This window comes from Tyto alba, unplaced genomic scaffold (genome assembly GCF_018691265.1).
Source record: "Tyto alba isolate M040663 unplaced genomic scaffold, T.alba_DEE_v4.0 Super-Scaffold_40, whole genome shotgun sequence".
Classification (NCBI taxonomy): domain Eukaryota; kingdom Metazoa; phylum Chordata; class Aves; order Strigiformes; family Tytonidae; genus Tyto; species Tyto alba.
The window spans coordinates 14,558,180-14,630,268 of NW_024881316.1; the positions used below are offsets into that span (position 1 = coordinate 14,558,180).

At 40.9% G+C, this 72,089-nt stretch overlaps 1 protein-coding gene across 1 annotated transcript; it reads left to right on the top strand.

Moving 5' to 3' along the window:
* The first annotated feature begins 5,570 nt into the window (after positions 1 to 5,570).
* On the top strand, positions 5,571 to 42,145 carry ELOVL4 (ELOVL fatty acid elongase 4). The gene is made up of 6 exons (XM_042803400.1): positions 5,571 to 6,027; positions 24,052 to 24,239; positions 27,563 to 27,643; positions 34,263 to 34,434; positions 36,687 to 36,814; positions 37,330 to 42,145. Exons 1-6 carry the CDS (start codon positions 5,928 to 5,930, stop codon positions 37,603 to 37,605), a joined length of 945 nt encoding a protein of 314 aa, XP_042659334.1. The 5' UTR covers positions 5,571 to 5,927; the 3' UTR covers positions 37,606 to 42,145.
* The last annotated feature ends 29,944 nt before the right edge of the window (positions 42,146 to 72,089 follow it).

Genomic DNA, 72,089 nt, shown 5'->3' on the forward strand with positions numbered 1-72,089 from the left:
ATAGAATGTATAACCCTGTGGCAAATACTTCCACATGACCTTCTGAGGATAGGACAACGCAAGCCTCTAATGAGGACTGGCGTTCAGGCTGTCCGTCAAGAGCGTGGAGATGTACAGAATATCCCCCTGGCAGAGTGAAACGCGGAGCATGTGCCAGGTCGCACCGGTTCAGAGGCCCAGAGGCTGACATAGCCTTTATGTAATTCCTTTACCACAGTTTTGTCCTCCACACATCACACAAATAAAGGGTATCCCCAGCACCATCGTTACCACCCATACAAGCACAGTTACAGCTGGAGACCGTGCAATAGCACACAGCTTGCATAATCAACACCCTTCCATCTAACTACACTGCTATAAGCGTCTTCTGCAGGGGACTATGCCCTACATTTCAGGCCATTACAGAAGCAAAGGTGCAAAATCATCCCTACAAACAGCTACACGCCTTCAGGAGGCTGACACACCCAGTGAAGTGGGTGCAGTAGCAGTGACACACACCTATGGAAAAGGCTGGATTTGGTAGTTAGCGACGTGCTGCAGATCTGACCATACATGTTGCTGTCGTTTCAACATAGTGCCCTCAAAACATCAGCTGATAGTTTGGCATAGCCCTTCTCCAGCATGTACACATATGAAGCCCTCATTGCAAAAGCGGGCTTGCCACACCTCACAAATGATAGATGCTGTGACAGATATCACTGCAGATAAAAATCTTAGCTGTGTAAAAGTATGAGAAACCATGTAAGGAGAGTATCAGTAAGGCAGAATGAGGTAGGATGCATACGTCCTTTTATCATCCGCAAAACACTCATTTTTAAAAGGAAGCTGAAACACAGGTAAAGCTATGAACATGTACCTGCTGGGTATACAACACATCTCATATACTGCACAGACACATTAGCTTCTTGGTTAGGGTGAAAACTCCCACAGAGGAATTAATTATAAATGAATCTCTCAGAATGGGGCTGGGAAGCACTAGATTAATGGGTCCTCTTCTAGACCAGTACAGAACAGCAGCAGTTTAAGTTGGATGCAGCCCAGCACTGCAGGCCAACACTTCCAGTCACTGTCCAGATTTGCAGTCAATGGGGTTAGTTCTACAGTTTAAAACCTGTAAACATAATGATCTGGAGTCAAACCATAGTTATATTTACTTGGGAATAAAACCTGATGTAGCTTGGGAGCAAACTGTCACCACTTCCCTGGTCTTCTTCTCGAGACCAAATTTTTGGGTAGAAATAAGGAGAAGAAATGTTAATATATATATAGAGTCCTGTGGGAGCAAAAGTTGTACTTACATCACTAAGAATTTGCCCCTGAGCACTTAAGCCAGGATACTAAACATATGTTAATTTTGATATTTCAGATAGGGCCACAGCAAAAATGTCTGATGTTCAAAACACGAAGTTGGTACAGACCAGAAATCAAATTCAGTGCTGGTGCTGGCGGATGCAAGTGGGTTGGAACCTACTAGGAACCTACACCTAAGGTAAGTTTTGGGCAAAGCCTGCACTGAGTATTAACATCTCTGGATACTTTCTGATCATTCCAATATATTTCGCTTGGAAAAAACCTGTTCTGATGCAGTTGAATATATGAAAGGACAGACTGCATCTAGCACACAGTTTAGAAGACAAAAGAGCTGGAGCTGTTTCAGATCCTACGGAAGACTCCCTGTGCAAAAGCTGTGTAATCCCTGTATGCCTGAGTTACCCAACCTCAAATTATGGAGTTAACAACGTGTTACGTAATAGACAAGAAAATTTAATTACTTCTGAAAGACACATGGTTGGGTTTAATGTTATTATTTTAAAAAAATTATGGTTGTTTGAAAACAGCTTCTTTTAAGCATGTGCAGTATAAAGCTGCCTTAAACCAGCCTCTGTATTGAAGCAGAGAGCAGTTGTACTATTGCATATGCATACACTTAAGCCTGTACTTGTTGATCCAAAGATCAGACAAGCTTTTCTGGCACACCTAGAAGTCTTTATAAGGCATATCAGCTAGAAAGCTTCCATGCAAGTAACAGAAATTTGACAGGCTGTGCAAGAAAATCCTATGCACTGCAAATTTCTGTGCTAATTTATTTAATTTTCCTTCTTAAAACATTGATGGAATCAAATGAAAAAATATGATAATTCAATAAAGTAATCAAAACACATCTCCAAAGTTAAGGTCTATTGAACAATTTAAATTTGGTCATGCTTAACACATATAATACTTTGTATGCCCTATTTACTGGTAAGTTAATAGGTTGCCCCTTACTGCATGGTGTAACATTTTGATTTTCTGTCAAATGCATTGATTCAAGCACTTTTATTGTTTCTCACCAGAAATGTTCCTAGTTGTGGTGACTCTCTTTGTAGCAAGGCAAAGTTCTTTTACCACTGCTTTTGTCTGTTGGTGATCTGCCTGGAGGGATTACTGGCAGCAACGTACAAAGCTCTGACTGCTTTCTTCCTAATACACTTCATAAATACTATCCAACATACTTGTATTTCGTTTTCCCCTTACAACAATCTCATTGCTAACCTGAAGCAAAACCTGAGCAGGAATACTTTCAGTAAGTGCAGAAGCATCTACTCATTCATCAAACATTAGAATATGCTTCACAAATCCATGAATAAATGCTTTTTAAAAACATGTTTTTTCACGTGCATTACTAAATGCACTGATCACCTGGACATCATAACATTTCTGTTGTTATTTATTTGTGTCATGAAGAAGCAGAAAATGGCTTGAAATAGTTCTGAGTTGAGATATCTCATTGGCTTTTTTACAAAAAGGTCTGGAAGGAATACGAACAGTTTTGTCTGTGGAATGGGAACTGGGAGGAGACCTTCCTTGCAGCAGGCTGTCCCACAACTTCCTGTTACCTTCTGCACCTTTCCTGAAGCACACAGACTTGCCTGCTGCTGGCACAAGTGCCCTGGAATGCTGGACAAATGACCAGAGTGCAGCTGGGAATTCATGTGTTCTTCTGGGGTCAGCTGCTGCAGGCCTGCCTTTTCTGAGCGGAAATTTGCCCATCTGAGATGTCCAGGTTTTAGGAACATGTACCAAGTACAAGATGACAACACTGACTAATTAATGATGTTAAAAAATCATCTTTTTCTGTCTATCATGCTGCAGATATCCTCAGGGGCTGCTTCAATGCTATGCCTTTGGATGTCTTCCTCCTTCTGCTCTCTTTAACTGGAAGACACAGGTCTCAGCTTTCTTAGAACCAGCACATCCTGTTGGGTGCACAAACAGAGGAAACTAGGTGGGATGTGTTTGGAAGCCCTCAGACACAGATCTAGTTTGAAAAGCATGTCCACATGCTTGCAGGCTAAAAGTTAAACTAGTGAGAATATTTTGTCATAAACTTCATCACATTTTTTAAAGCCAAAGTCAAAGCACAAAAGAAGTTACTCTGATTAGATTGTTCATCTTCTCCCTGTTCTCCAAGCTCTTCAGCTCTGTTGTGGCTCTTCTCAAGGCTTAATCGCTCTGTAAAATTATCTGCATACAATCATATTGCCAATATAAAGGAATTAATGGCAATCAAGAACAGTAATCTGAAATAGATAAAACAATAAACTGAATCCTATAAATATTTTATATACAATAATTATTGGTGTCAATTGTGCAAAAAATACTTCCATCGAATAAATAATAATTTTAATAAAGAAGTAATCATATCTAGGATATAATATAAATCATTACTATTATGAATAGGTATTAATATTTCTAATATATCTTGTTCCTTTTTGTTCATTGGTAGACTGTGGATCCTTACTGCTCGTTTTGGTGGCACTCCACTTATTCCACATCTTGCCTGACATCAGGGACAGCAGGGGAGTGCGATCCTTTGTCATGTTGATTCATTCAGTAGCCCATTCTATTTCAAACCTGTGGCCAAGGCAAATGGTAATATACCAGTCTGAGGATTATGACTCATTCCTCTGGTTTCCTTTTGATTTAAATGATAATGTTTAAAAAAGTTCTGAAGCTGTGCTTTAGACAATGCCAACCACACATCAAGTAAATGATAAGCCGCAGTGGTTTCACCTGAAGGAGGCACAGGAACCACAGCTAACACTGCGCTGTCTGCCTGCAAGTTGGGAAGCAGGTTGGTGTTCACCTTGCCCTACCCAGTGACAGATCCATCTGAGAGCTCTCACCAGACCTCCTGCCATGGCCAGCACCATCAAAATAAACTGTAATTCAAGTCAGTGCAATTCACGCAGTTTTGATTGTTTCTTCTCACGTGAGAGAAGTAGCAGCTGTCCATACATCGGCATGAGGTAACCTTGCTTTGGCTCCGACTTCCAGGCAGCACTGGGATAAGTTGGACTCCCCTGTCCATCCAGGCCTCCGGGGGCTGACATGGGTCCGCTTCCTTGCCCCGGTGATCCCTACTCCCAAACACCTGCTGGTTTCCAAGCTGCAGGTGCAGCAGCTCTGCTCGCCGTGGAGTAACTAGCGATGGCCGGGGCGCGTCTCCCGTCCATAGGTCTGGGATCGCAGAAGCCAGGGTGGTCCAGGAGCAGAGCCGAGGGTGGCTCACCCAGGAGGAGGAGTGCGAGCTGTGCTCACCGTGACCAAGTGACACAGCTGCTGGGGCACCAGGGGAGGGAGACGTAGATACCATCTGATCTGCTGTCTGCCAGGAGGAAAGCTCGCAACTCAGGTGGAGCAGCTCCCCTCCTACCCCTCAGCGGGGAAACCGATCCCAGGGGTGTCATGCAGCCATCCACACCGCAGGGACTGTGGGAGAGGGAGAGCGGGAGACAAGCCGGCACGCAGAGATACGCGGCAAAGGGTGTGAGGAGCAGCTGGAGCACCCACGCCGGGCAGAGGGTTTGTTGGGGTTGAAACGCAGGGTGCAGAATGAACTGGGACTGCCCCTACAGCCCGGCTGGCCTTTGCATGGAGGCTCCTCCTGCAGCCCCCAGCAATGGTCCCGCCAGGCGAACCTCTCTGTGCCATGAAGTGGCCGTAAAGGCTTTGGTCCAGGAGATGGAGGGGAAAGAGTGTAAAAGCCACCTTGATGGCACCTGGAGGAGGGCAGGCACGTCACTGGTCTGGGAAATGCCACCAGCCACCACCGGTGAGGCAGGGAGACGGTGAGATCCGGTGGCGATCGCTGGTGTTATCCATGCTGGGAGGGAAAGGGATTTTAGAGGAGGCTTCCCGGGGCAGCCAGAGGAAAAGCCGATGCCTCGGTACCACCAGCTTGAGGTAAAGCGAGCGCCACTCACATCGACACCTTGGCCTGTCCGTCAAAGGGGAGTGAGGGGGGAAGGAGAGAAGAAGGGAAGTCCAAACTGCTAAAAAGATAAAAAGAAGTAAGGAAATACAAGTTGACTGAAATATTTATTTCCCGTCCGGTAAAAGCAACACCTGTTTGAAAATAAAAGGCAAATGAAGATATTAAGCTCCTCTTTTCCACCTCGGACACCCACTGGTGGAGAAAGGTGTGTGTGGGGTTGTCTCCAACGGAGCCCCAGCGGCCGCTGAGATTCCCGCTCCCGCTCCGCCGCCCTCAGCCGGGAGGCGGTTGGGCGCCCGCACTGCGCCTGCGCGGCCGGGCCGGGCGGCCGCGCACCCCGCGGGCAGCGGCCGGCGGGCAGCCAGCCGCCGGTCACGTGACGGAACCGCACCGCACCGCACCGCTCCGCACGGTGCTGCGGAGCCGGGACCGCCGCTTCTCCCTCCCCCCGCGCCTCCGCCTCCCCGCCCTCCTCCCTGCCCGCGGGACACGGGAGCCGGTGACGGGAGCGAGGCGGAGTCTGGAGGGAAGATACCGAGAGATAGAGATTTAAATCACATCCCCGGCTGTAGAAGGGCAGCAGCAGCAGCAGCCCCGGCGCAGAGGCACGGACGCACGCGCCGAGACAGGTCTCCCGGCTCCGTCGCCGCCGCTGCTGCTGCTGCTCACCATGGGTGCCGCCGCCGCCGAGCCCCCCCGCGCCATGGGCCTGGTGTCCAGCGTGGTGAACGACACCCTCGAGTTCTACCGCTGGACCTGGAGCATCCGAGGTAATACCGGCAGCCCCGGACCCGCCATCGCCGTTCCTGGCGCCCACCCCCCCCCCCCCCCATCCCTCTGCTGTCACAGCGGTTCAAAATGGCTCCGTCTCCCGGGAGACGCGGCGCGCGCCCCGGGGGCTGAGGCGGCGGGCGGGCCCGGGGCTGGGTCCCGGGCCCGGGTCCCCCGGGCCTGGCACCGCGGCGGGGTGGCCATCCCCGCCGCGTCCCCTCCTCGTCCTTCCGGGTGTGCTTGCGTGCTTTGTTTGTTTATCTGCCTTAATCCCGGTGTAACGGCCCCGGGGCGCGCGGGGCATCTCTTGCCGGCAAGGTGAGGGCGTCCCCTGGGCGCCCGCGGGCTGGATGTGGCAAAATCTGCATCCCAGAGCCGTGGTTCCTCCGGGTGCCCCTCGCCTCGGGGTGCCTCGGGGTGCTCATACGGGAACCCGGTGCCGGGGGTAAGCGGGGCCCTCCGGTAATTCGGGCCGGAGCTCAGGTGGCCTCTGGCTTCTGCGGCAGGTGGGAGTCCTGTGACAGCATCGCTTGGAGTGTGGCAAACTAAATGAGGAGGTGATTGTTGCCATCAGTCCAGAAGCTTTTCATTTTATAATAAGGGCATTTGGGTCGGTTCTGCTGTTTTCCATTTTCAATCCGTTCCGTTTTTGTATTGGCTCCCCATGACTGCAATGTGGAAGATGCTGAAGGCAGAGAAAATGTCTTGGAGTATGGAGAAATGCAAAAAAGCAGCTTTCAGTGCTGGGACAGCAAATGAGATGGTAACTTGCTCCAATGATGGGGAGCTCTGGAAGTATTCGTCAGCGCGAATAGCTCGCTCTCATTAGTCAAATGAAATGAGTGGGGTAGAGTCGCAGCTTTCGTAGTTGGTATTGTGAGTAGCCTTGGGCAGTCGACAAGAATCCCTTTTCTTGATGTTTTCTTCATTTTGCAGTTGTCCATGAAGTGATAATGTCTAGGCTATTTGGATTTAAACCTAGAAATACATGGAGCAAAACTCTGGAGTGAACGCAACTATGGATGTGTTTTGTGGCACTACAATAAGTGAGAATGTGGGGCCTTCATTACAGGCAGGAAGCTCACTGCATCAGCAGTCTCTTCTTTTCCACCCCCTCCCTTCTGCCATCTGTCAGATAATAAATTAATCTTATGTTATAGATGGAAGGAGCTCACTCTTTTTCACAATTTGCCTTCCCAGCCTATCTTCTGGGGTTTGCCGTATTTTAAAAACTAAACCTGTGTACATATTTTTTTCTTTTGTATTTAAAACCTGCCAGAATATGAGATCAAACAAAATGCTTGCAGCAGCACTGACTGCATTGTAATCTACCAGTGTTTGCTCTCTTTCTATGCCTCTTGTAACATCCAATTGTTTGTAGACTGTCAGGTAATGCATGACATAGATGCTATCCTAGCCAATCAATAGCATTTTTAGATGGATGTAAAAACAGATGTGGGTACAAAGTTGAAATCCTTACAGATTACTTGATTTGTTTGAAAAAGAATTCAAGTTCTGATGCATTTCCTGGACTTCAAACATGTTATTTAAGTCTGTGTATAGACCATGTTTGTTGTAAGCCAAAATGATTGGAGAAAAAAGAGGGATGAAAAGGCAAGTCTATGTGAGGAATGTAAAGCTAAATAACTTAGATTAATACTACATATAGAGTAGGCTTTTATTTCTTCCTTTTGCTTCTTCAGAGAATGTTAAGCAGTAGTATGACGACATTGTTATGGCATCTAAAACGTGCTTGAGTCTTTTACTAATGTACTAATGCAAAATTTTAAATTACTGCTCCAAGTTCAGTAGTATTGCTGTTAACACAGGATTCCACTGTAATGAAGTAATTGGTTGCATTTTGTATAAGAGGTGGAGAGTTTCTTGTTCAGGTTCTGGATTTCAGTGGGTCCCTGCAAGGATAGTTTTGGATAGAGCCTAAATCACATCAAAAGTGTGTTACTGTTCTTGTTTGTACACAGTAGTACGTAAACCAAGGTCCTCCTGTAGTCTTTACAGTCAAGTATGGATGTAATATCACACAAAGCAGTGACAAGGTAGCTCTGGATAAGAAAGTGTCATTTGTGAGGCAATGCTGCATTGATATTTAATGAAATCATATCTTAGTGCCCTGAGTTCCACTTAAATACCTGCTTGGTTTGCTCCTTTTCTGCATGTGTCTTTGTTCAGAAAAAAATAATTGTCTCCATTTGCCATCTCTGAGTAAATATATGTTAAAATCACGAATTCAGCACTGATGTGTGAATTCATGCAATTCACCTTTGTCAAGAACTATGGCAATGATATTGCTCAACAGAAAACACAAATTATGGCATGCAAGACCATTGCTTAACATTCAATATAATTAAATAAAAAAACTATACCACGCAGCAAAGTTGCTCAAGAAATTATGCCATGCAATAGCATTACACAATAAATCATACTAAAACACTACCACACAGCAAAATTACACAATAAAATGTGAAGAAATTTTATTCCCACTACTACTCCTACACAAAAACTTCTCATTCATATAAAACCAAATTTACTTATTCTCTCCAGTTTTCACTTCCAGTTTGTATGGGACACTCAAGTCTGTCTTTAGCCCTATGCTCTGTATTCAGCAGGATTGTCCTGCCAGCAGGTGTTTTCTTATACTGCACCAGACTCCTGTGATGAGACTTGTGCAGATTTGTGCCAGAACAACCCGCTGAGTTGTGTGCCCCTTTATTTTTGTGCTGTAAAGATTTGGTCTTTTTTCTCCCGGGCTGTGTGCTATTTAAAAAGCAACTGACCTTTTCTGAGACCAAGAAGAACCCCAAAAGACCGAGTATATGATGACCATAACTGGAATTTTTTTAAATGATGTCACAATTTTTTTAGCATTAAGTATACTGTCTAAAGCTAGTTTGTTTGTGGTTTTGCTTTTTCAAATCTTGTATTTGGGAATAACAGTATTCTGTGACGTTTTTTTCCTTATATATATTATCAAATAGATTTTCAGCCTTAGCTTAATGCTTTTGCTTGTTAATTTGTTGAAAAACTGCTTTTTTTCTCTCCTTCCTTGATTAGCTATTTAGACCCCTTTCATGAAAGCCTAAAATCCATTGTAACCATATATTCACCTGAAACAGCTGAAGGAGATCATTTAGGAAGTTACAAACTTCAAGGAGAGATAGAAGGGACAAAAACATGCTCTTAGCGGTCATCAGGAGAAAAAAAAAAAAAGGTGGTTGGTGTAACAGTTACTATCAGGAAAGATGATCTAGGAATTCCATGCCATTCTTTCTGTAAAAAAGACTGGTTACATGTGATAGGTAGGGCAGGGCTTCCTTCTTTCTCTCGGCTTGGGTAGCTGGTTGGGGTTAGATCTGCCAGGAAGGATTAAGGGTATGATTAGATGACTGAGCAAGTGACTTAAAGGGAGGTTCCAGGCTGAGTCCAGGGGAGCTATTAAGATGAATAACTGAGGACACAATCCAGGAGAGAAGAATGTGGAAATCTGAAAACATGGATGAAGAGACCATTGACAGCAGTTGGAGAGGGGGAATAGGAGACTGTGGCTTGAAAAGGAGATTTGTGAAACCCTGTATCAAAAAGGTTTATTTTAGAAGAACTAGTTAATTTGAATCTACTGAGCTAAAGAGCAGTAAAGCTTTACTGACTTTGGGTGAGTGATTGTTCTTTGAGCTCAAAGTTAAAGGGAAGCAGGGCCATCCCATGTGGGACTGCTTTGGAACAGCAACTATTTACAGCTGTTGCAGTTAATAAGATTACAGACTTTTTCCATCAGGAGGAAAGGAGAGAAGAGAAAGATGCAAACTTTCACTTTAGTGGTAGGGATAGTTTTCTGAGTAGCATCTTATTCAGGAACAATATCAATCGTAGCTTTTATCAGTTGAATCTGACGTGTAAGGCAATGAGGAAACACAACTGCTTGCCTTAGAAATGAACCAGTGGAGTAGCTTCCATGGGAACTCAAATTGCCATAAACATTTTTGCCAAGAACATCTTGGGACTAAGTTAAAAATGCTCAAGAAGTTCAGGTTCCGTTTCTTTTTCAGTCCAGGGAACAGAACTGGAAGAAAATATGTTTCTACTTTTTCTTCTCCCTCATTCTTTTCCCCATGCAGAAACCAAGTGTGGCCAAAGGATCCTGAATGTTTATGCATGAGGGAAGTTCATTGGGGTGGTTAGCAGAACAGTCTGAGTGCAAGTAGTACCTTGTATATAAAGATTTGTGCCAAAGCTGGAGGCAAGTAGAATCCCGATAAAATTTCTTCAGAGAATGATGATGGGGAGAGAGAACAAAGGGCAAGATGAAGGTTCATGAAGCCTGTTTCACAGAAACAAAGCAGAACATCTTCCTAAGCCTTCAGAGGGCTGGCTGAGCATCAGACTTAGTGATTTGGCTTGATACTTGCCTTGCAGATAAAAATTTCTTCTCAAGGAAACTTTTTTTTGATCTGTGACCATGACTGGGTAAAACACAAGCATTAGAGAGGAAGAAACACACCAGGAACTCGAAGCTAGTGTGTTGGGGTTTGGCTGTCTTCTGGCAGAAACACAAAGAAAAATTTGTGGCAGAAACAACACTGAGAAATTGATCACAGAAGTAAAGAATGCTAAAGGCTAGATTGTGTGAATCTACTGACAACCAAATTCAGCAATAGGAGCATCCCAGTTTACTTGATTTGTTTCATTAAGCATCACATTTAACTGTCTGTCAGTGGAGGGAGGGACTTTATTAGTGAAGAAAAACAACTGTCGGTATTAAAGACAATGGGTGTTTGTGGGAAATTCCACCCAGGTTTCATCACCAGGAGATTTTATCAGATTTTGGAACTCAAAAGACAGATAATCAGAACAGATACCAACACCTTTGGAAATGGAAACGCCATTCAGAAAAGAACATTACCGAAATGGAAATGTCTGCTTAGAGATTTTGGATTGACAAGCTTCAAGAAGGCAAACCTGAGGGAGTAACCTGAAGCAAAGCTAACTCTATGAAGTTGTGAGTGGAAGACTTCCCTTTCCTAATGTGAAGGAAGAGGAGGAGTTGTAGGTGATCACCTGCAACTCTCAGCTTTAGCAAAGAGTTGAAATGGAAAAAAGCCTTTGAAGAGCACCAGCAAGAATGTGATATGAAGTTCTGTTTAAACACTCATCGACATATTCCAGAAGCAAAAGGAACTGTTTGGACAAAATGGCAAGAACGTAACTGAACTTCTGAAAATTCCTATTAAGGCTGTTTAGATAGAATGTCTTGAAATCTTCAGAGGAAATAAGATGTTATGAATACTCTTAAAGCAGATTCTATGGAAAAAGGTTGGGAAACTGCTTTATACAGAATTTAACCAAGCTGATTGCATGACCTTCGTACCTACTGCAGAAGGCCAAATGACTAGATGTTTAAAATTGCAGCACACTGTAAATGAATGTTGTGGAGTTCTCAGCAGATCATGTTTCTCAGCTAAGGCAGCATGCCATTAGTGAGGTGCAAATGGGCTTGTGGTCCTGGAGCCCCGTACTATGAGAGGTGAAGAACTCTTGAGCAGTTGAAATATCCATGGCATGTAGCAGATGCATTCATCCTGGGGACTGCACTGGTTACATAAATCGATTGAGCATAGTGGTTGAACTGTTGTTCATAGGTAGCTGTTCATAGTTGGAGAAACTTGACTAGAAGTTGATCATGGTATTTATTCTGTATTTATACTGTGCTTGGGGTGAAGAGGCATGTAACAGGGCTACGGTTAAACCTATGGAAGACCAGAAGAGATTGTATGGAAAGCAGCTATGCTGTATTATCCTGTGCAATTAGGAAAGGTTGTCAAAGGCTGCATAAGGACAATTAGTAGAAGAAGGTGTAGGAAACATAGGATGTAGTTCCTTTTAAGGTCTGGGAGATCAGGAGCTGTGAGGAGTGGGTGAGAAAGACTCCACTTTTTTCTCTGCCAGTCAGACAGGTTTTTGGAGTTACTCCTTTCACATGGAAAGGATTAAGGGAGCACTTAGATGACAGATGAATGAATGAAAAGGCTCTAAGCAAACACGGAGAGAACTTTTGGAGGAAGAATTTGCTAGGATGCAAGACTAGGGTGGAAAAGGCTGTGGTGTGTACAAGAGTTTTTTGAGGTAAGGCAAATGGAGCTAAACATAAGTGGCCTGGAAAACTGGAGCTAAATGAGAGTTTATTTAGCTAGAAAGAATTGGTCATAAAAAGAATAAGAGCTTTGGCTTTTAAAGAGTGTTGGTATGAGTGGAGTGTGCCTGGAGTACAGAAGTTGGAACTGTGATTTTAAGGGCAAATCTGATCCATGAGGTAGGACTTCTCTGACAAGTAAACTGTTACATGTTTTGCTTTGGGCTTTGCTTTCTCAGGCTGTATTTGAAAAGAAGGTTGAATCTGCCGTTGCATTTCATGAGGAACTCATGTGTGGGACTATCTGACTGACATCTCCTTTAGGAAGATGTAGATGTGGGATCCATAGTTTCTGGATGTTGTTTGGGTGGCAGGTGGGTACAACTATGTTCAATTTTGTCAAAATTCATGCGCTTCTGAGCACATGGACCTCAAGGCCTTGTGGCAATTTAAGGACATAAATGAAGGCAGCTCTGAAAGTCAGGCCTGCTGAGACTTAGGTGTCAGCTCTGTGGGGATTTCCAGGACTGAACCCTAGACTGTAGGTAAAGCAATAAGTAGCTTCAAGGCAAGCATAGAGGTGAATTGATTGCAACGTGTTTTGTATTATCTCCCATTGTGTGTGCTTGGATCTCAAGATAAACATAAGCTAGTTTACCTTTCTCTCATGGAGGGTGAGGGGGAATAGGCTACCTCAGTTTGGCTTGCATTTGATGCAAGATAATGGCATGTCTGTGGCCATAAACTGCTCTTGGTTGTGTCAGGTTAAGTCACTTATGTGCCTGCAGCTCAACTTCTTTCTTTATGTACTTGGATAATTTCAGTGGTTTGATCCTTAACTCCTTCCCTGGAGTGTTCTCTCAGTGGCATTGTATCTGCTTGTACCATGAGTTTCTGCCCTAGTTTCACTCCATCCATCCACCTCCCACGTACATGTTTCAGCATAATCACGGACACTTGACTATTTGGTTTGTTTCTATGACATTTTCCTATTCCTCTTATCTCTTTCTGCAGTATCTCAAAAGCACCTTCTTCCAGCTCCTGTATATGTTATATTTCAGTTTGCATGTTTGACCATGTTGGTTTTCTATTATTTTTTTTCTTTTTTATCTGCTTATAGGTATCATCTCCTTGTTTCCCTCTTCCAGTTATAGCAAATATGAGAGATTATTTTATTGCTTTCTAAATGCTCAGAGGATGTTGCTGGAAGAAGGGAATTTATAACCCATGTCTTTCACTTTCTCTGTTGAGCCAGTAAATCTCTCTAGACAAGATTCTATGTCCATCTCTTCCTAGAGCATCATTGTTACACCTTGTTTTTAAGTGGTTTAAGATACACTAAAGGGGGAAAAAAAAAAAAAAAAAAAGAAAGGAAATAGAGGTGCTAAACTGAATAGCTGCGCTATAAATAGCAGACTTCATAACCATATTTTCAGGGTTTGCATTTAATATTTAGTGGTTTACCAGGAACAGATGTGCCCAACAGAAATACTTACACATAGAATACCCCAAAATGCTTTCATATTTAGGTCAGATTTTCTTCTACTCTGTCTAATCTCAGTTTTAGTGATCTGTGATTTTTTTTTTTGATCAAGAGTGAGAAACTATTGCAGAAACCATTGGAGAAGCTTAAATTTGGGGGCACATGTTACTGTAAAAGGTAACACAACTGTAGAAGCGAAGTCTCTTAGTTGTATCAGTCATTTGGGTATGGCATTATGTAGCTGCCAAACTGATAATTTTTCTACTGTATACTTAATGAGTGAAAGATTCAGACACTGATCATTCTTCTGGTCATCTTTAGGTATAATAACACTTTCTCATTCAGTTCATGCTTTGAAAATGAACATTTAAAAATTAGTCTCTTTTTATGATGTTGGGTGATTTTTTTCCCCCCCTCAAAGATGTGTCTTTTTTGCTGATGTCAAAGACATGTTGAGGAAATAAGTTCTAAATGTTTTGCAGTGTTATTTTTCTTTGGAGGCTTTGACTGATGTACCTGTGTTAGGCTAACAGAAGACCTAATGTACCTCACAACTATAAATTTTATTCCTGCCCCTGAACTTTGAAGATAAGAGCTAACATCTTTCAGTAACTCCTTTTGTAGTTTTTACTCACAACATAATTCCCACCTTATTCATCCTTCTGTAAAATGAAATGATGAGCAGCATCCCTGTGCTGATGCAAACAGAAAAAAATGGGTAGTTTGTCAGAGAGATTTCTGTGCAGCTTCTAGCAAATGTTCTCCAGCAGCTTTCTGGTATTATTTTTAGGTATATTTTACTTGCCATTGCTGGTTTTCATACATGTTCAATCACTGAATCTAAGAGTCTCTAAATGTTCATCTGCAACCCCAAATCATTCTGTGTTACGAGAGCAGCAATGTAAGTTGTTTACATTTGCTGTGTAGTTAAGCATCAGTATCCTTCCGCTGTGTTAGCACATTGGCAAGACATACATCAGTGCTGAATTTACATACTCAGCATACACAGGACAGCAACACATGTCTCTCTTCAGTGGATAAGGCCTTGCAGAGTTGTTATTAAACTGTTATTAATAATCCTTTGCATTTTTCAAGGATGTTATCTTCTAACTGAGGGAATATAATAACAAAATCTGTTTATGAGGAAGATCTATTCTGTGATCATCCACTGAATCATACTAGATGGGCCAATAGTCTAATCTGTTATTGCAACATTGAATCCTGTGTTTGTGTTGCTGTTTATTGACACCCCTACAACTGTTTTCATAGCACCAAAACCCACCACTTTTGTGTGAAGTAATGACGTCTCCAGTCTGAGCTCTCTGAAGTAGTTTTGGCTAAGACCAGAGAAGTCTGAATACAAGTTTCAATAAAAAAAAAAAAAAAAAAAAAAAAAAGCACTGTAGAAGGAAAGCTTATTGAAGTGTGTTTTGTGCAGCACTTTGTATTTCTAAAGAAATAAGAGACATGGGCTGGTTCATAGAGTTCTGCAACTAGTTCATGAAATTGCATCCCTTGGGTTGGTTGGGGTTTTTTTTTCATCTGTTTTCTTCATCTGTTAACTCCATAATTGGTAACATTCAAGAAATGACATGCAGGTGTCACTGCACTGGGAATGCATCTTGCTTTTGTGATGTTTAGAGAAGTAAGGTCTGACAAACAGAAAAATGCTACGTGCCTCAAGGGCTTACTATCTTGCAAGTCTTGTGTAAGCTTCAATGAGGATTATATTTTTATTATTCCTTGAGGCAGAGCATTTGCACTGTCCTCACAAATAATCAGAATCAATGGAGGAGGTAAATAAAAGATAATTTGAACAAGGTAATCTCTTAGGCTTGAAAATCCTGAGACTTGATGGTGAATTGATATGCCTTATTATCCTTGTCTTGAAACAAGTGTATCCTGTTATTGCTGTGTACAGGCACAAAGTCAATATGGTGTTAGTGATTGAATGATGGGAGTCCCAAGAAGACTAGAATGCTAATTAGAATAACAGGAATACTAGTTAAAGTACATCTGACCTTTTAACAACAATTTGGGATTAGGCATTCCTGTTACTTTAATGGGAGTTTCATAAACACATGCATATTACACAGGTGTTCATTAGCTGCAGGAGATGTTCTTCTTAGCTCTGTGGTATTTTGATTTTATGTTGCTGCATATAGCTTTAAAAAAACCCCTAAACAGTCAATTACAAAGCCCTGAAATTTAAAACAAAGCCACAGCTAACTATAGGCAGTACCTGTTAGTCTTGTATGTAGTCCTTTTGGTTTTGGGGCAGGCACCTCTTATTTCTGAGTGCAGCAGGATTTATACAGCTTCATTTGCAAATTTATAAAATCTGTGGGTTTTTTCATTTTGTTTTTCAGAGTACATGCTTTAATTATTCATTGTGCTGGTGACTGAATATTTTTATTCTTGCATCTTAGTTTGTTTCATAGTTTGTTTAAACAGCAATGATTTGCCATAAAACGTTAATATCTAGTCTTCTCAGCCCAAACAAATTAGTTTGTTCTAGGCTAGTTAAAGCTTGAGGATAGACAAAATACTTAACTCGGATATTTCCATTCACTCTTGAAAACAAAAGCAAACATGTTTTTTTCTGTACTGTTCCATATTTTAAAAAATTATTTAAATCAGGCCACCTGTTGTGCTTTTTTTGTGCCAGGTTTTAGGAGCTTTTGCCCATATAGCATTGTGACCATGTCATCCTTAGCTTTAACAGTAACATACCTCTTTGTTTCCTTGCCAATCATAACCACCACTGATGCTATGATGTTATTGTGATAATGCAGAATTCTTCTGTAAGGGAAAGCGGCAGGGACTTGACCAGTGTAGTTAATTTTCCATGTCAAATACGTGCAAGGCTGATTTAAATGTTTATAGAGTATCCAGAGAAAAGCCATGAAAATTATTAAAAGATTGGAAAATATGCCTTTAGGTGAATTAAATAAGGTGTTTCTGTAAACAAAATAAAAAGAATTTTTAAAAAAGCAGCGAGTGACAGTATAGCTGCTTATAACTACCCAAATGAGGATGAAAAAAAAAATCATAAAATGTGGGTCTTCAGTCTAACAGAGAAAAGTATCACTAATTGGTTAAAATTTAATCCTAAATCCTTTGGATTTAGGGAGCAAATGTATGCAGCGTGTCTAGTTAACATTTTACAGCAAGCTGTTATACGTTCTGCTGGGTTCTCTGCCTCTGAAAAGATAGTAAAATGGGAAATTCTTCTAAGGATGATCTCTTAGCTAAGACATGCCTCGAGGGAAGTTTCATGGTGCTTGTTTTAGATTATACTAGATTGCACTGTTCCCGAGTTAGGTACAGGTATCTTTGACCCTGTCAGGCTCCTTGGAAATACCTATAGTGCCAGAAGTTTGCAGATATTAACAAGTATAAGTGAGATAAAGGTGAGAAAGGAACATAGAACTGGACATCCCTTCTGTCCCAACCTTCTGCTTTGCTGCAGCAATCTGTCTGCACAGTCCCTCCCAGGAGGACATAGACTTTTTTCTGATTGAAACAAGAATGAGGCTACAGGCAAGTGATTTTAGTTCGTGCAGTAGCTTCAATCCTCTATCCTAGGATTTCTTGTAAAGAAACTTGATAAACTGAGATAATTGAGATTTAGAATACAATATGTGCAGTGAATAATCAATACCAAAGCAGACAACTTAATTCAAGCACAGGACATCTTTAAAAGAATAACTAATTTTGGGCCACATAAACTGCTCATTAGAATTGTAATAAATAAGTGAATAGAAAATTTTAACTTCTGTAGGTATTCAATCAAAAGATATATGGCCTCTCAATTTTGATGCTGCAATGGTACTTTTCTAAATCTTCAGTCTCAAATTGTGCAGCCCATGTAGTTAGTAGTGTACTGCTTTAAAGGCTAAGTTTCTAGCTTCAGCTGTTGTTCCATTTGTACCTTCTGAGGTTTTAGTCAGACTGAGCTTTTTTCTTGGAATCTCTACAAACTGGTAACAGTAAATGTATTTTTAAGTGATTCTGATGCATTACTCCATTTAGTTTGAAAGCATAGGGTCTAATCGTGTAGATGCCTATTTGAGTTGACTTTCAGCTGAGCCACTCTGAGGTGGTTGTATAGCCACAGTGAACTTCATATTCACATGTAAGTATTGACAGGACTGAGCCACTATTTCCAATACAAATGCAGAAAGAGAAGTACGTTGTATAGAATATTAATCCGTAACCAGAAAGCAAAGGGGGACAGGTGTGCACTAAAATACTGTAAAAGAATTTAATTTAAAAGCTTTGTAAACATTTTAAGATGCGTGAAGTTACCTTTCTCACATTTTCTTATATGTTTCATGTTTTCATTTTGTAATATTCTTCAATTATAGTGCTAGTGGAGCTAACCAGATGTGTCAAATTCTTAGCTAATTAACACAGTGTAGTTCATAGAACAATACTCCAATTAGATAATACTGGTTTGCCTTCCTTATATTTTGGAATTAAAATTTCACTTGTTTAGTGATATCTTTCTTAAACTGGAGATTGGGCTGTGAGAGGGCTTCTTGTTCAAATAAACTGTGTGTTCTGCAGAGAGCTCACACTGTTAAGAACCACTTTTAAACAGTCACCATCATTTCTGCGGTGTCTTTAGAAATGTAATTGGACAGATGGATGTGCTGGATTGGCACTGTAAGTGTCTTTGCGCTGAGAATAGTATCAATAGCTATTAATAACTTTGAAAGGCTCTCCAGATAAATTAGTGAGTAATGACCTTATAGCTAAGGAATACATATGATGTTAAAGTAAAAATAAAGACTTACTAAGTATTGATTTTTGAATCTAATATGAATGCAGGGAATTTCAGAAGTAATATATTTTAGTTATGTAGTATTTTCTCTAAAACTAATATTAAAAGCAGAGATAGTCACCATTTGTAGGAGTGATTGTGCTATACATTTGTTTGCTTATTTTTGGAATTTGTACTTACTGATGAAAAAAAAAAATTGATCATAGGTTCAGTAATGTGCAGGAAATTTAACCATCTAAAATCTTCTTTGTGGGAAAGGAAATGCTGAACCACATTTAACAGAAGCATTTGTGTATTAAAACACTTAAGTGTTTCATAGGAGTTTCGCCATCGGTGCAGCCTTAATGAAATTTATTTACCTTCCATACTTAAATATAGGTTGATTATGTCCTCTTTGGACATTAGCAGGTAGGATATTCAGTCCTTTTCACTGGTCCTGCTCTTGTTCTTGCTTTGGAAGAAGAAATCAGAGGGGTTTATGTCTGTATTTCCTGTTAATTGCCCCATGTAAAGAGTTAAACCCTGCAAGAGTAGGTGCCCCAGGGCAATTTAAATTATTTATATATTTATAGATATAGATATATATGTTCTTCTATTTCTTGTTTTGTCTTTGTGATGTGAAACTTTAAAATGTATATACACAAAATGACAGGAAAATCTTGTGTTTATAAATATTTCCTATTCTTATATGTTAGCAGCTGCCTTATTCTATTCTAGATTCACCTTTATTATTGAGTTCAACTTTAAATGTTTGTTCTAAAACTTCTCCCACCTTACAGAAAAAGCACTGTACTACAGGCTGTGCCATAACAACAGACATTTTATTTGTGATCGAATTAGGATCCGGGTTTTAGGATTTGAAAGACAAACACATTAATCCCTTGAAAGATTCAGTCTCTGTCAATTCTAATCAGGTAAAGGCATTGGTCATTTTGTTTCAAAGCAGTTGGAGAGATTCTTTAATTCAGGGAGCTGGCCTTTTTATTTCAAGCTTATTTCATCTTTCGGGTAATAATGTACTTGTTGCATGTGAAGTACTGTAGAATTTAATACACCCGTATGTCCCCATAAGTTATCACAGTTGTCTGTAATTTGCAGAAATCGTTTGTGGTCATCAGCACCAGCTAGTAAGTAGGACACAAAATTATGCCATTTTTCCTAAAGTGGGATGGGGGGTGGGAAGGAGGAGGGTGTTGGAGTAGTTTGGGAGGCTTGTCACTTAAGCAGATGATGTAGAGAGTGAATTTATCTTGGTTTGAAAGAGAGCATCTGAAAAGAAGTTTGGAACAAGAGTCTGCATGTAGCTGCATTTTCTGTGTAGAAGAGGGACAAGCCGGCTTGCATGGTAAACTGAAATGAAATTGGTTTTGTAATACCTTCTGTGCAACAAGAATGGTGCATGGAGCTGATTTAAAACTGAACAAGTTACTTTGCATTATCAAGGTCAGATCTTGTAATGAACAAGTTTCTAAATCTATCAAATTCTGGGATGAATACTAGCATGTTTTCTGATGCCACAGTACGAGTAAAAAATAATCATATACAGAATCTCCTAAATGCCCTTAAAATAAATTCAAGTTGTTCTTATTTAGCATAGCAGTAATTAGGATAGACTTTTTGACTATTGATATGCTTCTGTTTTGGCCAGGATATAATTCAGAGCTGAATTGCTTACTGTATTCCCTCTTGTGATTTAGGCCCAGAGGGCAACTGAGCATCACCCAGCCATTCACTCACTCCTTCCCCCATCAGAGATGAGAAGGAGAATATGACCATTTAAGGACAGGGAGGAGTAGCCCACCCATCACAGGCAAAAGACAGACTGGTTAGGGGAAGAAAAGGAAAACATCACTTTAATTCAAACGCTAGCAAAGACAACACTTAATAGACAAGGTGGGACTGGGAGAAGCACCACCATATCCAAAACCATCTACCCCCACCCTTCCCTTCTCCCTGGGCTCAGCTCTGCTCCCCATCTCCCCACCTCCTCCCCCAGTGGCACAGGGGGCAGGGGATGGGGGTTACAGCCAGCTCGCTGCTCCTTCCTTCTCGGGAGGTGGGGGGAATGCTGCACATCCCTCCCCTGCTCCATGGGGCTCCCCTCTCACTGCAGACAGTCCTCCATGAACCTTTTCCACAGTGAGTCCACCCCACGGGATGCAGCCATTCCCACGCTGATCTGGCCAGGGTCACCCCTACGTGTTGCAGTCCTCCCGGTGCCGAACCACAGCAGCGGGGGCTGCCTCTCCCCTCAGAGTCCCGGCCTACTTTAAACTCAGACACCTGTCCCGGAGTGGCTTTCTCCTCAGGCTTCAGGTCGGCCTCTACATCTCACCACAGGATACAGGGGTGTCTGCTTCGGCGCACCTCCCCCACATCTTCCTCCTGCCTCCCACTGACCTGGGTGTTCCCACAGGTGTCCTTCTCCCAACTCCTCCTCACAAGCCCCAGCCCCGTCTCAGGTTCCCCTTCTTAAATACATTCCCACCAAGGCGCAGCCACCGTTGCCATTTGGCTCGGCCCTGGCCAGAGATGGGTCTGACTTGGAGCTGGGGGAGCCTCGAGAAGCTTCTCACAGGGGCCACAGCTGTAGCCCACTCCCTTACTACCAAAAAACTGCACCACAGAAACCCAACACACCTCTCATACAGGCATTTTGTGTTCAAAGTGTAATTAATTGTCCTAGGAGAGGTCACGCCCCTAAAATCAATCAGATAAATTAATTCCCTGGGCAGTATGTTATGTGGTCTGTATCAGTAAGCTACGCTTTTCTTGCAAATACTTTAAGACTTGTCTCTGAGATGTGGTGACACACTGTTGAAAAACCCTGTGCAAAGGGAAAGTAACAAGCTGAAACCATGATACAGGTATGGAAGTGTAATGGCAGCTGCCCAGGTGCTCTTATGTTGTTGTCAGAGTTAATGAAATAGATCTCTTGGTTTTCTCCAGTTAAGTTCTTCAATTCATAGTATTTGCGGAAAGTAGGTGAAAGAATTGTTTACAGTGCTGTTGAAGCATGAGGCAAAGCCCACTTGCAGCTGGGCTTTCATAAAAGTTGTCCCTTTATTTTTCCTTTCACCCACTAGTGAATCCTCATTCTTCTGTCTAGAAATCTTTGTCTCTTGCCACCAAATCTGGAATAGGTCATGGTTTCCTGTTTTCAACAGTGGGTGGTAACATTCAGCTCCTGGATAAAATTCAAATCATCTTCTTTTTTCATGATTTTCATATTGTTAGTTTAGCGTTTGGGATTATGCTGGGTTAGAAAATAGAAGACACATTCTCTAGTTTGTCCTTGCATCTTTATATTGCTTAGTGCAAGAAGGCTGGGAAAGCAAACAGGTCTCTTGTCTCACCTGCTCTTAACTCTTTGCACACCACAGTGTCTGAAGTGAGATGCTGATTTGATTAAAGCATGTCACACATTAGCTATCCCCATAGCTATCTCTTAATTAAGAAGTGACACCTTTCTCTTTGCTTGAAGGAGATGAGTATTTGGCCATTACTTCGTATAAAGTGGATGATGAGGTTCTCCATTTCTTTTGTCTTTTAAATGGTATTATCTTTTATTTTAAAATTCAAATTGGTAGCACAATTGCTAAAGGCAAACAGGAACTAAAGTGTAAGGGAGATAGCAGTGTAATAATTGCAATGCAGCAGAATGATTTCAGCTTCAATAGGTAGTGTTCTACAAAGTCTGGAAAATGGGGCTGTTCCTTTACATCCCAAGACACTTTACGGTACTATAAAGCAATCATTCTCATGTTTTACGGAGTGCATTATATTGTAATAGAAGTGTCTGTTCCAGGGACTTGCTGAAAAGTTAGAGGTAACTAACTGTCTTCTCTCACTTTCTTCAGTTCTGTTTCACTGCCTGTGTTTCTACAGCCAATCTATCTGAATTTTTTGCTGCTGCTCCCTGTACTCCTTGCTCTGCCTTGCCCTTGGCTTCTGGCAGTGGCTCCAGTCACAAGGCTGACTCCTGTAATTCTGGAAGCATCAGCCTTGCTGGAGGTTTCTGTGCATGAGGATGACTTCTTTTCCTGGTGTTCAGCCATAATGGAAGCTGCTAGGCTGGTTTCTCTTTCTTTTTTTCCACTTCTTTTTAGGCCTCCTAGTGTCTTCCTTGCAATGTGCAGATCAAATATTTTTAAATCAACTGGAAGCAAGAAGAGTTAGTGCCGTGCACATTGGTTTTTTGTAGATCACAGTGTGTTTTTCATTAGAAATAGAGGGTCTCGTGAAATCTGCTCCTAAAATAAGGTTCTAATTTATGATCTTAAGGGCAGCCAAAGAAACAAGAGAAAAGTAGAGGAGGAGTAATAGCAGTGCTGTTCTGTACTTTCTTCCTTGCATCTGAGTTTGTCATTTGGTAGATTAAGAAGGGTTTTCTAATGTACCTGTTAGTATGTCTGGGATCTGGAATTAAATTATGGTATAGGTTTTTTTCACTGTCTCTGGGCTACCATGAAGAAAAACAGTTCTCCAAAAGAATCTTGTCCTCTAGGTAAGGCTGGGAAACTGCATTGCTATTTGTGAGTTTGCTTACAAATGACTGAAGGCAGGTGTTTTAGTCTCCTGAACTTCCCATGGAGCCCTGTGGTGTGATTTCCATATGAACTCGAAATGGCCTGAGCATCTGGAAAATAATCCAGTTAGTATCATAGAGCTGTGCAGTATCTGAAGTATTATTGATAGTTATGGAATAGTTACCTTTTATCTCTTGCTATAACTAGAGATTTACCTTGGGGGGGGGGGGGGGGGCGGGGAGGGTTGGGAAAGGAAATACTGAGTAAGGAGGTGTCACTATAGTCTCTCCCTTCCTCTGTAGCAGAGCCATCTTCTAATCCTGGATGTCACTGGTTCATCAGGCTAAGAGTGCTTTTTTGATACAGATCCAGAATTTTAATATAGCATTTTCTGGGCCCTAGGATATGTGTAACTCTGGATCCCATGGGTGACTGAAGGAAACTGTAAATAAAACCTTTGTCTCCAATATAGCAGCACAGATTAACTAGAACCATCTCTTTGAACTCTTTTATTTAGTTGTTTTCCAGTAGCGTTGTTAGTATTCTGTCTGAAACATGAGACTGACCTACATCAAATAGCAAAGGTACTTGGTTAGCATCATACAACCTGTATAAAATTAATAGGAGGCTTCCTAGTGCCTAATTTTTAACTAATAAAAGCTATTAATTTTGTCAGTATTTTGCCAAATTCGTGTATCTTTCATTTGCAGTGGTGTTGAATATTTGGTTACGTTGCTGCTGCAGTCACTATTCATCATAAGCAAAATTGGTTTTTGGGGGATTAATGGGTTGGATTTGGGCTCATGTGATTGTTTGCTTTATTTTTTTGGATTGTAGAACTGGACAATAGAGCTTGTATGACATAATGAATGTCTGTGAGGTAATGTGATAGAGAGGGTTTTTTAAAAGCTATTTTTTTTTAACCTTCCTGGAAAGAACGAGTGTATTGTGTTTCTACTATCTGATGCAGCTATTCCAGGAGAGAATAACACTTAACAAATGTAATGTTTAAAATGATGATGAAACATATATTGTTCAGACCTTGTTGACTCCTTCTGTTTGCTTCACCCCTCCCAGACAAACGTGTTGATGATTGGCCCTTGATGCAGTCTCCATTTCCAACATTGACTATAAGCACTATTTATCTCCTCACTGTCTGGCTGGGTCCCAAATGGATGAAGACAAGAGAGCCCTTCCAGTTACGTTTCCTGTTGGTTGTTTACAACTTCGGAATGGTTCTACTCAACTTCTTCATTTTCAAAGAGGTGTGTATGCCCTCTCGCAGGAGGGAATTCCTATTTAAGTTTGAGGGTGTCTACAGATTGCAAAATGAAAATAATGTTACATATGCATGATGTCTATTGAGGGTGAAAGTTTTGCTTGCTTTTAAAGCTGAATTTGCCTTTGATATAAGTATTTTTGTAGCTAAGTACATTCTGTTTGAGAAAAAAATGCACAAAATGAGTATATAGAGAGAATTTGTGTACTAGCTATTCCAAGTTCTTCTTATATTTATGTCAGTCAATCTGTCCAGTATTTACACTAAAATCCATAGAGATTTAACACTTGTAACTGACTTTTTTTTTCTTTTTAATAATCCTAAAGGGTGTCAGAAGGTATTTGTTAGAAATTGAGGTGTTTGGTGCTTTCCATGTATTTATCATCTTTAGAAATTCAGATGTCCATTGTCTGTAGTGAGGAAAAGTATCTAGTCTGTAAATTATCTTTTAGAATAAAAATTAAGTGAACTGTATCTTCAAATAAAAATAAAAGGATTTAGTCTTCTAATATTTGGTTTGCAATGTTCTGAATGTGTTGATTTAAAAAAAAAAAAATCAGTGTTGCTTCATTCCTCCTTTGTTAGTTTTTTTGTACAGAGGAAATTACAAGTAACAATGCAGTGGATCAGCTCTTTAGCAGTATCTAAGTGGGATTACTTAACAGTTTGCCAATCATTATTCAAGGATAGCTGTCCAGAATATAGCTGATGTTAAGGAGTAGTTTATGCTGCTGTGACTTTGCTCATGTGGGTTAAGAGTCTTCCTCCTGGATGACTTTGAATCATAAATTTGCAAAACCTGTTTCCAGAAATAAGCGAATGAACAGAGCAGTTAAAAGTACAGCATTGCAGAATTCTTTTTCTGGCTGTCTGTTCTGTACTTTTGCCAGGAAAGCATGGCATATCTGATGATGATCCGCATATTGACCCTTCCCCAGAGCTTCCATAGTAAAATCACTAACTGATTTCAGCCTTTTTTTGAGACATGGTAAAATTTTAGCCATCACACCTTAGTTGTCATTTTGTCTAAATTGCTTCCTTGCACTATTCAACTAAGTAATAAAATACTACATGTACAACAGAATTTAATGCTGACACCCAAGGATAGTTGTAGGAATGGATGAAATCCAATCATCTTGGCAGGTTAAAACTGAAACTCCACTGAAATGAATTCTGCAGTGGTTTTGCCACGTCTGCCTTTTTCACTTATTCTTATAAATTGGTTTGTTTTATCCATAAGATGAATTATACCAGATTTGTGGTCAATTAATTTTCAAGCCTATGTTGCTTATAACACGTGTTTGTGTGGCTTTTCCAAATCACTGAATTAACATAAAAATGGATGGGACTACAAATACACATTTGCTGCTGATAGATTAAAAACTTATAAATTTAGACACAGGCAGAGGTTCTAGTTTCCGGCTATTTCAAATGGGAGGTTGTTATTCAATGGATGTTAAGGCTATGGATACAACATTTACAGAAAGTGTCTTTTCTTGATCTTAGAGAATGACAGGAAGAAGGTGCTCAAGTTTCAATTGTTCCTTTTAACCAGCCAACTTCTGCTTCAGTCTACATGAGGTTTACAATACCAGTGTGCCACTCTTGTAATTCACATCAGTGAAATGTAATTGTTACGAGTAAAATGATACACAGTTTGTGTTTTGTGAATGACTAAAATTTTCAGGTATTGCTGAGAACAGAATTTGAATGTGAATTACCTTTAACTATTCATCCTGATGGCAAACTGTATTGTTCATCTGTGATAATTTACATTAAAATTATAAGTCCATGAAACACTGATAGGTTGTCCAGTCCAAGACTGACATATGTTGGACCCAAATTCAGATTCAAATTAAGAGCAAATTTTGCCTAGGACATGCAGAAGTCCCAGATGCATAGCCCCTATTTTGCCACAGAATCTTGTATTTCTTTTTCTACTTTGTTGCAGTCTGATTAAGTCGATTTACAGCCTTTTGCCAAGTGAACCTTGGTCAAATTACCCAGTAGGTCGCAGTAGAGGTTGGTTAGTTTCTGTAACAGCACAGACTAAACTGTTCCTTGCTCTTCTCTGATATGATCAGATGTGCTCATGCCTCTGTGGGACCACACTGGAGAGTAGTGATGTTACAGCAGATTGTAAATGGACTCAAATAATGCAGAAGTAGTTCGGTTTCTTTCTTAGGGTCATTTTTGTGTACAGTTCTTTCATTTCCCTCCTTTAGCAGACATGTGCAGCAAGTAAGTCTAGAGTTTTGTGAGGTTTTGTATGTTGGTTTTATCTGGATAACACTCGTCTCTGCATCTGTCTGCACTCCTAGTGCTGTGTGCAAGATGAGATACCGAGTTAAACACAAGTTCAGTCTAAATAAGATGGAAGTCAGGTTAGTGGTAAGAACAGTCAGTGCCTTACCCATGTTTATTTTGGAGATCTTTTTGTATCACCCTTCTTTACTTTTACAGCTCATAGTTTACAGGTTATGTCTGCTCCACTGCTGTCTTCTTTTTGATCCTTGACAGGGTGGGATTAACTGGCTTTAAATAATCTTGGATCATAAAATTTATGAATGTCAAGATTAGAAGTATTACTTGAACCTTGTACAGCTCTAGGCAAGTGTTCTTCTTTCCAATGGGAACTTGCTCCAATGTCAAGTTTATCTTCTCCTGTCCAGGTTATTGAAATGTGCTTTATTTGGAGTGGCCCTACAGGACCACTTCATGTGCTTTAGGCCATTTCTGTTGGCACAAAATGGGGAAATTTTCTTCATTCAGTTTCTCTCAATATGTTTTATGGGTGCTCAGCATTGGCTGTTTCAGGGTGTGTTTTCTGGATTTTGATTGGTACACTGTTTTAAGAATAGTAAACCCAAATTACCTAATCCCTGTCTCTTGGAGAGAGTTCTCTCACATCCATCATGGGAATAGCATTTCTGTCATTCATAGTGAAAGTTATTAGTTATTTTCTGTCTCTGAAGCTGGAGGTGTCAGTGGGAATACTCATGTTTGAATAGTTTATGATTGTACTGGAATTCTTACTAATGTGTACAGGGCTCTAATTATCTGGGAAGAAACAGGCAGGGAAAAATGAGTACTTTCTTTTTAATTTACAAGAAAAAAATAGGTACTGTGTAACAATGGGTTGTTAGAACTAAACATTGGCTTTCTTCAATAGTATTCTCAGGACTCATAAGGATATTTTAAATATCTCTGTTCAGGTAAGTTTGATTTAGCAAGAAATTTGATGATAGTTGTTATGAACATGCTTTATGTAGCGTCTTTCTCCTCATATTTCTCCTTTAATATTTTCAGCTGTTTTTGTCATCAAGAGCTCGAGGGTACAGCTATGTCTGCCAGACTGTGGATTATTCAGATAATGTTTATGAAGTTAGGGTGAGTACTTATTTTTTGTATCTGTATATGAATGTGTGTAACATATAGCTCTGCATGATGGTTTAAGTCTTGTCTGACAATAGTGTTTTCAAAGTTCTGCTGTCAGCCATGTCTGTATCCGTTATATCCTCACAGCCTACTTCAGGTTTGACTACATTGCACATAGCAGGTTTAATCAAAGTGCATCACTGTATTTGCACTAACTTTCATCTGACTGCTAGAAGGGTAGTCTTAAAGATACCATCCTTGGCTTCATTTGCGGTTGTACAATCCATGATAAACTTTGTATACATGCTTTGGTTCCTAGACCTTGCCGAAGTTTATGATACCAGGGTAACCACAGTAAAGGTGTAGTGTTCTAGCCATATCAAAACAAGTAAAATTTGTCAGCATATACTGTGATTGCACTTCACTCATACTGGTGAGGCAGCTTTTGTCTCCTTTACCCATGTTTGGCTTCCTGAGGTCTTGCTGGCTTCTGGCAAACGTATATTATCAGTGCATTTCATTGTAGTAGATTAGATTTCAAATATGTGTTTTTTGGAAAGCATTCAAATTAAAATCAAAGTGCAGTTGGTTGTTAATTTCCATAACACTGTTGATTAGCTCATGTACTAGATCTTACCTTCTGGCAGAGCTGACACTTGAGAATCTCTCAGCTGTTCTTGCAAGTTTCACCTGCAGATTAGAACATGTTCCTGAAAATGTAATGAAAGTGTGTTATAGTCTAAATACATCTAGTATTTATAACACATTTCAAAAAATGTCCGTCTTCAAGATGACTGTTTGTGGGTAGTAATACTCAAAAGCTTGTGCACATAGCAGGGGTGGTAGTGAGAAGGATAAGTTTGAATCTTATACTTTATGTAAAATGGCTGATATTGCAGAACAACTCTATGTAGATTTTTATTGGCTTTATAGCAGTCAGATATCATTTGCCTTTGCCAATACTATGCACTCGCTATTTTGGTTACTGAAATACTTCTGTTTAAAAATTTGTTTACAAAAAAATCTAGCCAAGTATAACAAATGATTGTCAGAGTTTTTTCAATAGATAAGCAAAATAGAATGCCCTCGTACTCAGCTGGAAGACACTGAGAACTGGCCTGGCATATATTGAAGGAATTTTTATATTAGCTAAGTACAAGAGGTAATGACTTTTAGTATGTAGAAATTCGGGTTTGTAGCCTCACTTTTAGATGCACTTGTTGTGGGAGACTGTGGAAAGGTTAAACCTGCTCAAAAATAATATCTCATGTTTTGTTCATAATGCCAAAGTATTATTATACAACGAAATAAAGGCAAAATGGCCCGCACAATGTATTCATTACATATGGTATGTCCAGCAAAGAAAGGTTGCTCTAGCAACATCTATTCTTTGGTTTTCCTGACTTTCTGAGTTTTTTGCAAATTTGTGGATTTGCATAAACTTTATTTTTGAAGTTTGAAGTTGTAACATGTTTGGTTTGCAACTGAGGGAGTTGAAGAAGCAGGGAAAATTGAAAAACTTCACTGAAGTTGTTGCAGCAACCCTGTAGTATGTTGCCATTCACGACCTTTATCTTGATCATTATCTGGTAGTTCTTCTGAATGAATTCTCAATTTAGGTAAATAAGTTGCAGGTAGAAAACTACATTTTCCACAAATGTACCTTGTCAAAGTAAAGAGTCTGGGATACGTTTCTGACCAGCTTTACAGTGGATCATGCTCTGCATTTAGAAGCTATGTTTTTGGGTTTTGATGCTGTAAGACAAAAAAACCCCACACAAACCTCCTCAAGATTCGTTTCACCATCATTTTTTATAACATAAACCTGCAAAAGCAATTCTAAAATGTAAGTAAATGTGGCCTTCTTGCAGTTTTGAGTTTACAATTGATAAACCTTGTAGCACGTCTCCCACACTCTTTTAATAGATCTAGATACTAAACGTCTAGTATCCATTGGCACTGGGTTTTGTCTAACAAGAAATGCTGCACTGCAGTAGTAGAATTAATTGCAAATGCAATAACTTTATTTGTAAGAGAATGAGCAAAGAAGTCCTGTATTGATCAGATAAAGGAGACTGGGACTAACTCAAATGCAAGCAGCACTGGGCTCAGAACGTATTATGGAACGTGCTCTGGAGCACAACAGTTCATATATGACTTGTGGAGCTTAGGAAGCTGGAACAAAGTAATGAGAAATGTGACACTAATTGCATATGATGGTCCACATGGCAACACAGGAGCCCTGGTATGACCTCTGTTTCTGTCTTTTTGGGAATGTGCCACTATGATGTTGCCATGTATGTTGCTATGTAGTGCCCCGTTTTGACCAAAACTTTTGTTCAAAATGAGGTGTCAAGAAACCACCCTTTCTTCCTCAAGGGAGTACAGAGAGCTGTTAAACAGTTCCAAACAAAAAGGTTTGGCTATCCTGGGTACCAGAGAAGGTCTTTCATCTCCTCTCCTCTCCAGCCCACATTGTATGTCAAGACAGTAAGGCAAGGATGATTTCAAGGGAACAGGGTAGGGGCATATGGTGACACTGCCCCCATATAGTGTAGGAACATCAGTGATTTGTAGCTCACAGACCTCTTAAGCCAGACCTAGCCTTTTTGTTTTGCCAGCTTTTAAGGGAATATTCTTCCATGAATTGTTACATTTTCTTCAACTTTATCAAGCTTTTGGCTTTCACTAACAATTAATTCTGTGAGTAGTATGAAGAAGTTGGTCCTCTGATTTACTGTTTTGAACCTACCCTTATTAATCTCTTCCAATCTCCCCTGGTAGTTATTCTGCAAGAGGCAATGGATTACTAGAACAAGCAGGGATGGAAATTAGATTCCATGGTTGCAGAAATAAACTCCTTTCTGAAGGACTTCTGGATGTAGTAAGTAGACACCTTACTGACTGCTGGCAGGAAGTTGAGGAGTGTGTTTTATAATTGGTTGTATAAAAAAATTAAAATCTTCATAGCAGACAAGAAAGAAAAGGGAAAAGAAATCCTCAAGAAGGGATTTTGAAGGAGCTCCAGCTGCATCTTGAAAGAGCTTTTTTTGGTTATAGCTTAGGAGTCAAAATAATAAATGCAAAGGGCTGAAGTGTTAAATCCATGCTTTGTAGTAATTCTTTGGAACTTCCAGTATTTGAAGTGAACAATTTCCTAACACTGGCTAACTTATGACATGTTAGTGTCTGTGAGCAGTCACTTCCCCCTCTGCTTACACTTGTGCATCCTTATTTCCCAGGTCAAGATTCATCTATTTTGTTAACATTTCTGAAGATCTGAGAATTCAGAATCGGGCTGTATGAATTAGTTAGTAACTGTGCTGGTTGTAATCATAAAGCTGAGCTGTGGCTGTCTTCCGTATTGCAGTTGTAATCTGCATTTGTTTGCATTTATGTGTAGAGCTTGAGTGGTTTCCTCTTATGAAATAAATATAATAATAATTTACTTTAAACTTTTGTGAAAATGGAACTTGACTTAACAAAATAGATTTCACGGTCCTGTAAACAAAATTCTGTAACTGAAGCTGGGAAAAGAGCTCTCTTTAAAAAACACTTTCATTTTTCATTATACTGTTAACTTCTAAGAAGTACCTGTCCTTTCAAACCCGTTAATGGATAACTGTCCCCAGCCTGAAATGAGAAAAGGGAGTGCAGGAGCAGAGTCCCGGGTTAAAACAGGCCTCTGTTCAGAAACTGTGCAGCAGGCAGAGGTCATGGGATTGGACCTCTTGTTGACCCCCTTAATCCTTGGCTGTAATGTAATCTTTCTGTGTCATCTGATGTTTTAACAGACTTAAATTGGCACATATGAAAATTGCCAAAATAGGTATGTTTGTGACTAGTATATTAATTTCAGGAATGTGCCCTTTTAATGCCTTTTTTTTTTCTTTTTTTTAAAGTTCAATCTTTCTTTCATGCTGTGTCCAAAGAAAGGCTACAGGTTAGGTCCTAACTTCTGATGCTTTGCAGAAGTTTAATGGTAGCCATCTGCTCCCAACATATCTTACATATCAGTGTATTATTCTACTTTTTTTCTGCACCTATAAGCTGATGATCAAAATGTCTGCGTAAGTCATAGGGAGCACTGAAATATATCATCAGTACATGAAACCTATCAGGTTTGAGAATAAATGGTAGTAAAATCTGATGATAGGAAGAGAGCAAAAGAGCTGTCAGGCAAAAAAATCTATAGGAACACACAAACCAGCATGTGTAATCCTGCAAAGAAATGGAGGCTGTTATTGTTCTTAAGTGATGGGAAGCATTTTGATTGAAAGTTCAGCTAATTTTGATCCATGGGCTGTAATTGTTTTCTATGCAAGGCAGGTGGAATTCAAAAGAAGAGAAATGAGATATGTTAAGTGGTTTGTCCAAGAGCATACAGTGAATTTGTAGCATTTTGGGCATAAACCATAAGAATTTTTGTTGGATTTTTCTCCACTTAAATTTTGTTATGTGTCATACAGTAAATTGGCTATTTGCTTGTTGGCTGTTTGGCTTATTGTTTCACTGTTTCTTTAACAAAATGCATATTGGCTTTGTAAGAGATTTTATGGCAGTTTGCTTGAAACTGAACTGATCTACTGGTTCTTTAAAGGTTTCTCGGAAGGAAGGACCTCCAAAGAGTTTAAGTATTGTGCTGGCTTGTTGTTTTATGGATATAGTCCAAAGTGTTTGTTGTAACTCATGAGATTAAAAGATGCTTATCTTAATTTATTTAAGAGATGCAGCTTTAGCAAAGATCTGTAAAAGATGCTGGACTGTTATGCTAATCCATGGCTGTGAGACAAAGCCTTGATGTGGGTGTTATTAAACACCTGACTACCTGTCTCAGAAGCAGAACTGTACTGGATATTGAGCAATATATATATATATACATAAAAATATATATATGTATATATATATATGGTTCTTGCCGCTTGCCTGTGTGTCTAGGAACTCCAAGATCTGTGGGACTCACTTTTTTCTCATTAAACCTCTCTCCAACTTTGACAGATATTAGTATTTTTTTATATAAAATTGACAAAAGCCTGCCTCCTTTTCCTGAGACCTGAATGGGCTAAACCACACTCAGAGTGAGAGGGTATTCATTAATGGATACATAGAAGCCTGCAGTTTGGCAACAGTAAGTTGTGCAGTCCCTTTGGGAAACTGCAGAGTCTGCAATGCAGATCTGCGGCACTCCTCTGCTCCTGTGCTGCTTTTTTACTTCTGCTGTAATTTCTCCTGAAATGGTCACCGGTCCAATTATGGCTGTGAGAAACTTACTCTGAGCAGAGATGCATTCCTTTCCTGCTAGTTTGAGGAAGTAGAGGAAAACACGATGCAGAGCTGTAGCATTGCTCTGTACTGCACGTTCTCCTGATTCCCCTTTCTCTCGCTTGCCTAACAGTATGTGTGTATTTTAGAAGGGAAGCTATTGCTGTCTGAACTTTTTCTCTTCTGTCTCCCCTTGGGATCTGAAGGGGTGGTGGGGTTATTTCACACCACGTCAAGGTAAGAAAGTCTAATTTGCCATCAGATGAGTCCTGAAAGATCAGGTGAACTTCTTACAAATAGGTGTGTTGTGACATTGTCTGTTTTCCTTGCTGATGGTGTCATTTCTAACTCTCTTCTTTTTTTTCTTTTTTTTTTTTTTTTTTTTTTTATTTTCATTCTCTACGTGAGTCACCATCTGGGATATGTTCTGGTCCCACCCTTGCATAACAAGCTAGATGACTTACAATGCCAGCAACTAGACTTGTTGCTGTGCTTTGGGATCAGGAAGGGAGTCCCCACCACCACTATACCCCCATATCATAGTATTAGCAAATTGCTACACAGAGCTGCTGGGCTTTATCTGGTACAACAATATCCCGATTTCAGCAGGAAGCCATGTTTATGTTGAATCTTGGGCAAGATTCACTGTGATGGGTGGATTAGAAAAAGAGTTTTGGGTGTGTAGCATTGCCCTGTTGGGTAGATGGGTTGTATCTCTGCAGCTTGTGTGTCTCTCGTGATCTCATTTCTTCTATTCCCTGAATGGCACAGAGCCACCTGGGGAATGCTGTTTTCCAGAGGGGGTTACGGAGCAGACCAGAAGAAGCTGAGGAGAATATTGCTCTAAGGGATTTGAAATCTGTATCTCACCTAGCTTGTAAGAGTGATTTGGTATTTTCCCACCCATATACCTGTGGTACTGAAAGAATTTTATATAAGGTTTCAACCTTTGCAGTTTCATTTTATCATCATGTTTTGGCCTTGCTGTTCTGACCACATCAAAGTGTTGCCTCATTAGTATGGGAAGCCCTGTGGTAGTCTTCTCCTGCAAAGCTTAGGATAAAGAATGAGGACACAAACTCCTTACATCTAACTGGTAAAAGAGAAGGCAAAGCTTTTAATTATGTTAGCTCTTTTTTGTGGCTGTGATTTGTGCACAGTAGACTCAGAATAGTACTTCCATGTCCAGAATAAATAAATGGAGTTGTTGTTCTCATACCATCAGATGTTTGATGACTCCACCTCAGCATTTACCAGAATTTGGGGAAGGAAGGGGTATCCTTCTCTTGCAACAGCTAGGTGGAGAGAACTTGATTCCATTCAGCCTGGAATCACTAAAACTTCTTTGTTGTCTTTTTTTTCATTGCAGATAGCTGCTGCTTTATGGTGGTATTATGTTTCTAAAGGAATTGAGTATTTGGATACAGTATTCTTCATCCTGAGGAAGAAATTTAACCAAATTAGCTTTCTTCATGTCTATCACCATTTCACCATGTTCACCTTGTGGTGGATTGGTATTAAGTGGGTTGCAGGTGGACAAGGTGAGTTCCCTTCCTCCAATACCCTTTTGACTGGACACAATGGAGAATTATTATTGTTTGGGAGCAATGGAAAAAAAATTTCATAAACTTAACATTATAATATACAAGAGTGTTTAAATTGCACTGAAGCAGCACAACAGCTTTAATGCGTACAGTCTTCCTCTGTGGGAAAGATGGGGGAGGAAAAGATAACAGGGCAGTAATCTAATGAATTGCAAAACTTTTTTCTTTTCTTTTTTTTTTTTTTTTCTTCATGGGCTTCAATTACAAGCCTGAAGTTCTGTCTTCAAAATTATCTGTATTCTGTATGAAATAAAAAGATGAACGTATCTTGCCTAACTTTAATTTTTGCAGATACAGAGAGCTGCAAAATCTAATTACGGGCCACAATCTGTGTGCAAATGTAATGAAGTTAATGGAGATGTTATTTTGGCATTGTATCTGAGTTTGGGGTTTGCTTTCTTTTTTATAAAGCACATATAAAATTCTGAAACCTTCCCTTGAAGGTGAGCCAATAAATTTGTCAATTAACTTTTAAAACCTATTTGTAATGACACAAGTCTATAGTTCACTATCAGCCTCTTTTTTTTTTTTTTTTTTTTCCTTGCTTCCTTGCTAAAGCCCCCATCAAAGAATTTTATTCCATTGTACTTGCCACATCCTCCCTTGCCGGCATTGTATCCTTGTTTCTGTTGTTTTGCCATGTCTCTCTCAAATTATCAGCTCTACAGAGCTAAGGGCTTAGGGAAAATACCCTGTTTTGTTTGTAATGTGCTTTGTAGGCTTAAGACACTGAGAATAACATATAGTAAACAGCATACCTAACTAATATTTTGGGGTTTTTTGTCAAACCACACTAATACTTAATGCATGGGGGGTTTATGCTTTCATTTACTATGGATATCTTGTACTGAGTAGTTAATTATATTCAAAAGAAGAAATATTTAAAATGAGTATCTGTGTCTATCCTTGAATTTCTCCCAAGTAATATTCAGGATGCAGGTACTCAAGCAGACATTTCACGATCTTTATTGGCTACTGCACCCATAAAATAAGTTTATTGGAGACTGGATGCTTACTTGCTGTCTTACCTAGAAATTCCCTGGATATCTGAAAATGCCCTCTCCCCTATTTCCTTTTCAGACTTTTCATGCTTAATACCAGCAGTTTTCAATACAACAGTTGCAACTATTTTCAAATTTATTTCAAGTTTTGGTGTTCTTGCAGTGCCACTTAGTTTCTAGCCCCTACAAAAGGAGAAGCAACAGTTGCTCTTCTGCATTTATGTAGCACTACTGCATAACTGTAGCTACATCTATGTTCTTCTGTTTTCTGGTTGGTAGCACATTGCTTACATAGACAGATCTATTACAAACTAGACCCTATTATAACTAACTGGGTTTCGACCACGTGGGCATTTGAGCTGTTTGATGTCAGCAGTTACTGTCTGTATTGCCCTAACCTTATACATTAGAGCCCTTTTGAGCCTCTCTGGCCATGTAAGAATACCTTAACAAGGTATAATTTGTTTCTGTTAAATGGCTGCTAATCTTGATAGAATGAAGAGATCTTAGTGCAAATGCAAGCTGTTGTCTTTGTTTCCAGCATGGATCATTCTGGATCAAGTTTTACTCTACATTTATATATTTAAGAATGCTGGATATTATAAGTCATGAATAAGGAAACTAAAGATGAGCAATTTAGACAAACTCACTTGGCAGTGCCCTTAGATGCCTTGTAGCCACAAGTGAAGTTTTGCTTTGTATGATTGTTTTGGCCTATTTAATCAGACTTCCACATGAGTTTCTTGACTTGCTGAGAAATGGACCTTGTGCATTTAAATATAGTTGAAAAGACTTAAGTTCAGAACCTGATACTTTATACTTTGCATTGTGAAATACAGCTTTTAATAGTCGTTTAGCAAAAAAATTGCAGTTATACTACAATAACTAATGTGGAATCCATGTGATTTATGTCTGTTCAACAAAAATCTTATGAAAAACTTTTGCATAAGTAGTTCCATGAAAGATGTTACGTACTACTTGTGTGAACAGCTATTTGTGTCAGCACATGTTGGCGGTCAGGTCTATACTATACTATTGAATATTTCAGAGATGGAATCCGGGCACGTCTTGTGCTTTATAATTTTTACTATTACATGAATAATACTAAAAAATACCTCTTTTTTTTTTTTTTTTTTTTTTTTTTTTTTTCAAAATTATATGGCAATCTTCCCTTTTGTTTCTGAACAGCTTTTTTTGGAGCTCAGATGAATGCATTTATTCATGTCATTATGTACATGTATTACGGATTAGCTGCCTGTGGCCCTAAATTTCAGAAATACCTGTGGTGGAAACGATACTTGACCATATTGCAATTGGTAAGTAAAATTTCTCCCTTTACGTCAGAAGGTGTTGCCTCTGATTGGATTTGCATTTGCAGAGTTTTGGAACAGACGCTGCTCCTTCCAAAAGTTCTTAGCTGCCTGATACTCACAGCTCAAGTTAAAATACTTCCTGGAGATGGAAGTATTTATTTAATTTCTCAGAAAACACGCAGCACAGATAAGAGTTGTGTGAGTAAAGTCTCGTCCTACTTTACTGGTTGTTTGGTTGCAACTGAATTTCAAAAACCTGTTCAAAAGGTAGAAAAAAATCCAGATCCCTTAATGTCTTCTCATTTCCCTATTTCTGAAGACTGGTGCTAGGCACTGCAATAAATTCCATGTCCCTGGTCAAGCATATGTGTGCATGCGTGATGTGTCAGGCAGATACAGCTTTCTAACCCACTCCCAATTTAGCAGTTTTCATAACTTTATGCATTGGTATACACTGGTGCAGTCACACCTACAGAATATATCCAGACCTTTTTAATTCAGTATTTTCTGTCTTTCAGGTGCAGTTCCATGTGACTATTGGCCACACAGCCTTGTCTATTTATATTGATTGTCCTTTCCCTAAATGGATGCACTGGGGTGTAATTTTCTATGCTGTCACCTTCATTTTCCTGTTTGGTAACTTCTACTATCGGACATATAAGCTGCCCAAGGAACCTGTAAAGAATGGCAAAATAGCAAATGGTGCTGTTGCAAATGGAGTAAGCAAACGAGAAGAAAATGCAGTAATGGAAAATGGAAAAAAGCAGAAAAAGGGAAAAGCAAAAGGAGAGTAACTTGATCCAGGCCTTAACCATTGTTGGCAGTGAGGAACCTCCAGTTTGGTTTATAAAAGGAAGAAAAAACCACTATCTGTACCAATTAACCTTAGGTTACTGAAGAGCTAGAACAGAGATATTTTCATTATTTATGAAGATTGTTTTAAGAACAACACGAAAGTTGAATTTCTATTGTAATTATGTAATTATCATGCATATGGTCTCTGTGTAAACTTGTAGACTGCTGGTGTTGGTGAATGTAAGGAAGAATTGCAGTTGATTCCATATTTAGCAGTCCAAAAGTTAATACTACCATTGATACAGGCAGTTCTGTTGGCACCCACATTTCTTTGCGGGAGGGAGGGGGAGGAAGTAGTATTTGGATACTTGTGTTTTCTTTCCAGAAAATTATTAAATTTCAAATTATGACACATTATCTAATCAAAATGTGCAACTTTTCTTGTCCTCCTTGGAGAGTATTTTCAGACACATTATGTTTATGTGCTGTCAGAACAGTGTTTGACTTTTCGGACATTACTTGATTTAACTGAGTGTCTGTTACAGGTTTTTTTTGTTTTGGTTTCGTTTTTTTTTTTGTTTGTTTGTTTTTGGTTTTGTTTTGTTTTGTTTTCTTGTGTGGAAATATACCTACCTCTTCATCCGCTGAAAAGAATATTGAGCATTAAACAAGTGGTTTCTGAAAGATGGAGTCCTCTAATATAAATATCCTTTAACACTAATTCAGGAGAAAATATGATTTCCTGTGGGAGTAAAAGGGATTTGGGTCAGGATTTTGTGGTCAAGTCATCAATAACCTTTTTTGGTGTAAACTTAAATTTTGGAGTGGTACTTTTAGTACAGCTAAGTGGAAAAAAAAATGTTTTAAGAATGTATAAATATGAAAAAATACATTGTTTGAAGCAAGCAGTGAAAGTAGGCCTGCTGCTTGTTGTCCGTGACCTACATTAAACCTGCGGTGCTGATTGATACTGAAAATGGTAAAGTATTATGGTGGAGAGAAAACAACGATATGTAATTCCATTTAGAAATACTGCATGTATGGGTAGTCATGCTAACTACAAGACAGTCACTTTAATTGGAGAGAGAATTCAGTTTAAAAGTACTAAATACAGAAAATATAAAATGTTGAAAATGCTGCTACTGCTTGATACCCATCAAAACTCTATTTGTTTAGACACTTGCAGACAATGTATTGCTAGTAGTCAGGCTGCCATTTTAATGTGAATGTCAGAGATGGGCTTCTGAAACTATTTCCAAAATATTCTCAGCTCTTTTCAACCTAATTGACAAAGTTTTTCTGCTAAACATTTTTTAGTCAAAAATGCTGAAAGAAGTAGAAGCCTTTTAGTTGGCTTTTCATCTTACATGATATATTAATGGACTTCTTACTGCTCCTTTTGTGAAGAAAATATGGAAAGAGTTCTTTTCCTTCCAAATAATGTGATTGAGAGATGTTTTGAGCTGCTCAGCATGCAATGAGCATAAAACAGGGGTAGAATTAGAAACCATCTCCTGAACTGCCATGTTTCTTGTTCATCACTGCAAGAGCTGAGTTGTTGCTGTCTAAATGCATTCTTCCCAGCTCTGGTCAAAAACATATTCATAGTTAGTGACAAACTTGCATCCAGCAAGTGACACCATTGTTGCAGGAAAAAGGTACACGGAGCTGTAGGTGTAAAGTGTGTGACACGTTTCATAGTCTTTGCATCTCAATTATCCATTTGTCTGTTTATATGTAAATAGGTCACATCTTCTGTGTCTCAGGTTTGTCTCTTGTCTCTACACTAAAAACTGTCTAAACCCAGAAAAGAGTTCCTAGGAAGAAAAAGGGTTGGACTAGTCTCTTGTATTCAGAAATAACTCCTCATGCTGGAGTCGATTCATCTGGAAGGTAGTTCATCCATAATCTCCGCCACTGTGGATTTTATGGCAGAATTCAGGATTGTGAAAGAATGTCTCTGCTGAACTGTATTGCATGTGACCATTAAGTTTCCTATCTGCTGTGTCTTGTGATTCTTCCAGCCTTTGTACTGATGCTTTTTGCATTTGCGTAACTCAGTGTATTTAATGTAGTGTGGCATGGGGAAGAGGGATAGTGGTCTACCCTTTCTTCTTGGACAAATGTCACTACCCTTACCCAAGCCAAAATGCTGGCTCACTGAGTAACTCTGGGATGGCTAAAGAAACAAATAACTACAAAGCAAGCTCACAGATTTACAGCACACCTGCTACTCCAAGGTAATGGCTGGTGTGAATACACTTACCCTACTGTAAATTCAAGGTAGCTTACCCCACTTCGATTAAAGGGTAGCTTCTTTCTATTTGCCCTGGGATGTGGGCAGCTAACATAAATCTGTATTGTTCCTTGCACTGTGTTAAATTGGTTGTTCGCTCTGTCTTTCTTTCAGTAAGCCAGGTCAGATAAACTGATACTTTTAATGTGATCTAGTTCTGAAAGAGCATACTGAGAAGTATTCCAGTACAGGTTCAATTATGTCTTTGCTACACTTTGTAAAGTAAGAATTACTTACTTGTTGCATGTTGGCAAATATTTAAATAGCTGAAAGTCAAATCTCTACCCTCATCATGCATGGAAGCTGCTTAAAGTTGATAACAACTTGAAACTTATTGGCAGGACTTGAGTAGAATCCTACCCTCAAACTCTGGGGCACTTGGTAACTTTAAAGACAAAAAATGAAACAACGTTATTAAATTGCTGGAACACTGCTGTTTTGAGTCCATCATCTGCAACACGGCTTTCCTCGGTCTATTTATGATATATTTGATTGTTCATGTGACGTGAGTCCCATTATGATCTTCAATATAATGGCCTTACTAAATGTGCATTTTTGTAGGCATGGTCTTGAGTGCAATACTTCTGTTTCTGACTATACAGCCAGACTCACAGAATGCAGGGCTGAACTTGTACAGCTTTTTCTTTTTCAGAATTTGAGGCAGTGATGCCTGAATATATGAGGTACTGCCAGATTCATTAAAGTCATCCTTGAGTCCAAGGCACCTCAGAATTTTGCCATGAGAATAGAATATATGTATAAATGTGTGTTTGCTATACAGAGAACTGAACTTTCAGTTATAAAATCTACTTTGCATGGTATTTTTAAATTTTTTTTTTTTTATATAAATGCTTCCAATTTATTTAAAAGTGAAATTCAAACCATTTGGAACTTTTCTTTTTTTGCCAATGAAAAGTACTTTTTTTCTGAAGCTCTTGGACCAAAGTCTCATAATTATTTGATGCCATATAAGTGATACCATTTCATTTAGCTTCATCTCTAGCAGTGACAGGTGTTGGATTCTTCTAGCACTTTGTTAATGTAAAATAAATACAAATTATCTATATAAGTGTGTATATATATGTGTACACATACATTGTGTGTGTGTATATATATATATATGGGTTCTTAGCAAGTTCTTTCAATATATGAAGTAAATTATATTTCTTTAATGTGAAGTTGGCAGGAGATAATAGAACAGTTCCTACAGCTCAAGCAGTAAAATGAAGCAGTTTTCATTGATCCATAGATCCAATATCAGTCTTGCAGACATTAATAGTATTTGTCAGTCATTTTAGAGATAGGATGTCAGGAAAGCCAGAGCCATTTCTCCCAGTGTAATAAATATTTTGAGACATCAGTTGTAGATTCTGAGGCAAGGGACCTCAACTCAGAGGATCTGAGGAATTACGCTGTTTAATAGTAGGGATCAGTTTAGGAAACAGTATGAGTAACTTGCTCCAGGAAGGTTTTTGAAGTCGCTGCAATCAAATTCTCAGCTTAAAAAAGCATTTTAAAAATAAATAAATAAATGTTTCTCTGTAGGTTTGAAAGCAAGGCTTATTTGATTATATGACCATTAACTACTTCCAGCTCCAGATCAAAGATGAAGGCAAAATAAATATGCTGCACATTTTTTTTTTTTTTTTTTTTTTCAGGTTAACCTTAGGGCACTTGACCTCTGTGTGCTGGGGAGGCAGGTAAGGAAGGAGAGAATAGCTATTGTGCTGAAAAGTCTCATTCCTAAATAACTTTTGAGCACACTTGCTATCTCTTAAAAACTTGAGTAAAATTGTTTATGGTGCATAAATTTAAACTTTGCATGAAGTTAGTGTGGGATGAGGGTCATAATATTTAAACACATGTTTAAAATTAGATCTGTTCAGTAAAAGAGAATGGGTAGCTTATTAAGTATCTGGATATAATGTATTTATCTTGGCTAGAAGTACGGACTAATCCAATTTGGCACCTAAAGCAAGTCACCTATATGACATCTCATTGTGCTGCGGTCTGATGAGTTGGCCTCTTTGCTAACGTAAGCAGTTGGAGCTCCGTGGAAATCTGTGGGGTGGTTCCCTTTTACCTCAGCAGAGCACATTTAACCCTAAAGAACAGAGAAAATACTTGCTTTCTGCCAATATCCAAGGTGGATGAGGAAAATGTATGGTTCAGGATGCTGCTTTTTGCATAAGGTATTCATGCTTTTGTAAACAATAAAAATAAACATTACTTTTTTCATGCTGTTTGAGTTTGGTTTTATACATTCCATAGAATGTTCTTCTGTATCCCATCTTGCTTCCAGGTGCTTGCTAATTTTACAGAGTTGCACAGGTTGTGTTGATGTAATTGTTATGTAGCCCAAAAGCTTGAGAAAAAAATTTTGTGGCATTTTGAGGTTATGGGGACTTCATAATTTTGGCTGTTGCCCCAGAATGGTAGTCTCTTGATTTTTAAGTCACCCTTAGGGAGTCGAGTGAAGAATCAGATGTCCACTTAAACAAAAAAAATCACCTGGAATGTCTTCTAGCTGTACAGGACATATATCAGCATCAGGTTTGGTCCAAACACCATCTTAAGTCTGGGATAAACTGAAAGCATCAGATGGAGTTGGCCTTTCCTTCTCTTCCAGTATGGCTTGTTCTTGGAAATGCAGGAGAGGAAGGGAAGGATCTGGAAAGTGAAAAATGCATATAATTCCTGAATATAATGGTTCTAGCTATGAAACCTTCTCAATCAATCTTCTGTTTTGAGAAAATGTTGGTGAGAGGCTCTGCACACTGTACTTAAGGCTCCACATTGTTTGGTCTTGGAAGCATTAACAATGAGGAATACAATTAGCCACGTGGTTTAGCTTTTGCTGGACACCACATTGTGCTAATGTAATGTCTCTCATCCCAGGGAATCTGGAGCACTTTTGTCAGTAGGTGTAATTCACAGTTACATGTTGCTGTGTGCAGTAAGTTCCTTCATAGCTAGTCCACCAAGTATGATCTCTGTAATCAACCTTATAATACTGAGTTGCACCCATGTTGCACTCCTAGCAACTAAGTGCAAATAGCTATTCCGGATGTCAGGTAATAGAGAATCAAGTCTGCCATCGCAGCAGAATATGGTGTGGTCAATTATCTCTTGCATAATTCACAGATGTTGCTTCAATCCATTGCTTACACCCTTCCTGGAATCAGAAAATACACTAAGTGTTCAGAGCAGGATTTGTCTCTTAGATGTTTAACGTGGTGGTGGTAGGCACGTTGTCCAGGCGTCTTTTCCGTAATACGTATTCCCCACCAGTAATTAAAAATAAGCACATATGATCAAGTTAGATTCATCAGATTATCGAATAGAGTAGACTGGATGCTCTGTTCTTCATTTTCAGTTTTCTTTATTATATCACTTCCTAATGTCAAGGAAACTGGTGTTGGAGAAAGGGCTTTATTACCTGTTTGCTTACTCAGTTCAAAGCACTGGAGCTGCCACAAGAGAGCAGGTGAACGCAGGCTATAGCCTCAGACACAGGTGAAGCATGTACTCAGAGACAATTTTGAAGGCAGTACTTTCTATGGCTTAGTGCCTTTCAGTGTCTTTTCATGCTTCAGACTTCTAGGTAGCCTAATGAACACACGCACACTTTTCTATTGATTGCCTGATGTGTTAGTGACATCGCCTTTGACTTAATTGTAAAGATGCTTATTGATGGGCAAGATTATGGCTTTTTTGATCATCATGGCACCAGTTGTCTGGGGCCTGATTAGTGCACGCTGGTCTAATAGTATTAAAACAGTGCTGGCAGTTCCTGCCAGAGCACCATGCAGTCAGTACAGCTCGGAGGGGAAAAAGCTATTTGCATCTTGATTCAATATGTGGGAATTGGTATGAGCTTGTATGGCATCATTACTATCTGACAAATATTAGGTAGGTTTTAGTCTGCTAAATAAGAAGAAATCTTTGATTCTTGAAGTTATTCAAGTATAAATGTTATCTGTCCTTATCTTTAGGTTGAGAACTGTTATTCTTGCAGTGGTATCATCTTAATTGGGTTCACAAAAAAACCTTCATGCTGGTATCTTTTGGAGTGTGTTTACAAGAGAAAACTAGAGAAATACGAGAAATAACGTGGGCCAAAAGCTAGAGAACATCGAGTAGTTACTCCTCTAGTTTTTGCCCTTGCCTCTAGATGCTGCAGGAGTTAAATGACTGGTCTATAACTGTTACTGCTGTGTAGTTATTATTTATAGATGCTGTAACAGTATACAAGTAGTGTACTTGTGCATAAGTACATTCTGAAGTACATAAAAATTGCTTTGTCTTAAATTACAATGGAGTAAGCTATTTATCTAGCCAAAAGTGCTTGTAGTGGAAGTAATGACAAACATCGTAGTTCTGCATTGGCAGGGCTCACAAATAATTATTATTTACTCTGTATTTCCTGTTTAATAATATTCTGAGGAGCTTCTGAGGAGCTTCTTGCAATAACATAAAGCTCTGTGAAGATGAAAATTGCTATATAACTGCTAAAAACCTATTTTGCAGAGCTCCTTTTATTGCTTTGTTTCTCTTTGTAAATCTGTCTTCAGGTTAAGTGCTTGCTTCCTAAATTATTCCAGAGCAGGCTGTAGTTCACAGAAAGATCTCGTAGTATTTGCAAGTGAGTAAAATGTTAAAATGGACCCTGGGGTGTGTTGTACAGTAAAGGGCTTCAAATCCATGGCATCGCTCGGTACACTGGCTTCGCCTCAAATGCTGCTCTTGGGTCCAGGGAATGGCGATCCGGATCCATCCAGCCCATAATGAATTTTCTTTACTGGACGGCAGATGCTCAACTGGGATTTACTTTGGTGTCTGACCTGGTTTCCACACATTTGGCAGAAGAGACAGGAGAAGTTCTTGGGCCACAGAGGATTATTTTTTTTTTGCAGTTCTGCCTACTCAAAACACCAAACTTGGCAGGGGGTGTTTGAACATTTTCGGCTGACAGCTTGAGGTGCAGAGTTTTGAAGAAAATGTGGCTCTGGATTCAGTACGCATAGAGAGCCTAGCTTGCTTTTCAGCTCTTAGTTGCTTGACAGAAACAAAAATGTGCCAGAAATACTCCAGTTAAATAGAAGAAGAAGAAGAAGAAAAAAAAAAAAAAAAGGGGGGTGGGAAAAAAAAAAAGAAACGACTTTTATGATTTATTCAGAAAATGAGGCTTTAGGTAGAAACTAGGTTTTTTACTGGAAGCTTCCCCTTTTTTCCCCTTTTGCTGTTTTTAACCACTGTGCATGCCTTTCTGCTCTGCTAGGGAGGATGCTTGGATGAAGATCGCTATGTGTGTTCAGGAAATAATCTATTGCTGTGATTTGTCACTGAGGCATTTGAAGTGACTTCTCTCATGGTCTGAAATGCCGAAAAGCAGCTGCACAGTCTGAGCAGGTTGAGTAGTAAGAATATTTTGTACACAATGGTCTCAAAGCATCGCTACCGAACTGGGTGTTCTGGATACAATAAGCTAGAAAGAGGAACCGTTTTTATTAAATTTTGTCTTCCTGCTTAACAAATGCCAGACTACAAGGACAAACTCCAGTTTTGTATTCTGTGGTATGAAGGCATATTGTACACTCATAACCAAGAGTGGCTGCAAGGGATGGGGAGTTTACTGCACTATAAAATCACTTTGTTAGAGATTTTATACTGAGCTATTCTCTTCTGTGATCAGAGTTTAATAAAAAATGGATTTTTATATAAATCTGACTTCTGTTTTCTATTTCAAAGTCAGGTAACTAGTACAGATATTTTCTTGCACAGGTAAAAATTCCCATCCTGACTTTTTGATGCTTTCTAGGTGAAGTTTCACTTATTTGAGTGAGAATTTTCACTATCTAAGAACACTCCATGTTGCTAACAGACTTTATAAGAGCTTGTTTACCATCTAGACTTCATATTGCCACTAAGATATTCAGAATAATAGAAAAATAAGTACCAAAAATGTTAATCTTTATTTCTATTTGTTTTTTTTTTTTTTTTTTAAAGGACTTTACAATGATGGTGTAGTTGTTTTACTAAAACACTAGAAATGACAATGTTTTTTGAATTTATGTGACGTTGGCTGTGGCAGATTCCTTACTGAGAAAAAACCTTTGTGCTGAAGATGAGTGTGTGGGAAGATATTTTTTTTTTTTTCCTCCTTGCTTTTTGACATTGTTAAATAGGCTTTTGGTAAGGGCTCAGATATGAGATTGCATGTGCAATGCTCGTAGCTCAAACTCTTCTGAATGCCTCTGGGTGTACCAGCACTATGGAGTACACCTGTAGTATGATAATGATAAGCAGTTGGCATTATGTTGTCTGTCTCAGATCTATAAATCTCTTGGATCTGGAAGGCGTTGTCTGAAGCCTGTTGAAAGCTATAGAAGTACTGATTTACTAAAATCTTTGAACCATTAGAATGGTGGTTTGAATTTTAAATTAAGCAAGCCTGTATTTTTATTTTTTTCATACTTGACTCCCATGTTACCTTGCAAAAGTATGGTTCAGTTAATTTTTGGCACCTGCTTGAGGCAATTTCTGATTCTTTCAGCACCTCGAGTCTTTGATTTTCACGAGCCTCTGGCCGTGCCCCTGGTTACCAGGGAGCAGCACTGGGCTCTCAGCGGCTCATTGCAACTACGAGAAGATGGCTGCTCAGCAACTCTAGTAGGTGATGCGTTAAATAGAAGGAATTAATTTACTTTGTTGGTAAAGTGTTTTGCTTGGAATTTTAACAACTGACTGGGGCCTATATGGGTATTGTGGTCTGACCAAAATATTCCTGGTATTTTCTTCACATCCAGTCTTGACGCATGTTTTTCATGGTGGCGTATGAACATATGCTGGGTTCTAAACAGATGCACAGAGCATTAGTGGTTTGCTTGCCTTTGAATTTCAAGGATGCTGAAAATAACGCCGGTTTTTTATCACTTTTGTTTTAGCCAGACGAGTGATTTTTGGGCTCCATTTAAATTTTGGTGTAGCAATTTTGGCAGCTTAACATTTTGAAGTAATGTAGTTCTTTTTTTGTTTGTTAGAACAGGCACAGAATGCTGTACAGTACCTCCTTCACTGATCAGAATTCAATTTGTAACCGTAGTGTCAGACCAGGATTAGCTGTCAACATTGTTATGACCTGGTGAGCAGTGTATCCTGGATCTGTATTATAAATTTAAGAGAATTCCGTAATCTGCCAGAAAGTAGATGTAGTCAACAGATTTTTCAAGCACTGTGGCTAGGCCAGGATATAGAGATATGTGCCATTATTAGCTGCAAAAGCTATGTTTAGGAACCGGGAATTCAGAAAAAACACACAGCTTTTTTTTTTTTTTTTTTTTTGTCCTAAATCCTTGATTTAAGTAAATAAATAATTTTAAAAAGTAATTACATTCAACACAACTTTGTCATCTCTTTCTTCAGCATTGAGGAATAGGTAAAGAAGAAAACTCCCTGAAATGTGCTCCCTGAGGTTATTACTGTTCTTTTTCTGCCCTCTGCTATTTTCGCAGCAGAAGAAACCAAATGAAGAAATGCCCTCATTATTGCTTACTAATAGTATTTATTTTAAGAAAATCAGTATCAGGTTTTAAAGCCCCAGCTAGAGCTTGTTTCGCTTTGTTGCTTAGACAAAATAGCGTTTTTGGGTGTGAAGAGTGATTTTAAAAAAGAGATTAATGATACACTCAATCAGAGATGGGGGGAGGGGGTGAGCTATTTGAATTTCATGGTTTCTTTTTTCAGCTGTTATGATGCAGTCTGGATGTTTGAGCCAGAATTTCAGTTCCTGAAGCTGGAAATTCTGGAGCAGAAGCAGCGTTTTATGTTAGCAAGGAGGAATCCATACAGGCCCAGCAGGATGGCCCTGGCATAACCTGGAAGGTGAAAGAAGTAGAAATCATAGAAACGTTTGGCCCTGACCCCCATTTAAAATTACAGCATTCTCATTGCTGGTCATGCCTGTTCCTTGGGACTGACTTACCTTTGGGGACTCACTGGATTGACTGAACAGCAATTTAAATTAGTAAATAAATAAAAATAACAGGTGCTGAGTTTCTGCTCCAGGCGAATTGGTGGCAAAGGTGAAAATTCCTCTAGCTGGAAAGTGCATCCACTTGCAAAACGTTTTCCAGGTGGCACTTGGACTGAGCAGGTTTCGCACAACCTGCGAGCTGTTACCAGGCTGCCCTGCGTAGGGATTCATACACGTGAACGGCGGTGAAGGCCCAGCCCACCCGCTGACACATTTCACTGCAGTGTTAGGAAAACTTGGAGCCTTTCCTAACTACTGATGTTTTCTAAGAAGAGCTAAATAATGTTCTGACATCAATAGGTAGGGCGTTTCTGCAGCTCCACCTCCATTGTTTTAAAAATTTAACTGATGGGCAATCTTAAAGTGGCTTTTATGGTGTCCACCTACCACCTAAAACAAAAGCTGCTCTTTCAGGAGCTTCTTGAAATCAGTAAAAGACCACTCTCAGGTGGTTAGCTTTGGGAATTTTTTTACCTTAACAGAGAAAGGAAAGGAGACCAAGAGATACCTGTAGTTTACCTGGAATGGCTATTGTGCTGTTCAACTACTGGAGGTTTGTATGTTTTCCAGTGGCTATGGGCAAGGATGAAAGAGGACTGAACAAGTTTTGAGCAGACACCCTTTCTGCAGCGTGGTGTCATGCCTTAACAATAGTGTTATCCCTCCTGGCAGCTCTATAAAGGAGATTATTTATTCAGCAGTAAAAATTGGGGTAGGTAACTTGTGTTAGTGCTAGCTCCTTGTTAACGCTTTTTTCCCCAATTAAAAAAAAAAAAAAAAACCACACCAAAAAAAACAAACCAAAACAAAACAAAAAAACAACCCAAACCCCGCATTTACAAAATGGTTGGAATACTTGGTAAACAATCAGAAGCAAGGCTTGCAAGAACTTGGGTAAGGATGACTCTCTCCTTTGATCCTGTTCCTTCTTCAGCCGTGGCAGGCTAACACAGGGCTGCCGCTGCCTCTGCAAGCCGTGTACAGGACTCATCGCAGCAAGGGGCTGGAAATGTGGTCCCCTGGCCACTGCTGCCTCCCTGGGCACGCTGGTATGGAGAAACACCAAGAACTGGTAGAGTTTTTGCTCTCATGCCCATCCCCAGGGCAGCCTGAATCTTCTTGTGCAACAAATATTCTTCAATGTGTGATATGTACCGTCACTTTTGCAGTTTCTGGTCTGGGATAAGAGACCAAATTTGTTTACACAGCATTAAATAGGAATGTTGCTGAATGCTAAAAGCAAATGCCAAATCCCACTATCTTGTTCATTAATAATAAAATATTTTTAATTTGGGATGTAATTAGCTTACCTCATAAAAGTTTTCTAGATAAGCCTTTTCTAACAAACAGCTGAAAATGAGTCGTATGGAAATACTTGTAATTGCATGAAACAAAGCTAAAGTGATCTTGTTTAAAAAGCTTCTAACACAACTGCAGTTGTGTTAGCCATAAAATCAGAAATTGTTTGCTTTTGCTACGTGTGTCTGGATATACACACCCAGGCACCCCCATTATTGACATTATGATGTTGCAGTTTTTACTTTTGTCAGTCCTTCTGTTTCCAAGGTGTACGTATCATCTCTGAGGTTGAGTCTATACAGGCTATTTTCTGTAGTTCTAATGTTAAAAATAATATTAATCTGCTGTTGCAAAGTAAATTGTACAAACTCTCAACATCTTCCTGGCGTTACTGAGGAGCGCTCCCTGATACGTCAGTTCAGCTGTTTGTATACAAGGCCTAAAGCCTCTGTCAGCCGCATAGGAATCACGGAATACCAGTTTGGAAAGGACCTCAGGGATCATCTGGTCCAATCTTTCTTGGCAAAAAACTCTTCTTTTTATAAGTCTGCCCCCTTCCCCTCGCCCGGAAGGTGGGTGTCCCCAGGGGGGTGGCAGTCACCTCTCCGCTCCACCCGCCCTGTTTGTTTCCCGGTTCCCAGCCTAACCCGCTGCTCATGCCCATCGTTTAGGGAAAGGATTGACCAATCTGGCTCCCACTGCAGAAGCGCTTGGTAAGGTGCGGAAATGTGCCAAAACATCACCAAGCAGTGAGGAAACAGGAGCAGGTTTGGTCTTGGTGTCGCCCAGGCTGGTGCTGCAGAGCGTTGGCTGGGCCGGGCAGGCCTGCCCCTCGCCTGCTGACAGCTCTCTGTTATCACCCCTGCCATCCTTCCCATCGGCTAATTTTGCTTGGCTCTACTGGTGACTCAGTCTATTAAATGGGCGTCATATTTTATTACAAACCTGAGCTGATTAATTACATGCTGTTAGGCAAAAAAAATGCAGGGCAACTGCGGAGGGGGGTGGTGATGCAATGGAGATGCAAACAGAAAAATTGTCACTTCTGGAAAGGAAGAGAAAAGGATTAAGGAGCTAAACGTAACCAGAGGAGCTGCTTTGCCAAGTGGATCAGTCACTGGAGGCGCTGGGAAAGCGTGGCTGCCCGGGCCCACTGCCATGGGAAGCGCTGCCCACCCGACAGCTCCCCTTGCCGGGCTGGAGACAGGCGGAGCTCCTTCTTCTTAAAAATGTAGTCATTGCCATCAATTTAAAACAAAACTGTAATGCTTTTTTTTAGGAAAGATTTTGAAGGTTCTTTGAAATGATGAGCAGCTGGGCTGGCACTGGGTGGGGTCCAGCACAAAAAAGAGGAGGGTATGGAAGCGCAGCGTTCCTGCGCCCAGCGATAAACGGGGGAGCAGGTGCCCACACATCCTGGCTCTGCATTTGGATCAGCACCTTAACTGCACATCAGCATTTATAACTTTGTAGCCTAATCAGAAAAGGGCAAGGCAGGCACCCCTTGCTGGGGAGAGCCAGAGAGTTCCTGGCTGCTCGATGTCTCAACTCTCGCCCGTGGGGAGGGAGGACACGGCTCCATCCCTTCGCGGGGAGCAGCCGTGGGGAAAAGCAAGCGTGAGCGAGGTGAGTAAGGCAGGGGAGGAGGGCGACTTCCCGCTGCCAGCCCTGTCTCTCAGGGCGCAGGCTGGGAACGCCTCTCTTTCAAAAGAAGGCTCTGCCAACACGCATATAAAGGAAAAAAAGCCTTTTAAAAACTATTTGAAAATTTGGGGTTCAAGACAAAGAGTATGTGGTGTGGTTTAAGAAGCTGGGAACATCGAGAGATGAGCGTGTGAATCACTCGAGCGGCCTTTTGCAAAGGGGAAGGCGGCAGGTATCACTCTGAAATTACCATGGGTGGCAACTCACGCCCTTTGAAGAGCTGGCTAAGCCAATTTATTTTTTGCTATATATATTTGTTGTTTGTGCTTGAAATCATGCGGATACAAACACTTCTGTTTGCTCTGTAAAACAGTGTCTCTTTGGTGCTTGAGCTGACACATCCCTGTGTGGTGGGTTGACCCTGGCTGGATGCCACGTGACCACCAAAGCTTCTCTATTACTCCCCCTCCTCAGCTGAACAAGGGAGAGAAAACATAATGAAAGGCTCGTGGGTCGATAGAAGGACAGGGAAAGATCATTCAGTAATTACTGTCACAGGCAAAACAGACTCAACTTGGGGAAATTAATTTACTATCAATTAACACCAGAGTAGGATCATGAGAAATAAGAATAAATTTAAAAATACCTTCCCCTGACCTCTCCTTTCTTCCCAGGCTCAAATTCAGTCCTCATTTCTCTACCTCATCCCCACCAGCAGCACAGGGGAACAGGGAATGGGGGTTGTGGTCAGTTCATCACGTCTCTGCTACTCCTTCCTCCTCACATTCTTCTCCTGCTCCAGCATGGAGTCCCCACTGGAGACAGTCCTCCATGAACTTCTTCAGCACAGTTCCTTTCTGTGGGCTACAGCTCTTCATGAACTGCTCCAGCATGGGCCCCTTCCACGGGGTGCAGTCCTTCAGGAGCAGACTGCTCCAGCATGAGTCCCCCACAGTCTCACAAGTCCTGCCAGCAAACCTGCTCCAGCGTGGGCTCCTCTCTCCATGGGGCTACAGGTCCTGCCAGGAGCCTGCTCCAGCGTGGGCCTCCCATGGGGTCACAGCCTCCTTGGGGCACATCCAGCTGCTCCAGCGCGGGGTCCTCCACAGGCTGCAGGTGGGTATCTGCTCCACTGCTAACCCCCACGGGCTGCAGGGGCACAGCCTGCCTCACCGTGGTCTTCACCACGGGCTGCATCTCTGCTCCGGCACCTGCAGCACCTCCTCCCCCTCCTTTTGTCTGCAGAGTTGTTTCTCACACATATTCTCACTCCTCTCTTCTGGCTGCTGTTGAGCAGCAGTTTTTCCCCCTTCTTAAATATATTGTCACAGAGGTGCTACCACTATTGTTGATGGTCTTGGCCTTGGCCAGCAGTGGGTCTGTCTTGGAGCCATCTGGAACAGGTTCTGTCATCTTCTCACAGAAGCCAAACCTGTAGCCCACCCACTACCAAAACCTTGCCACACAAACCAAATTCATCCTATTTTCCAGTGCCATAGGAAACTCTCTGAAGACTGCTGAGTAAGTGAAGCAGCAAGGGGAGCTGCAAATCCTCTCTTACCCACCACTGCACCCTCAAAGTGAAACACGTGGACTCTCTAACTCTGGAGAAGCCACACAAGCCTCCTATGTGGTAGATGCATACCCACAGAGTGTGTCTGAAAAGCCAAGCCTGTGTACACTGTCGGGGCCAGTTGTTAGAAAACCACTTTTAGCATTTGCTGATATGGGTTAACTTCTTCCTGCAGTTCCACACTGCACATTAGGTGTTTCAGAGCACTGGTCAAAACACAGCCAGAAATTATACAGATTTTGAATGTATTATTAGTAAACCGAGATGACTTAACACTTTCAAAACAGCACTGTTATCACTGCCTTGCTCTCCAGAGATTGCAGGTTCTTCGTAACAGAGGAGCCAACAAGGAAAAGGTACGTCATGGGGGTGTTGGGTACATCCATGGATGGTAGCACCACAACCTAGCATCCATGTAAAAGCTTCAAAGCAATTGGAAAATCCTTGGATTAGGGAATATAAAACTAAGAAACTGTTACTGGAGATTTTTACTTCAGAAAATGAAATTAAAAAAAAAAAAATTAAGTTTTTTCAGCAATGTAATTGAGTTACACCTTGTATTTCATCCTGTACCCTGCCCTTGCCTCTTTTTAATGCTTCCACCTATCTTACTATGTGATATACCATATTTTATGTAGAATTATAGAACAATTTAACCTGGGAAGCCTCTCTGGGGATCTTCTGGTGCAAACCCCTGCTCAGGTCAGGACCAGCTTCCAGTGACTGAGAAGCTCCCCAGATAACCCCTGCCCATTACTGAAAATGCGTCCTCACCAAACACTCACCCTTCAGAAACCTCGACCACCCCAGGGGCAGGGCAGGGGCAGGCTGAAGGTGTCTCAGTGGCGAGGGTGGGCTATGGAGGATCTGAAATAGGAGGTTAGAGAGAGGGTTCAAGGCTCAACTGGCCCATCTTTTACCTGGGTGTATATAGAGAAAGTCTGGTTTTCTCTTAAATCGTGATGAGTGGACAGCCAGATACTTGCTGGAAATAATGGTAATACCCACAAAAGAAATCAAAACTCCATCTATTAGGGTGGTTAAGAAAATGAACCTTCAACAGTGACCAATATTTGGCATAAGAACAGTGCACGAAGTCCAGCTTCAGGACCCACAGTCAAAAGCTTCACATGAAAAGATGATGTTAAAAAAGGAGGTGAACTTACAATATACAACCAGGAGAGGTCCAGAAGCCTTTTAAGGTGGCAGAGGTACTGTATTTTTTATGAAATATCCATCAGACAAGCATGGAGCTTGTGCTCCTGGAGAGAAACGAGACATGCAAAGGGCAAAGCCTGATGGACATCCCTGAAAAACAGCCGGCAGCAGCTGCAGCAACTCCCTACTAAGGAGATGGGGGAGAAGAGGTAAAAACAGATAAATATTTCTGTTATGCATTTATAAAGAAGCAGGATGGTATATTCAAGTAAAATGATAGAAGTCATATTTTTTAGCAGCGAAGTTATACATGAGGACATTAAAAACCTCTGTCAGACATAAGTAGGTTTAAATCTTGCTACGTACTCAGGAGGCCTGGAAGATCTGCCTGGGAGATAATTAGCCCACTCATCTTCATTTTCAATACATCCTAGTGTACCAGGGAAGTTCCTGAAGCTTTACAGAGTATTAGCATTAAGACACTGTTTAAAAAGGCATAAAGATGAGCCTGGTAATTGTAAGACATTTAGTCTGACATCAACCCAAGGCAAACCAATGAGATAGTTGACAGGAGGATTGGACTGATAGGCGACAGGAACAGAAACTAATGCTGCTTGGTGTGATAAAGAGGAGAGAGGCACGACTGTTTTTTCTGCGTGGAGACTATTTGCACCCTGTGTAAACAGGTATCTCAGTTTCTGTGAATCTTTTGGTTCAGTACCATAAGGCAGTAGTGAAAACATTATCAGTAAGTTCTATCAGAAAGGTCAGGAAACACTGGACGGGCAGAGGAGGAGGGAAAAAGTGAGAAACAGCGGAGGGGACACCAAGGTCAGAGGAGAAGAAGGAAGGAGGCAGAGAAGGAGGCACTCCAGGAGCCGGGGCAGCTACCCACCGTGCTGCTGAGGACCCACACTGGAGCAGGTTTATCCCGAAGGACTGCAGCCCACGGAGGACCCCACATTGCAGCAGGGGAAAAGTGTGAGGAGAAAAGAGCAGGAGAGAGAAGCTTGTTATAGACTGACCCCGGCTCCCATTCCCTATCCTCCTGTGCAGCCTGGGGGGAAGAGAAGGTAGAGGAGTTCGAAATGCAGCTAAGCCTGGGAAAAGAGGGAGAAGACAGGTATCATTTTAGTGTTTGTCTTGGTTTCTGACTATTTGGAACTATTTTAATTGTCAAAAAGCTAAAATATTTTTTCCTCAGTCAAGTCTGTTTTACTTGTGATGATAACTTGCAAGTGAGCTCCCTGTCCTTACCTTGACACAAAACCTTTCTCATGCTATTTTCTGAGCAGGGGCTGGGAAAGGGTGGGTGAGCAGCTGGGTGGGAGTCTGGCTGTTTGTGAACACTAACCCACCACATACAGTTCATTTGAAGCAAAAACCAAATGCATTAACTAATTTTAAGTTTGTTAGCTTTTTAAAGCAAACAAACAAAAAACCCAAACAAAAACAAAATATCCAACAACAGATAAATTAATATATAATATGTAATATATAACATATAATATATAATATATTGCTTATATTATAGTATTGTATAGTATAGTATAGTGTATTTATTATAGTTATTATATTATATTTATTATATTATATTTATTATATTATATATAATAAAGCTAAAAAATAAAGTGTAAGGAAGCCAGTCATGGGGATATATCCTCGTTCCTCCTAGGAGCTCCCTGCTATGATATCTAGTCTGTCCTTGGATGCCCTAAGTTGGGGCCCCAATGTCATCTCAGACTATTCCAAAAACTGAAAATGAATGCTATTGGCAGACTGATTTTTCCTTACAGGCATTTTTGCCCTCGTACACATCTACTAGTTCAAAAAAACTCAAGCAGTTTCTCTCTGAAGTATTGATTTTTAATGTTGTTTGCCCTTCATGTTTGATTTAACTAAAGAGAAGTAGCTCTTGTAAGAGTTTGCAACTGTTAACATGTGCTGTACTTACTGTAATCCATCCCTTGTGTATCTTAACTATAAACACAAGGCTTTCCAGAGAGCTCCTCGTAAATCTCCAGAGACCAATATAGAGCTAAACTATATTTTCAAAAAATATCCACTAGAGGGTACTCAATGACCTTCAGTGAAGGCAGGTTTGCAGTCTAGTGACTTGGAGGGGAAAGCCAAAAGAAAATGTCACTGGTAGTTGCATTAACAATAACAGAGCATAATACAGGCCCACAAACTGCAGTAAGGAGGATTTTAGGGGGAAGAAATGTTGGACCTGCTTAAATTCAGCAGGAATATTTCCCTACCATAGCTCCAGCAACACCAAGCTGCCAGGTGGAAATAGGGAAATGGGAAATGGGGGTTTGGTGGTCCTGGCCCAGGGAGCGGAACAGGGAGCATGAGCCTGTGTCCAGCCCCACTATAGGATGGGAGTGTGTGGCTGGCCAGGAGCCCACTTTGCACCCCCATGACAGCACACCACTGGGTTTTATTTCTTTTTTTTTCCTGCTTTTTTTTTGTGACCTGCAAAGAGAGAAGCTTGGAGGGTGATCTCCATGCTAGCTGGTTTGACACAGCTGAGGGGTTTCTGAAAAACATGCATCTTTTTTTTTTTTTATACTGTTGGCCACTGAGAGAGTTGTTCTGAGATACTGGGCTATAAAAAACATCTTTTACAACAACAGTGATTGCTATTCCACAATGATCTATTTTTATTGTGCTAATTACCCGTGTTCATTTTAAATGGGCAGCCAATGACTGTCCTTTGTAGGCACACTAGAAAATGAGGTGATTTTAACATGCAGATAAGTCACAAACATCCACTGAGGCTTTATAAACCCAGTGAATCCCCTGGTCACAAATTTCTGTTCATATTATTATTTCAGGCTTTTATTTCCCCATTAAATGCTACAAAGGGCATGTAAAATGCTAGGCATGGTCTCAGAAAAGCTGGCCCTGCAAGGATACGCCATTCATCTTTTGCCTTCTGCTTCTGAAAAATCAATAATAAACATCTAATTTCAGAGTTGAAAGAGAAGATTTTTACTATCCAGCAGGACATCTGAGTTACTGACCTTGAACGTTAATCAGTATGTTTGAATGTTCTCCCCAGGTTTAGAATCAAGGCTAAAAAAAGTCTAATTAAATCAGCAGGGGGCACGATTTCTTCAGAATATCACAGGATTACCCAGCCATGTGCCAGGTTTCCTTTCTATTAGACAGCACAGGGCTACCCACTAATACTGTACTTAAATATCTAATGTGGTTTTTTTCTTAGTTACCACATTTAGCCCCTGAGCTGCCCCACAGGGAAGCTTCAGGTGTTATAAATATAGTTCAGGGTCCTGCAAAGGGACCCTCTGCCCCAGCAGTGGGTCTGTGCTGCAGAATGTCGCTTTAATCATCCTGGAGTCCTTTTTTCTTCTTTTCCTGGATGTCCCAATTTCCTGGGGGCAGCCCAAGCCTTGACTGCTTTGCCATTAACCTGCAGTATGCTGAAGAAGAAGAGCTGAATCCCATCTGCCCATGGCCATGGGGCATGGGCACCAAGCCCAAAGGTCCTGGTGGGCTGCACTTGCCTGCACCCCTGAAATCCTTCTTAGCGATAAGCAAACAGGAAGGCAAAACTGAGACAAACGTATACTAGCATGCAACATCTAGGAGAGTAGGTGCTATTTATGGAGGCAGCAAGAAGAAAAACTGGGGGTTGTTACAGCAACATAGGGACTGCCACACCAGAGGGGACCCTAGAATAGACCAGAGAAAGGTCCACGAAGCTCAGTGCCCAGGCTCTGCCAGGAGACAGCACTGTTGGGAAGGTGTATAAGAAGAGGGCACATTTAGGGTACCCGTCCTCTCCTTCCAAGAGTCAGTCAATAGCACTGGGATTTCCTGAGGCTGGATCCGATTGGTGATACCTTATAACTGTGAGTGGCTTTAGTCATGAAAAGGCTGTAGTGTGGAGGTGAGCAAACATTTTGGGTCACTGTCCTCCCAGTTGAGTCTAGCTATGGCTTTCTATTTTGAACCAGATCTTGAATCTTGAGAAGCTCAGGTTTTTGGTCCTGTTTTTTTCCTCTGAAATCTTACCTTTAAAGGATAGGCTTTACAAACAAAAAAGAGGGATGAATTCCTGAAAAAATTGACTCTTCTCATTTTTAATAAGCAAACCCCGATTAATGGCTATGAGTAACTTTAGGTGTGTGGTTTATTTCTTTCACAGACATACCCATGAAATGGCTCTACCCATTTCCAGCACATGTGCTACATCTCTCTCAGAGCTGCCTCTGAGGAGTACATCGATGGGGAGAGTACCTGAGAGGGCTGGAGGTGATGGTGACACAAATCTCCAGTGCTGATTGTGAGCATGGATGAGGGAGCAGTGTAAGGACTTGCTACCAGAAAACACAGTGTAGCTTTTAAGGAAAGATTTTGAATGCTGAAACACTGAAAGTAAAGATCTTCCAGTAGCTTCTTGGGGATTTCCCCCTCCACCTCCCCCCCCCCCCCCCCCCCCCCCCATATTTAGCTTGTTCCCAATTATGGTCCATTGCAAACACTCTGCTTAGATACACCTGCAGACTGGATTCAAAATTCAGGGACAAAGCAAAGGTATAGTCCAGGGTAACTGTAGGTAAATGGATTTTATCCAGTTTTAGTTTGGGATAATGCAATTTTCCCACTTCTCTAGTATGCCAACTGGGTGAACTTGCCATTTCTTTACCAGTTACACTTCCAGCTGGTTTTCATGGTTTGCACCTCCAGAATAGGCAGGACAAAAGCAGCAAACGTGCAGAAGGTAGCCAATGGGATGGTGCTCTGGAGTGGAAAGAGGTCGGGTCTGAGTGCCCACAGTGGTATGGACAGGTGACAAAAGAAGGGAAGATATCCTTTTTTAATTTTAGTATATCATCTTGGATACCTGATCCAAAGGTTGATGTCATTTTCATTATAAATTCGTATACAAGCTCCACCTCAGGTTCTTTGAAAGTTCAAGTTCACCTTCAGTCTTTGATCATTAGAGAAGGGGATTTTCTCCTTGGCATCAATGATAGCACATAGATTTGGGGACTCAGATTGGTAGTGTTTGCTTTTTCTTGCTATAAAAGTCAGCAATTAAGACATAACTATGTGAGTCAATCAAAGTTCATAATACAACATAACCCTAAATATGTGGTTCATCGTGGTTTATAAAGTGACACATTAGTTATTTTAATAATTACACCATCTCTTTTTATTTCATCCAAATTCCCTGTCTTCAGTGCACTTATCTAGGGCTCTAATTAGGACCCTTTGCCTCAGCTGCTAGTAACTTTTCAAATGCATCTCCCCCATTCCAGCTTTTTGATATCTCAGAAAATAAAATGGGGCTGGTAAGGAACCTGTTTGGGCTTTGCTTCACCAGTCTGAGTGACAATATGATATTCCATTTTCTGCTAAGATTCTGTCAGGAGGAGATCTACATGCTCAAGCAGACTTCTCAGAAGATGAAGTTTTCAGCTTTGCTGCTTCCCCAGGGATTACGCAGATGTGGATTAAAGGCCACCCACCTTCTGATCTCAGGGATAAATCATGCACTCTGAAGTGGATGCATGTTACTATGACTGCCAGTTGCTAGAAAACCTTGGTGATGAATTTAAAAAGAGCTATTAAATGCTGAGAAAAAAAAAATATACAAACAACTGTTTTCCACTTGAGAAATATTTTCGAACCATATTTAATGAAAAGGCAGAGGTGATAGAGGCCAGGCTGCAAAAAGCCTGATTTCAATTTCTCCCCAGTCCCTACAATCAATCAACATGTAACTCCTCTTCTGCATAGACATGTGCCAAGGACTTTCTTGATCTGGGCATGCGGGTCTCTGTCTCCTGCCTAGTCAAGACCTGCAGACCAGGCAGAAGAGTTCTTACGCCTGCCCACAGCACCTCTGACACTTCATTGTAGACATATGTGCTAAATGGGTTGACTGGGCTGGATTACTCAGTAATGTGGTGTAAGCCAACTGAAGAAGCAATGGCCACAGGAAGAGTCAATGGTCCCATCAGCCAACATTAGCAACTTACTGTCTGGGTGTTCCCATGAAAGGAAAATGGAAGAGGACATACACAAATAAAACCTGATTTTGTAGCTTCATGGTTAAGGAGAAGAGCAGATACCCCACATTTGCTCACCACAAAATCCATACATCTCAAAAAATGGATATAAAATAAGGAATATTTAGGTGTTCTTTGTAGCTTCAGGATGTTTCCTTATATCCAGAGCGTTGCAGTTTCTTCTCTGAGCTGGTTTCTACCAGTGCACAATCTTGCCAAAGGCTGCGCAAGCAAACCCCTTGCTGTCCCTGGCTGTGGCAGCTGCCTGATCTGTGTTGGTGTCTCTCCTATGAGGCTGCTCAAGACAGGAGGTACTTCTGCAAAGGTGGTTAATAGATCAGTTTGTGATGGTCAGATTGCAGCCCTCCATGACACAGAAAACGTGTCAAAAGCCAAACTGCTCTTTCAAGACAAATAGAAAGCCTTCAGCTACCTCCACCTCAAGGTAGAAGTAAGAAGGGCTTTTCCCTGTTCCCACTTCTTTGCTGACCTCTCTCTGGAGCCCATCAGCTCATCTGTTTTAAGATGAGGTGACCAAAACTGGATAAAGCATTCAAAATGTAGGAGGATCACTGACTTGTTAAGTGGCATTTTCTCACTTCTCTATCCCCATCCTTTCTGTGTTTTGCTGAGGGTGCCTAGATCAGATCCTGCTGTTGGTTTGTAGCCTCAGAGGTTGTCCACATCTCCAAAATGGTCAGATTTAACCAAGAAATGAACAAGGGCACAGGACAGCTCAACTTATTTCTGTTGAGGTTCATCATTTCTTACTAACAACAGCCAATTTCCTCTGTCATCCTGCTTCATAAGTGACTTTCTTTTGCCACTTTTTCCTGGAGTTTCCCTAGTCCAGGAAAGACAGAATTACCTAAAAAAAAAACCCACTGTCCTATGCAAATTGCCTCTGTGGTCTGTAAATTTAAGGTCTCTAGGTTTGCTTTTTTCCAACCTCTCATTTCAGTTTCTGCTTTTACTAAGAGTTTGACCTTTTTTAGTTCGGTTTGGTTTGGTTTTCCCCTTGTAAAGAGCTGAAGAAATCTCTTCTATGTAGCCCCTGCTCCTTAGCCAAAATCATAACTGGTATGTGATGTGTGGGTGGATATACATATGCTTGAAAGTCTCTGTGACTTCTATCATGTGAACCACTTTGCGTTTGACTATTTATTTAGCAAAATTTAGTGGCACTATTTGTTTTTCGGTGTGTCAATATGTTTTCAGGTAAATGCTATGTACAGGATGATTATCACGTAAAATATTCATGCGTTTAGGGACTGGGAGAGAAAGTCTACATCTATGCTTGCAAACCTGCCTGGTACCAGTCAAGTATCAGATATAGATAAATAGATATAGATATATGTATACACATGAGTGTGTATATATATATTTATATATACACTGTATAACCCAGGTAGCCTCCAAAAGAGGGATGCTGCATCCAAGCTGTCCATGGGAGCAGTGTTGCGGGGAGCAGTAGGGATTATCCTAGGTACCTCCCAGCAGTGCCTGTGCTTGTTGGGGAGATCACACGCTGGCCCAGGCTCCAACAAGCTTGTTGAGCTGGAACGAACCCCAGATTTTACATCCCGGGACTCACACCTTTCTCACACCACTTGTAGGTGTCACCCCTGTCTGCAATCTCTGTATCTGAGCCACCAATTTGACAGCTCAGGGCAAGAGCTCTGAGAGCTGGAAACCAAAAGGAGAAGCAGCACGGTGGGGAGGGGAGTTCAGCCCTGTGGAGAACCGTACCCCCTTAGATATATTTTGTCCCATTTTTAAAAACTGAGGCTGTTCAACTTATCATATGCACCCATTGGGCTAAATTTCTGAAGCAAAACCAGTGATATTACAGCAGGGATGGGTTTCTCGCTTTACTAGATTACGTCGTCATATTGATGTATGGACGCCCAGGAACGCATCTGTCTTGATTTACTCATTGCAAGTGGGCAATGCTCTCTTTGTTTTCCAACTCCTCAGCAATGCAGCCCATTAATTAAAATGTATGGCTCTCTCAAGTGCTATTTTAATTGCATTTCAATTCCAACTTAAAGGGCCAGCAAATAATGAAGCTAGGTATTATGTACATTTTGAAATGCTGAGGGATATAGCAGGAATAAACAACTCCTGCAATCAATTTGCTCTCCCACATTGCTCAGCTCCTGAGCATGCCATTTGTTTGATTAATGGAAGTTATTTTTTTTCTGTAAAAATCAACAATTTTAATATTGTTTTCCATCAGAATCTGTGCCTTGCTTGTGAATTAAGGAGAAAGCTCTTTCATATCTCTCCCATGTGCTGGGGAAATCATTCATGGGAGCAGCCTCTCCTGACCTGGAAGGGTGGGAGCTGTACCAGGCACACCACGTGCACGTGGCTTGGTTGTTCTGCCTGCTCGTTCACGTACGTATTGCTCCGTTGCCTGCCCTGTGCCCCTTTCAGTTAACTTCTCCCGGCCTTTTCTTCTCACCCTCCTTTCTCCCTTCACTTTTCCTCCTCCCACCCATGTGGGTGGGTGGGCTGTGTGGAAGGCCCGTGTGCCCACCCAGGGCAGCCCGTGGTGCCGGCGGACGGCAAAGGCTCAGTGCTGCATCAGCTACAGCAACAGTGTAGAGGTTCACACCTCAAGCTCCCAAACCCGGTGGGACCATTAATACCTTCACTTTCATGTTCAGCTCACTGGCATCAAAACCCACACTGCCCGTGGTCCTCCTGCCACCCCCTCCTGCCCCAGGGACCCCAGGACCCACCACCCAGAGCTGAGTGGTAAGACCTGGATCTCAGTGTCATCTCAAGCACCCTCTTCCACGGGGATCTCCTGTCCAAGCAGCTTGTCTCATTCCCACTCAGCATTTGTCAGCAGAGCTTTAAACTCCTCAGTTGATGCTGTCTTATCAGGGTTTTCTCTTGACAGAGAGATTAAGTAATTATGTTGTGGATGAGCAGCTGCGTCCTGCTCCTGGTCACCACTGACTCCATCAGAAACTCCTCCCGCCAGCATTTTTTCCCACATGCCACTTTTCTTTCTTAGTGGGAAAATCAGAGGAAAACTGTAGGATTTAAAGCTCTTTTTAAAGTTCTCGTTAATCTTCTTACTAGAAGTACTGAAAATACATATTTTTAAAATACAGGAAGGGCTTTCCAATAAGGAAGTCTACTTCCTGCTTTCTGTAGCATTTGCTTCTCCACCATTACTTCTTTTGACTTGGCTGTTGCAAAGGGGCTGGAGGCCACCCCAAGCCCCAGCTCATCCTTGCATGTGAGTTTCCTGGGCTGGGGCAATGCCGTCCTATCTGCTTGAGAGAGTAGCACAAGAAGGCTTGACAAGCAGTTGCCATTCTGCCAAGGAGGTGCTTTTGACTTCAGGAGACTTCTCATTGTTTTTGAGCTTTGTCAGAGATTTGGCACGTAACCTGGGGCTTGACGTGGGTGACACTGGCATGGACAGCAGTTGTGTTTCAGCTCCAGCTTGCCTTTGTGAACTCAGTCTTCGGTCTCCCTCTTCCTCATTTCCAAAATGTCACTAACAGTATTTCACAGCTTCATGAAGGCACAGTGGTTCACAAAGAGTTTCAAGAGGTTAAAGATTTTAGAGGATGCAGAGGCACATACATTTAAAGGTAGCTTAAACTCAGTATACGGATATATATTTGCAGGAGCTGTAGTTGTAACAGAAGTCACTGTTTTTTGCTCTGTATTCATGCCTTCCCAAACATACCTGCTTACACGTGCTGAACATAGCACACATGTCTGCCCATTGATTTCATGTCCATATATATGAAAATTAGGATTCCTAAATCATCGTTGTAGAGGAAATGTTTTTTCTTTATTAACTATTAGCCTCAGAGTGGCCCATTTGAATGCAGTTTGCTCTGCACTCTCATAAATTTTATACTACTCCTAGGAATATATAGATTAGTCCTGTGTTTAAGAGTGCAGCTGGTATCAAAAAATGGTGAGCAGATGGAGAGAGACCATTGACTTTGACAAGAAGAATCTGTGCTTTGCATAGGATCAGATGAAATGGGCAGCACCTGATGCCTGCCGTAACTTCCCATTACCAAACACCAGACATGTTTATGACATACAAATGGTGAGGTTAACAGATTTCATGCCAAGAACCCTAAATTCTCACACTGGGACTACTAATGTTTCATTTGAATCACAGACCTTTGAACCATTTTGGCAGACCCAATTACTAATTTTTTTTTTTTAAATGCAGTTGCAACAAATACTTCTTTGACTTACATGGTGTAAGAGCTTTGTTGCCTATTTCATCATTTGTTTCATAATATTTGGTTCAACCTGACACCTATCGGTTACATGTTAAAACTTGTGCCCTTCACTGGAAGAGAGTATTCCTGACAGTAGCAAACTTCTGATTTATTGAGATTTCCTCTCCCTCTTTTATCAAGATGAGCAAGATTCAGCTAATACAGCGAAGAGCGTGTCTAGTACTTACTAGACAATCTGAGTTTGTCTAGTATTCCTTTAAATATTTTAATCAGATGAGTGGGAGGGGGAAACTTCGTTTCATTAATCGGTACACTGAAAATGTTCATGGATAAGCTCCTGAGGGAAGAACTGCAGGATGTGGGTTATTTTAAGGAGCATTTGCCTGTCTATACAGAACTGAAAATGCCTATGATCTACAACAGTTGACAAATAAAAATTTCAGCAATTACATGAAGCAAAGGAAACCTTTTCTGTGCTGAATTACAAATCACGTTACATGGACAGGTCCGAGGGAGCAATCGCACTGGCTAATGGAAGGCCAAACAAGTCTAATTATATAACAATGACATCATATCCAACTTTTTATCTTCCCTCAGACCCACATCAATATGAGAAAGGGAAAATCTTGGAATATTTAATACATCACCAAGCATTTAAAATGTATTAGACACTCAGGGAGCCTTAAGAACTTAAAACCTGTGCTATTTTGAACAAATTAAAGTTGGCTCTGAATAAAGGTTAACTTGCCTTTCACATCTTGCCTCTTAATTCAGTCAAGCGTCATCCCAAATCCTTTCCCAGTGCAATGTGCCTGGGAAGGTTTGATTGCACCAGTCAGATACTGATGTGGGAGACAGCTAAATCGCTTGAGCCTATATTAAATAGATGTATAGGTTTACTGAAGGAACATGTTAGGTCAATGATTACCCATAACTTAGCAGTTGACTTACTGAAGACACCAGCTATACTGCCTGCCAGGCTGCCATTTGACAAAGGTTCCCCTTGATGGCTCCTGTCCTGCCCTGTCTCTCATCACTCCCAGCACCACGTCACCTCCTCAGTTCTGCCTTCACAGCTTTTGTGGGATCATAAAGTGATCCTGATCTGGGTATTAAATGAACTTTCTTTAATAGATTAATCTTAGCCAGATCGGTTCCTCAGCCTGGTTCAATATATGGCTCCAGATGCAGAAGTATTGGTGTGGTTTTTCTCACCAGCTGTAAGTATTGCTTATTATCTATTGTAACAATGATTTTAATGACCTATAGAATTTATGAGTTCCAGAAATATGTAAACAAACATATGAATAAAACATAATGGCCTTTACCCAAATGGCCAACTTGTGTAAATCTGCTTAGGCTTGCTTGATTTACAACATTTGAGATTCCAGATCTCCTCTACCTCACTGCTTGCAAACACAAGACATGTAGATAGCATCTGAAAAGAGTTGTCCATTATCTTAGCACTCATAAATCATTTAAGCTGACAATAGTTATCCAATGGAGCCTCCTATTGCTGCAGTACTTCTGCTCATTTGCATGTTTCATTCAGACAAGACCACCATGGAATAAGGAAGTATCTTCATAGAAATGCAAGATTTTTAGAGTGAAGAGGTAGACTTAAAAAAATGCACATTGGCGTTCAAAGATGAACACTTAATTTCAATGGTGGTTCAGCACACGCCAGGCATTTCCGCAAATTTAAGTACACATCCAAGTACATTGTCCAAAACTGACATGGGACATTTATGGTGGAAGTGACTGCAAACAGGCCAGCTCCCCACCCTCAGCCATAGGGAGGCACTGAGAATGACTATTTTGGACTGAGTGGCCATATTTTTGTTAGTAAATGAAAGGGACCAGAGCTCACTTTCTGGATTTATGCTCAAGTGGCCTGGCAGAGTTCACAGAGGACATTCTCTAAATTTCCTCTCCCCCAACTGACGTTTAAACATGGTGGATAATCACGTGCCAGGATTAGATCTAGTACTCTGACTCCATTTTACCTACTCTGACAGGCATGTCCTTTGAGTATCTGAGATAAATAATTAATTAATTAATTAAAATGTTTGAAAGGAAGATTGAAAGTACAATTAAAGGTCCAAGACACAAGGCAGGAATACTGTAATCACCTTGATATATGCAAAAGTGAAAACTGATTTGTTGGTGAAAAAAAAAAAAAACAGTCTCTAGAAAGAGTCCAGACACTTTCTAAGTGTGTCTAGGCTGTTGCCTGGGGTCCTGCGAGGTGGTCCTGTGACACTCTTCCATTTTCAGATGCTCATTTGGGCTGGCCCTCACCACGTCAGCCTCTCCCATGTTGCCTGGGTGATCCTGGACATTGGTTACAACCCACAGGAGTCTGTGCCAGAGGTTTTCAAAGCTATAGCTTCAAGCCCCATTTAGAGTCACTTGAAAGAGGCTCTTGGTGATGTGTTTGTAGAAAGAAACAAGCTTTGGGCCAGCTTCTTCTGTCCAAAATCAGGACACCCTCTGTTAACAAATTGGAGAGCACCATGGGTCCCGAATGTGTCTCCCCGTAACCTTCATCCCACAGAGCTGATGGTCGGATGGGCTGATGGAGAAGAGCCACTGGATCTGACAGTCCCTGGAAAATGCTCCCTCTTTCCCACAGAAGTGGTCTGGAAGGTCACACCTGCTCTCTTCCACCTGTATTTCCACAACAGCAACAGCAAGCTCATATCATCTTCACAGTTAAGGAAGGGAGACCAAGAGACCCTTTTGTAATGCTGCAGTGCCGTACTTGATCTGTTTGTTTCTTTTGAATACTCACACACCTCGTGTGCAGACTGCAGCCATCAAAATTAGCTTCTCCAGGAACTCTCTTGAAATAGGGTCAAGGAATGGCACTATTTCAAAACAGCTGATTAGGTGTTATGACAAGAGATAACATTAACTATTTCTAGTCCCAAAAGTCTTTGGGAATGCTATTTTTTCTGAGCTTCTAAAGCTTGCTATATTTGCTGGGGAGCAATAAAATGGACAACGAAACAACAGCTGAAATGTTTGGACAGGACCTTCTATGAAGTACAGTTCTAATGAAAGATGATGGAGGTTGGCAATAGGATAAAATTCATGGATTTCAGCAAAGTATTAGATTTCTACTTAAACCCTAAGGATTTGTTATAAAGAAGTGTTTGTAACGTCCAACAGCTTCTCCAAAAATCTCTGTCATAGCCTGATTGCGTGCATGGGTGTTTTATTAATGATGATGCATGGCATCTTAGTGTTTAGGGACACCAGATTCATGAGAGACATTGTACATATTAGAGAAAAATCACTGCCCCAAAGATTTTGGATGAACAATGGGCACTGGGAGGCTGAAGGTAATTGTGAGACAGTGTAAAGTGGCACAAAAGCAAAAGCCATGTTCTGCAGTTGCAAAAAAAAATAAACTATTGCTTTGGAGACATCTTGATACTGCAGTTGTGACTGTGAAATAAGGCTGAGGTTTTGGAAGAGAATAACATGGTAGAAGGATGACAGGATTGTGTGGACTGCAATTTATTTGTTTGAACTTTTCATTGCTCGGAACTTACCCCTGAAGCAATCTAATATTCCATGGAATAATGGCCCATGTACACTCATCTCAGAAAACAAAGACAACGCCTTAAAGAGTATTTTGTTGCTGTTGCTCTAATGGAGCTAAAAAAAAAAATAACATGAAAGAGGTTAGAGATGCTGCTTGCTAATATAATTCTCCAAGTTTACTTTAACAGCTGTATAAATCAGGTTAGTGATGTAATTGCCAAAGCCAACAAGTTTGATTCAGTGTTAAAAAAATGGCAATACCTTTTCAGAAAAAGTAACTCTAAACCACATTTTGTCAAGGTATTGATTATTAAATGCATGTTGGTTGTACATAAAGAATATTAAGGGAGAAATTTTGAAACACCTGGAAGGGACAAAGCTGTGATTATCTCTAGTGGCAGCTAATGCATATCCTAAGAGAAGACAGAAAAAGTGAAATGGGACACTTTGTGCTATTGTGTGTTTCTTTTTCTCAGCATAACAAACCAATATATATAAATAAGCAGCTGCTCTCCTTCCTCCTCCCCAGAAAAAGAAAATAGATTTTTTCCAACTAGCAGGAAGATGATGTGAAATAATTATGATGTCTGTAATCTAGGAATGAACAAAACCACCAATTACCATAGCAAGACACTTCAAATGCTGTCTTTTGGGAAATCTTACATTTCTAAATAATGTTGTCTAATTAGTATCTGACTGTCACTGAGCATCTATGCACATAAAACTAAATATTAAAAGCAATGAAGTGTCTGAAGTCCAAACGTGAGAGGACCCATAAAGCGAGGATGCAGATGCCTTTCTGGTGCGCAGAGCGTTACAGAGCAGCAACGCAGCACCACAGTTTTGCTGATTTCAGGGTTGTTGTTCTCCATTTGCAGTATCCTTCCTATTATTCCTCATACATATTCTCTTCACAGGGAGATGGCGATTCACTCCGTGTCTCTGACAATGTCATGCCACAGCCGAACCACCTGCTATGGCACAAAGGTAGGATTTAGTATCTCCCATAACAGAAAGCACTGAGTTGTTCAGACTTCAGAAAACCTGGAATGGTCACGCCTCAGGCTCTGCAGTCCAAGGATAAAAGAGCCATATTCAAACAGCTCATGCCTAGGTGTCAAACCCAACTTGCCCAACTCCCTTCATCACCCATAAGGGTAGATTATAACAATAGTAAGTCTATTTGTTATCGCTATCTTCAGAGCTGGCTCCATTGTACATGGTCTGAACATGTCCTTCTGTGATTACTGGCTGTTTCATATTTATTTCTCTACTATTTAATAAAGCAAGATACTTGTTTACAAAGAAAGCAGAAAGTTAGGATTTCAGCTCTTCATTTCTTTGCTTTTGTTCGGTTGACTGGAGTCTTGTTCCAGATGATGGACCTGCCACCTCCTGCGACCAGTAATCTAATTCACTGCTCTGGTGCTTGTGATGAGCAAGCTGCAAGAGTTACAAGGAGGATGGAGATGTCCCCATTGTTTCACGATGGTGCTGATCCTGGGGTGCCAGAAGCTGTGGTCCCAGCCCAGTGCCTTGACATGTCAGAAAGCACAGAGGCTAACACCCAGCTAGAGCACCTCCTTCTGACTTCAGGTAGGGCAGGATTTTGCTAATCCTGCACTAAGGGATTCAGGGAGACTCTTAAGTGAATACACACTCGAGCAAAATTCACCAAAGTTTCCTCCTTGTTCCTTCTGCCCCTGCTGTGAGCTTGCCTCAGGCCAGCCCTCGTAGGTAGCAGTTTGCATTCATCACACTGTGCCTCAGAAGGGCTGGAAGTGGGGCCAGTGGTGCCTCTCCACTGCTGCAGGCATGTTGTGAAGATAAGTTAATTAATGTTTGTGAAGCAGTCACACTATGGGGTAACCAATGCCACAGGAAAAAAGTCTGAGGAAATTATTATTTGTGAATAGGGCTTGGCTAACATGCAGTAAATAAGGCCTGGGGCCACACATTCGACAGGGAGGAAAAGCAAAACATTGAGCAGCTTGCTCCCAAAGCAGGGCTAGTGCTTCCCCAGCTCCAAACTGGGCAGCAGCCCCTTGGGAAAAGCCAAGCAGGGGCCAGTGATTGCCATGCACCGAGGGTCTGGCACGGAGCCACCACCTTGCCTTGGAGGGCTTTTAACACAGCTCCGTGTGCCTGTGTGTGTGTGTGCATGATGTTATTACCCAAGGAGAAGAAAAGCAAAGCGTGCGGAGCTGAAGCTCGCAAACTCCTATTTCCCGTTGAGCTGGAGGACGGTGCCAGACGGTGCTGGAGGACCACAGCAAGGTCCAGCACTGGGAATTTCTGTAACCCCACTCACATCAGGGCTGTCACACAGCCTTAAGCATTATTGGAAGCTAATATGAGAGAGGATAATTTCAGGCCTCATCCTGTAACTAGTCTTTCGTTTGCTGAAGGGGTTGAGTGTAGAAATGTATTTCAGAGTAGAAATGTATTTCTGTGAGGAAGGGAGCTTGCGGTGATTTAATCATGCTAGCAGCATACTTCACACTATCACCCAGCAGCGTTTGTCTAACTACCGTAGCATCTCATTAGACTTGGAACTCTCCCTAGGAAATACTGTTTGTATGAAGTGGGGAAAGGAGAAGTGTTGTGACTGCAGCGAGCCAGATGATGTCCTGATTTACCTCTCATGGAAATTTGGATATATAAACAGTCAATGAAATGTAATACAGTGCTTTATTCAGAAGATTAATATGAAAACCACATTTCAAATCAGCAAGGGGAGGAGGGGAGAAATAGTGTAATTTAAATTGTGAAAGAACACTGGTTTGTTTCCACATGGAGCTAACACACAGGGAAACGTACCTTCCTGCTGGCATCCCAACGCCGGCATGGAGGGGTGTTAATGGCACACAAATACCTTCTCAGGCGAAGGCTCCAGCTGGATTTAAATCCAATGAAGCCAGCTTTCACGAGGAGTGCTGAGAGAGCAATAACAAATGATTCTATTAGTATTAATGCAGTTGGCTTGTGCTATTTATAATGTAAATATCATCTGAGTATAAAAATTGCCTCACTGGCAGAACAGAGGTAAAATTTCCATTCATCACATTTTAAAATAGCCTAATCACACAATATATACTTGGTAACCATAAATGAAAGATTTTTTTAGCATAAAGATGATTAATAATGGCCAGGTATCTGTTATGTATTTTCCTGCTGATCGAAAACATAAATATTTTGGCCCAAACATAAAACCTCTGATTGTATAATTAAGTGTTTCCATTAATCTACCAAGTAATTTCTTTTTATTCCTGCAAGAATTAGGGCCTTTAAAAGCACATAAAGGAAGCATGATTATATCTTGCTTGTCTGAAGAATGAAACATACTGCAAAAGCCAAACATGCACTTACATTTTCATGCTGCTATGGTCCACAAACCCAGGGGCTTGAACTGCTCCACTCCAAGGCAGATGACCTGACCACCAGCTCCAGTCCTCGAACACTGACATCATTTTCATTGTGGATGCTCAGCAGATTTTATTACACGGTGATGTTCTTCCAATGTAGTCAGCAGAGGAGCAATCAGAGGGTGAAGGAAAGACCTTTTTTGGGTGCAACGCCTTGGAAATATCTGAAACATTATGTGTGAAATAGCAAAAGTATCTGCCTCTCAAAGGCTTCATGGGTGTTTGAATGCAGGACTGAGCAGCAGATGCAGCCACCAAAGCAGAGGTGCCTGACTGCCCGTGCCTGTCCCCAGCATGTGCGTGGCATGGGCAGCCACCGTCCCACACCTCCCTGTCCCCCACAGCCACTACGTTTCCTCTGGGGAGTGTGTGCACAGCCAGAAAGACCCTGACATCACTAAGATGCTCAGAGATTTATCTCCTACCTCATCCACGGGAGGATTTTCAAACCGGGCATTTCCCCACCTGCCTTGTTTGCAAGGTCCTACCAGCACAAGAGCTTTTCTCAGAGCCTCTCTGCTGAGCCAGACAGAAAATGCAGGTGCTCACCTGACTGCAGAAGTATGGTTTTAAAACCCCGGTTTCCCCAGTTCGATCTGAAACACTCACCCTTGAAAAATACCTGGCTAGGGTGGACCTCCCCACCTGAGCTGCCACCCCACGTACTGCCATGCATTAGGGACTGCTGACGTAGAACATGGCTGATGGGGAGATAGTGCCATGCCCCATGCGATGTGCTCCTTGCGTCATGATTCAGATTAAACCATCTGAATAAGATAAGTCATTGCAAGTCAGGCAGCTTAGGTACTTATTTACCTGATCCCTCCCATATACTGTTTAAATTTTGCTTTGAAAGCAGATGGCTTTCTGATTTTAGCTGGAAATTATTCCAGAATATATATCACATGTGGTTATAAATCTTTTATTTCCCAGTGTAAGTTTATTCATGGCTGGTTTATATCACTTGTTCTTGTGCCCATGGTGTCTATAGCTCAAATAGGGCCATCCTTTCTGCTTATCTCCTCCCTGCCTTGCACCGTCCGAATGCAGTAAACACGTCCCCTCTCTGCCTGCTGTTCCATAAAACAAGCCAAGTTCCTCCAATGCCATGCACTAAGAAGCTCATGAAAAGAAAGAGAGCTTCATAGCCCTTTTCTGCCCCTGCTCCAGTTTAACTTTCTCTTTTGTGAACGTGGGTGCTGATTTTTGCTGGGATAGAGTT

Excerpts from the sequence above, each read along its gene's own strand:
- ELOVL4 (XM_042803400.1), top strand. The coding sequence starts at position 5,928 with ATGGGTGCCGCCGCCGCCGAGCCCCCCCGCGCCATGGGCCTGGTGTCC. Across the intron at positions 24,240-27,562 it reads ACTTCTTCATTTTCAAAGAG|CTGTTTTTGTCATCAAGAGC; the intron begins GTGTGTATGCCC and ends TAATATTTTCAG. Across the intron at positions 34,435-36,686 it reads GTGGGTTGCAGGTGGACAAG|CTTTTTTTGGAGCTCAGATG; the intron begins GTGAGTTCCCTT and ends GTTTCTGAACAG.